This window comes from Danio rerio, chromosome 11 (assembly GCF_049306965.1).
Source record: "Danio rerio strain Tuebingen ecotype United States chromosome 11, GRCz12tu, whole genome shotgun sequence".
Classification (NCBI taxonomy): domain Eukaryota; kingdom Metazoa; phylum Chordata; class Actinopteri; order Cypriniformes; family Danionidae; genus Danio; species Danio rerio.
This window is the reverse complement of record NC_133186.1, coordinates 15666793-15738881: the sequence shown is the minus strand read 5'-3', so window position 1 is coordinate 15738881 and position 72089 is coordinate 15666793. Positions and strand designations below refer to the sequence as shown.

At 35.9% G+C, this 72089-nt stretch overlaps 1 protein-coding gene and 1 long non-coding RNA gene across 4 annotated transcripts; one reads left to right on the top strand and one right to left on the bottom strand.

Moving 5' to 3' along the window:
• Nucleotides 1-38741: 38741 nt before the first annotated feature.
• On the bottom strand, nucleotides 38742-49713 carry LOC141376577 (uncharacterized). Its single transcript, XR_012387101.1, has 2 exons — nucleotides 49590-49713; nucleotides 38742-43163 (listed from the first exon to the last, which is right to left on the bottom strand). It is a non-coding gene; the product is annotated as an uncharacterized lncRNA (long non-coding RNA).
• On the top strand, nucleotides 45304-71512 carry slc1a8a (solute carrier family 1 member 8a). 3 transcript variants are annotated; one of them, XM_694211.8, is made up of 12 exons: nucleotides 46369-46730; nucleotides 46836-47163; nucleotides 58568-58647; nucleotides 58744-58959; nucleotides 59912-59954; nucleotides 60113-60320; nucleotides 60410-60509; nucleotides 66051-66284; nucleotides 66365-66559; nucleotides 66748-66882; nucleotides 67084-67180; nucleotides 70976-71512. In XM_694211.8, exons 2-12 carry the CDS (start codon nucleotides 46840-46842, stop codon nucleotides 71138-71140), a joined length of 1797 nt encoding a protein of 598 aa, XP_699303.2. In that variant the 5' UTR covers nucleotides 46369-46730; nucleotides 46836-46839; the 3' UTR covers nucleotides 71141-71512. The 3 variants fall into 3 exon arrangements, with proteins under 3 accessions (XP_073772678.1, XP_699303.2, XP_073772680.1); XM_073916577.1 differs by having other exon boundaries at nucleotides 45304-47163; XM_073916579.1 differs by lacking the exons at nucleotides 46369-46730; nucleotides 46836-47163 and adding an exon at nucleotides 49068-49415.
• Nucleotides 71513-72089: the final 577 nt, after the last annotated feature.

The following is a 72089-nucleotide window of genomic DNA, read 5'->3' as shown; positions in this document are numbered from 1 at the left end:
AATGATGCATTTTATGGCTGGATCTGTTTTTATCACTTTCTGAATTGGACGTTGAAAATGAGCTTATCTCAGCCAGCAGAGAGGTCAAATCACAGAATTGCAAACTCAGTCAGAGACATAGATTTTCATTTGCAACTTGCTTTAATATGTTTAACAGTGCATGAATTGTTGTCTAAAACAAAAAAGAATGATGCATTTTATGGCTGGATCTGTTTCTATCACTTTCTGAATTGGACGTTGAAAATGAGCTTTGCTCAGCCAGCAGAGAGGTCAAATCACAGTAATGCAAACTCAGTCAGAGACATAGATTTTCACTTGCAACATGCTTTAACATGTTTAACAGTGCATGAAATGTTGTCTAAAACAAAAAAGAATGATGCATTTTATGGCTGGATCTGTTTTTATCACTTTCTGAATTGGACGTTGAAAATGAGCTTTGCTCAGCCAGCAGAGAGGTCAAATCACAGTAATGCAAACTCAGTCAGAGACATAGATTTTCACCTGCAACTTGCTTTAACATGTTTAACAGTGCATGAAATGTTGTCTAAAACAAAAAAGAATGATGCATTTTATGGCTGGATCTGTTTTTATCACTTTCTGAATTGGACGTTGAAAATGAGCTTATCTCAGCCAGCAGAGAGGTCAAATCACAGTAATGCAAACTCAGTCAGAGACATAGATTTTCACCTGCAACTTGCTTTAACATGTTTAACAGTGCATGAAATGTTGTCTAAAACAAAAAAGAATAATGCATTTTATGGCTGGATCTGTTTTTATCACTTTCTGAATTGGACGTTGAAAATTAGCTTATCTCAGCCAGCAGAGAGGTCAAATCACAGTAATGCAAACTCAGTCAGAGACATAGATTTTCACTTGCAACTTGCTTTAACATGTTTAACAGTGCATGAATTGTTGTCTAAAACAAAAAAGAATGATGCATTTTATGGCTGGATCTGTTTTTATCACTTTCTGAATTGGACGTTGAAAATGAGATTATCTCAGCCAGCAGAGAGGTCAAATCACAGTAATGCAAACTCAGTCACAGACATAGATTTTCACTTGCAACTTGCTTTAACATGTTTAACAGTGCATGAAATGTTGTCTAAAACAAAAAAAGAATGATGCATTTTATGGCTGGATCTGTTTTTATCACTTTCTGAATTGGACGTTGAAAATGAGCTTTGCTCAGCCAGCAGAGAGGTCAAATCACAATAATGCAAACTCAGTCAGAGACATAGATTTTCACTTGCAATTTGATTTAACATGTTTAACAGTGCATGAATTGTTGTCTAAAACAAAAAAGAATGATGCATTTTATGGCTGGATCTGTTTTTATCACTTTCTGAATTGGACGTTGAAAATGAGCTTATCTCAGCCAGCAGAGAGGTCAAATCACAGTAATGCAAACTCAGTCAGAGACATAGATTTTCACTTGCAACTTGCTTTAACTTGTTTAACAGTGCATGAAATGTTGTCTAAAACAAAAAAGAATGATGCATTTTATGGCTGGATCTGTTTTTATCACTTTCTGAATTGGACGTTGAAAATGAGCTTTGCTCAGCCAGCAGAGAGGTCAAATCACAGTAATGCAAACTCAGTCAGAGACATAGATTTTCACTTGCAACTTGCTTTAACATGTTTAACAGTGCATGAATTGTTGTCTAAAACAAAAAAGAATGATGCATTTTATGGCTGGATCTGTTTTTATCACTTTCTGAATTGGACGTTGAAAATGAGCTTATCTCAGCCAGCAGAGAGGTCAAATCACAGTAATGCAAACACAGTCAGAGACATAGATTTTCACTTGCAACTTGTTTTAACTAGTTTAACAGTGCATGAATTGTTGTCTAAAACAAAAAAGAATGATGCATTTTATGGCTGGATCTGTTTTTATCACTTTCTGAATTGGACGTTGAAAATGACCTTATCTCAGCCAGCAGAGAGGTCAAATCACAGTAATGCAAACTCAGTCACAGACATAGATTTTCACTTGCAACTTGCTTTAACATGTTTAACAGTGCATGAAATGTTGTCTAAAACAAAAAAAGAATGATGCATTTTATGGCTGGATCTGTTTTTATCACTTTCTGAATTGGACGTTGAAAATGAGCTTTGCTCAGCCAGCAGAGAGGTCAAATCACAATAATGCAAACTCAGTCAGAGACATAGATTTTCACTTGCAATTTGATTTAACATGTTTAACAGTGCATGAATTGTTGTCTAAAACAAAAAAGAATGATGCATTTTATGGCTGGATCTGTTTTTATCACTTTCTGAATTGGACGTTGAAAATGAGCTTATCTCAGCCAGCAGAGAGGTCAAATCACAGTAATGCAAACTCAGTCAGAGACATAGATTTTCACTTGCAACTTGCTTTAACTTGTTTAACAGTGCATGAAATGTTGTCTAAAACAAAAAAGAATGATGCATTTTATGGCTGGATCTGTTTTTATCACTTTCTGAATTGGACGTTGAAAATGAGCTTTGCTCAGCCAGCAGAGAGGTCAAATCACAGTAATGCAAACTCAGTCAGAGACATAGATTTTCACTTGCAACTTGCTTTAACATGTTTAACAGTGCATGAATTGTTGTCTAAAACAAAAAAGAATGATGCATTTTATGGCTGGATCTGTTTTTATCACTTTCTGAATTGGACGTTGAAAATGAGCTTATCTCAGCCAGCAGAGAGGTCAAATCACAGTAATGCAAACACAGTCAGAGACATAGATTTTCACTTGCAACTTGTTTTAACTAGTTTAACAGTGCATGAATTGTTGTCTAAAACAAAAAAGAATGATGCATTTTATGGCTGGATCTGTTTTTATCACTTTCTGAATTGGACGTTGAAAATGACCTTATCTCAGCCAGCAGAGAGGTCAAATCACAGTAATGCAAACTCAGTCAGAGACATAGATTTTCACCTGCAACTTGCTTTAACATGGTTAACAGTGCATGAAATGTTGTCTAAAACAAAAAAGAATGATGCATTTTATGGCTGGATCTGTTTCTATCACTTTCTGAATTGGACGTTGAAAATGAGCTTATCTCAGCCAGCAGAGAGGTCAAATCACAGTAATGCAAACTCAGTCAGAGACATAGATTTTCACTTGCAACTTGCTTTAACTTGTTTAACAGTGCATGAATTGTTGTCTAAAACAAAAAAGAATGATGCATTTTATGGCTGGATCTGTTTTTATCACTTTCTGAATTGGACGTTGAAAATGAGCTTATCTCAGCCAGCAGAGAGGTCAAATCACAGTAATGCAAACTCAGTCAGAGACATAGATTTTCACCTGCAACTTGCTTTAACATGTTTAACAGTGCATGAAATGTTGTCTAAAACAAAAAAGAATGATGCATTTTATGGCTGGATCTGTTTTTATCACTTTCTGAATTGGACGTTGAAAATGAGCTTATCTCAGCCAGCAGAGAGGTCAAATCACAGTAATGCAAACTCAGTCAGAGACATAGATTTTCACTTGCAACTTGCTTTAACATGTTTAACAGTGCATGAATTGTTGTCTAAAACAAAAAAGAATGATGCATTTTATGGCTGGATCTGTTTCTATCACTTTCTGAATTGGACGTTGAAAATGAGCTTATCTCAGCCAGCAGAGAGGTCAAATCACAGTAATGCAAACTCAGTCAGAGACATAGATTTTCACTTGCAACTTGCTTTAACTTGTTTAACAGTGCATGAATTGTTGTCTAAAACAAAAAAGAATGATGCATTTTATGGCTGGATCTGTTTTTATCACTTTCTGAATTGGACGTTGAAAATGAGCTTATCTCAGCCAGCAGAGAGGTCAAATCACAGTAATGCAAACTCAGTCAGAGACATAGATTTTCACCTGCAACTTGCTTTAACATGTTTAACAGTGCATGAAATGTTGTCTAAAACAAAAAAGAATGATGCATTTTATGGCTGGATCTGTTTTTATCACTTTCTGAATTGGACGTTGAAAATGAGCTTATCTCAGCCAGCAGAGAGGTCAAATCACAGTAATGCAAACTCAGTCAGAGACATAGATTTTCACTTGCAACTTGCTTTAACATGTTTAACAGTGCATGAATTGTTGTCTAAAACAAAAAAGAATGATGCATTTTATGGCTGGATCTGTTTTTATCACTTTCTGAATTGGACGTTGAAAATGAGCTTTGCTCAGCCAGCAGAGAGGTCAAATCACAGTAATGCAAACTCAGTCAGAGACATAGATTTTCACTTGCAACTTGCTTTAACATGTTTAACAGTGCATGAATTGTTGTCTAAAACAAAAAAGAATGTTGCATTTTATGGCTGGATCTGTTTTTATCACTTTCTGAATTGGACGTTGAAAATGAGCTTATCTCAGCCAGCAGAGATGTCAAATCACAGTAATGCAAACTCAGTCAGAGACATAGATTTTCACTTGCAACTTGCTTTAACATGTTTAACAGTGCATGAATTGTTGTCTAAAACAAAAAAGAATGATGCATTTTATGGCTGGATCTGTTTTTATCACTTTCTGAATTGGACGTTGAAAATGAGCTTATCTCAGCCAGCAGAGAGGTCAAATCACAGAATTGCAAACTCAGTCAGAGACATAGATTTTCATTTGCAACTTGCTTTAATATGTTTAACAGTGCATGAATTGTTGTCTAAAACAAAAAAGAATGATGCATTTTATGGCTGGATCTGTTTCTATCACTTTCTGAATTGGACGTTGAAAATGAGCTTATCTCAGCCAGCAGAGAGGTCAAATCACAGTAATGCAAACTCAGTCAGAGACATAGATTTTCACTTGCAACATGCTTTAACATGTTTAACAGTGCATGAAATGTTGTCTAAAACAAAAAAAGAATGATGCATTTTATGGCTGGATCTGTTTTTATCACTTTCTGAATTGGACGTTGAAAATGAGCTTTGCTCAGCCAGCAGAGAGGTCAAATCACAGTAATGCAAACTCAGTCAGAGACATAGATTTTCACCTGCAACTTGCTTTAACATGTTTAACAGTGCATGAAATGTTGTCTAAAACAAAAAAGAATAATGCATTTTATGGCTGGATCTGTTTTTATCACTTTCTGAATTGGACGTTGAAAATTAGCTTATCTCAGCCAGCAGAGAGGTCAAATCACAGTAATGCAAACTCAGTCAGAGACATAGATTTTCACTTGCAACTTGCTTTAACATGTTTAACAGTGCATGAATTGTTGTCTAAAACAAAAAAGAATGATGCATTTTATGGCTGGATCTGTTTTTATCACTTTCTGAATTGGACGTTGAAAATGAGCTTATCTCAGCCAGCAGAGAGGTCAAATCACAGTAATGCAAACTCAGTCACAGACATAGATTTTCACTTGCAACTTGCTTTAACATGTTTAACAGTGCATGAAATGTTGTCTAAAACAAAAAAAGAATGATGCATTTTATGGCTGGATCTGTTTTTATCACTTTCTGAATTGGACGTTGAAAATGAGCTTTGCTCAGCCAGCAGAGAGGTCAAATCACAATAATGCAAACTCAGTCAGAGACATAGATTTTCACTTGCAACTTGATTTAACATGTTTAACAGTGCATGAATTGTTGTCTAAAACAAAAAAGAATGATGCATTTTATGGCTGGATCTGTTTTTATCACTTTCTGAATTGGACGTTGAAAATGAGCTTATCTCAGCCAGCAGAGAGGTCAAATCACAGTAATGCAAACTCAGTCAGAGACATAGATTTTCACTTGCAACTTGCTTTAACTTGTTTAACAGTGCATGAAATGTTGTCTAAAACAAAAAAGAATGATGCATTTTATGGCTGGATCTGTTTTTATCACTTTCTGAATTGGACGTTGAAAATGAGCTTTGCTCARCCAGCAGAGAGGTCAAATCACAGTAATGCAAACTCAGTCAGAGACATAGATTTTCACTTGCAACTTGCTTTAACATGTTTAACAGTGCATGAATTGTTGTCTAAAACAAAAAAGAATGATGCATTTTATGGCTGGATCTGTTTTTATCACTTTCTGAATTGGACGTTGAAAATGAGCTTATCTCAGCCAGCAGAGAGGTCAAATCACAGTAATGCAAACACAGTCAGAGACATAGATTTTCACTTGCAACTTGTTTTAACWAGTTTAACAGTGCATGAATTGTTGTCTAAAACAAAAAAGAATGATGCATTTTATGGCTGGATCTGTTTTTATCACTTTCTGAATTGGACGTTGAAAATGAGCTTATCTCAGCCAGCAGAGAGGTCAAATCACAGTAATGCAAACTCAGTCAGAGACATAGATTTTCACCTGCAACTTGCTTTAACATGGTTAACAGTGCATGAAATGTTGTCTAAAACAAAAAAGAATGATGCATTTTATGGCTGGATCTGTTTCTATCACTTTCTGAATTGGACGTTGAAAATGAGCTTATCTCAGCCAGCAGAGAGGTCAAATCACAGTAATGCAAACTCAGTCAGAGACATAGATTTTCACTTGCAACTTGCTTTAACTTGTTTAACAGTGCATGAATTGTTGTCTAAAACAAAAAAGAATGATGCATTTTATGGCTGGATCTGTTTTTATCACTTTCTGAATTGGACGTTGAAAATGAGCTTATCTCAGCCAGCAGAGAGGTCAAATCACAGTAATGCAAACTCAGTCAGAGACATAGATTTTCACCTGCAACTTGCTTTAACATGTTTAACAGTGCATGAAATGTTGTCTAAAACAAAAAAGAATGATGCATTTTATGGCTGGATCTGTTTTTATCACTTTCTGAATTGGACGTTGAAAATGAGCTTATCTCAGCCAGCAGAGAGGTCAAATCACAGTAATGCAAACTCAGTCAGAGACATAGATTTTCACTTGCAACTTGCTTTAACATGTTTAACAGTGCATGAATTGTTGTCTAAAACAAAAAAGAATGATGCATTTTATGGCTGGATCTGTTTTTATCACTTTCTGAATTGGACGTTGAAAATGAGCTTTGCTCAGCCAGCAGAGAGGTCAAATCACAGTAATGCAAACTCAGTCAGAGACATAGATTTTCACTTGCAACTTGCTTTAACATGTTTAACAGTGCATGAATTGTTGTCTAAAACAAAAAAGAATGATGCATTTTATGGCTGGATCTGTTTTTATCACTTTCTGAATTGGACGTTGAAAATGAGCTTATCTCAGCCAGCAGAGAGGTCAAATCACAGTAATGCAAACTCAGTCAGAGACATAGATTTTCACYTGCAACTTGCTTTAACATGTTTAACAGTGCATGAAATGTTGTCTAAAACAAAAAAGAATGATGCATTTTATGGCTGGATCTGTTTTTATCACTTTCTGAATTGGACGTTGAAAATGAGCTTATCTCAGCCAGCAGAGAGGTCAAATCACAGTAATGCAAACTCAGTCAGAGACATAGATTTTCACTTGCAACTTGCTTTAACATGTTTAACAGTGCATGAATTGTTGTCTAAAACAAAAAAGAATGATGCATTTTATGGCTGGATCTGTTTYTATCACTTTCTGAATTGGACGTTGAAAATGAGCTTATCTCAGCCAGCAGAGAGGTCAAATCACAGTAATGCAAACTCAGTCAGAGACATAGATTTTCACTTGCAACTTGCTTTAACWTGTTTAACAGTGCATGAATTGTTGTCTAAAACAAAAAAGAATGATGCATTTTATGGCTGGATCTGTTTTTATCACTTTCTGAATTGGACGTTGAAAATGAGCTTATCTCAGCCAGCAGAGAGGTCAAATCACAGTAATGCAAACTCAGTCAGAGACATAGATTTTCACYTGCAACTTGCTTTAACATGTTTAACAGTGCATGAAWTGTTGTCTAAAACAAAAAAGAATGATGCATTTTATGGCTGGATCTGTTTTTATCACTTTCTGAATTGGACGTTGAAAATGAGCTTATCTCAGCCAGCAGAGAGGTCAAATCACAGTAATGCAAACTCAGTCAGAGACATAGATTTTCACTTGCAACTTGCTTTAACATGTTTAACAGTGCATGAATTGTTGTCTAAAACAAAAAAGAATGATGCATTTTATGGCTGGATCTGTTTTTATCACTTTCTGAATTGGACGTTGAAAATGAGCTTTGCTCAGCCAGCAGAGAGGTCAAATCACAGTAATGCAAACTCAGTCAGAGACATAGATTTTCACTTGCAACTTGCTTTAACATGTTTAACAGTGCATGAATTGTTGTCTAAAACAAAAAAGAATGATGCATTTTATGGCTGGATCTGTTTTTATCACTTTCTGAATTGGACGTTGAAAATGAGCTTATCTCAGCCAGCAGAGAKGTCAAATCACAGTAATGCAAACTCAGTCAGAGACATAGATTTTCACTTGCAACTTGCTTTAACATGTTTAACAGTGCATGAATTGTTGTCTAAAACAAAAAAGAATGATGCATTTTATGGCTGGATCTGTTTTTATCACTTTCTGAATTGGACGTTGAAAATGAGCTTATCTCAGCCAGCAGAGAGGTCAAATCACAGWAWTGCAAACTCAGTCAGAGACATAGATTTTCAYTTGCAACTTGCTTTAAYATGTTTAACAGTGCATGAATTGTTGTCTAAAACAAAAAAGAATGATGCATTTTATGGCTGGATCTGTTTCTATCACTTTCTGAATTGGACGTTGAAAATGAGCTTATCTCAGCCAGCAGAGAGGTCAAATCACAGTAATGCAAACTCAGTCAGAGACATAGATTTTCACTTGCAACWTGCTTTAACATGTTTAACAGTGCATGAAATGTTGTCTAAAACAAAAAAGAATGATGCATTTTATGGCTGGATCTGTTTTTATCACTTTCTGAATTGGACGTTGAAAATGAGCTTTGCTCAGCCAGCAGAGAGGTCAAATCACAGTAATGCAAACTCAGTCAGAGACATAGATTTTCACCTGCAACTTGCTTTAACATGTTTAACAGTGCATGAAATGTTGTCTAAAACAAAAAAGAATGATGCATTTTATGGCTGGATCTGTTTTTATCACTTTCTGAATTGGACGTTGAAAATGAGCTTATCTCAGCCAGCAGAGAGGTCAAATCACAGTAATGCAAACTCAGTCAGAGACATAGATTTTCACCTGCAACTTGCTTTAACATGTTTAACAGTGCATGAAATGTTGTCTAAAACAAAAAAGAATRATGCATTTTATGGCTGGATCTGTTTTTATCACTTTCTGAATTGGACGTTGAAAATKAGCTTATCTCAGCCAGCAGAGAGGTCAAATCACAGTAATGCAAACTCAGTCAGAGACATAGATTTTCACTTGCAACTTGCTTTAACATGTTTAACAGTGCATGAATTGTTGTCTAAAACAAAAAAGAATGATGCATTTTATGGCTGGATCTGTTTTTATCACTTTCTGAATTGGACGTTGAAAATGAGCTTATCTCAGCCAGCAGAGAGGTCAAATCACAGTAATGCAAACTCAGTCAGAGACATAGATTTTCACTTGCAACTTGCTTTAACATGTTTAACAGTGCATGAATTGTTGTCTAAAACAAAAAAGAATGATGCATTTTATGGCTGGATCTGTTTCTATCACTTTCTGAATTGGACGTTGAAAATGAGCTTATCTCAGCCAGCAGAGAGGTCAAATCACAGTAATGCAAACTCAGTCAGAGACATAGATTTTCACTTGCAACTTGCTTTAACWTGTTTAACAGTGCATGAATTGTTGTCTAAAACAAAAAAGAATGATGCATTTTATGGCTGGATCTGTTTTTATCACTTTCTGAATTGGACGTTGAAAATGAGCTTATCTCAGCCAGCAGAGAGGTCAAATCACAGTAATGCAAACTCAGTCAGAGACATAGATTTTCACCTGCAACTTGCTTTAACATGTTTAACAGTGCATGAAATGTTGTCTAAAACAAAAAAGAATGATGCATTTTATGGCTGGATCTGTTTTTATCACTTTCTGAATTGGACGTTGAAAATGAGCTTATCTCAGCCAGCAGAGAGGTCAAATCACAGTAATGCAAACTCAGTCAGAGACATAGATTTTCACTTGCAACTTGCTTTAACATGTTTAACAGTGCATGAATTGTTGTCTAAAACAAAAAAGAATGATGCATTTTATGGCTGGATCTGTTTTTATCACTTTCTGAATTGGACGTTGAAAATGAGCTTTGCTCAGCCAGCAGAGAGGTCAAATCACAGTAATGCAAACTCAGTCAGAGACATAGATTTTCACTTGCAACTTGCTTTAACATGTTTAACAGTGCATGAATTGTTGTCTAAAACAAAAAAGAATGWTGCATTTTATGGCTGGATCTGTTTTTATCACTTTCTGAATTGGACGTTGAAAATGAGCTTATCTCAGCCAGCAGAGATGTCAAATCACAGTAATGCAAACTCAGTCAGAGACATAGATTTTCACTTGCAACTTGCTTTAACATGTTTAACAGTGCATGAATTGTTGTCTAAAACAAAAAAGAATGATGCATTTTATGGCTGGATCTGTTTTTATCACTTTCTGAATTGGACGTTGAAAATGAGCTTATCTCAGCCAGCAGAGAGGTCAAATCACAGAATTGCAAACTCAGTCAGAGACATAGATTTTCATTTGCAACTTGCTTTAATATGTTTAACAGTGCATGAATTGTTGTCTAAAACAAAAAAGAATGATGCATTTTATGGCTGGATCTGTTTCTATCACTTTCTGAATTGGACGTTGAAAATGAGCTTATCTCAGCCAGCAGAGAGGTCAAATCACAGTAATGCAAACTCAGTCAGAGACATAGATTTTCACTTGCAACWTGCTTTAACATGTTTAACAGTGCATGAAATGTTGTCTAAAACAAAAAAAGAATGATGCATTTTATGGCTGGATCTGTTTTTATCACTTTCTGAATTGGACGTTGAAAATGAGCTTTGCTCAGCCAGCAGAGAGGTCAAATCACAGTAATGCAAACTCAGTCAGAGACATAGATTTTCACCTGCAACTTGCTTTAACATGTTTAACAGTGCATGAAATGTTGTCTAAAACAAAAAAGAATAATGCATTTTATGGCTGGATCTGTTTTTATCACTTTCTGAATTGGACGTTGAAAATTAGCTTATCTCAGCCAGCAGAGAGGTCAAATCACAGTAATGCAAACTCAGTCAGAGACATAGATTTTCACTTGCAACTTGCTTTAACATGTTTAACAGTGCATGAATTGTTGTCTAAAACAAAAAAGAATGATGCATTTTATGGCTGGATCTGTTTTTATCACTTTCTGAATTGGACGTTGAAAATGAGCTTATCTCAGCCAGCAGAGAGGTCAAATCACAGTAATGCAAACTCAGTCACAGACATAGATTTTCACTTGCAACTTGCTTTAACATGTTTAACAGTGCATGAAATGTTGTCTAAAACAAAAAAGAATGATGCATTTTATGGCTGGATCTGTTTTTATCACTTTCTGAATTGGACGTTGAAAATGAGCTTTGCTCAGCCAGCAGAGAGGTCAAATCACAATAATGCAAACTCAGTCAGAGACATAGATTTTCACTTGCAACTTGATTTAACATGTTTAACAGTGCATGAATTGTTGTCTAAAACAAAAAAGAATGATGCATTTTATGGCTGGATCTGTTTTTATCACTTTCTGAATTGGACGTTGAAAATGAGCTTATCTCAGCCAGCAGAGAGGTCAAATCACAGTAATGCAAACTCAGTCAGAGACATAGATTTTCACTTGCAACTTGCTTTAACTTGTTTAACAGTGCATGAAATGTTGTCTAAAACAAAAAAGAATGATGCATTTTATGGCTGGATCTGTTTTTATCACTTTCTGAATTGGACGTTGAAAATGAGCTTTGCTCAACCAGCAGAGAGGTCAAATCACAGTAATGCAAACTCAGTCAGAGACATAGATTTTCACTTGCAACTTGCTTTAACATGTTTAACAGTGCATGAATTGTTGTCTAAAACAAAAAAGAATGATGCATTTTATGGCTGGATCTGTTTTTATCACTTTCTGAATTGGACGTTGAAAATGAGCTTATCTCAGCCAGCAGAGAGGTCAAATCACAGTAATGCAAACACAGTCAGAGACATAGATTTTCACTTGCAACTTGTTTTAACTAGTTTAACAGTGCATGAATTGTTGTCTAAAACAAAAAAGAATGATGCATTTTATGGCTGGATCTGTTTTTATCACTTTCTGAATTGGACGTTGAAAATGAGCTTATCTCAGCCAGCAGAGAGGTCAAGTCACAGTAATGCAAACTCAGTCAGAGACATAGATTTTCACCTGCAACTTGCTTTAACATGGTTAACAGTGCATGAAATGTTGTCTAAAACAAAAAAGAATGATGCATTTTATGGCTGGATCTGTTTCTATCACTTTCTGAATTGGACGTTGAAAATGAGCTTATCTCAGCCAGCAGAGAGGTCAAATCACAGTAATGCAAACTCAGTCAGAGACATAGATTTTCACTTGCAACTTGCTTTAACTTGTTTAACAGTGCATGAATTGTTGTCTAAAACAAAAAAGAATGATGCATTTTATGGCTGGATCTGTTTTTATCACTTTCTGAATTGGACGTTGAAAATGAGCTTATCTCAGCCAGCAGAGAGGTCAAATCACAGTAATGCAAACTCAGTCAGAGACATAGATTTTCACCTGCAACTTGCTTTAACATGTTTAACAGTGCATGAAATGTTGTCTAAAACAAAAAAGAATGATGCATTTTATGGCTGGATCTGTTTTTATCACTTTCTGAATTGGACGTTGAAAATGAGCTTATCTCAGCMAGCAGAGAGGTCAAATCACAGTAATGCAAACTCAGTCAGAGACATAGATTTTCACTTGCAACTTGCTTTAACATGTTTAACAGTGCATGAATTGTTGTCTAAAACAAAAAAGAATGATGCATTTTATGGCTGGATCTGTTTTTATCACTTTCTGAATTGGACGTTGAAAATGAGCTTTGCTCAGCCAGCAGAGAGGTCAAATCACAGTAATGCAAACTCAGTCAGAGACATAGATTTTCACTTGCAACTTGCTTTAACATGTTTAACAGTGCATGAATTGTTGTCTAAAACAAAAAAGAATGATGCATTTTATGGCTGGATCTGTTTTTATCACTTTCTGAATTGGACGTTGAAAATGAGCTTATCTCAGCCAGCAGAGAGGTCAAATCACAGTAATGCAAACTCAGTCAGAGACATAGATTTTCACCTGCAACTTGCTTTAACATGTTTAACAGTGCATGAAATGTTGTCTAAAACAAAAAAGAATGATGCATTTTATGGCTGGATCTGTTTTTATCACTTTCTGAATTGGACGTTGAAAATGAGCTTATCTCAGCCAGCAGAGAGGTCAAATCACAGTAATGCAAACTCAGTCAGAGACATAGATTTTCACTTGCAACTTGCTTTAACATGTTTAACAGTGCATGAATTGTTGTCTAAAACAAAAAAGAATGATGCATTTTATGGCTGGATCTGTTTCTATCACTTTCTGAATTGGACGTTGAAAATGAGCTTATCTCAGCCAGCAGAGAGGTCAAATCACAGTAATGCAAACTCAGTCAGAGACATAGATTTTCACTTGCAACTTGCTTTAACTTGTTTAACAGTGCATGAATTGTTGTCTAAAACAAAAAAGAATGATGCATTTTATGGCTGGATCTGTTTTTATCACTTTCTGAATTGGACGTTGAAAATGAGCTTATCTCAGCCAGCAGAGAGGTCAAATCACAGTAATGCAAACTCAGTCAGAGACATAGATTTTCACCTGCAACTTGCTTTAACATGTTTAACAGTGCATGAAATGTTGTCTAAAACAAAAAAGAATGATGCATTTTATGGCTGGATCTGTTTTTATCACTTTCTGAATTGGACGTTGAAAATGAGCTTATCTCAGCCAGCAGAGAGGTCAAATCACAGTAATGCAAACTCAGTCAGAGACATAGATTTTCACTTGCAACTTGCTTTAACATGTTTAACAGTGCATGAATTGTTGTCTAAAACAAAAAAGAATGATGCATTTTATGGCTGGATCTGTTTTTATCACTTGCTGAATTGGACGTTGAAAATGAGCTTTGCTCAGCCAGCAGAGAGGTCAAATCACAGTAATGCAAACTCAGTCAGAGACATAGATTTTCACTTGCAACTTGCTTTAACATGTTTAACAGTGCATGAATTGTTGTCTAAAACAAAAAAGAATGATGCATTTTATGGCTGGATCTGTTTTTATCACTTTCTGAATTGGACGTTGAAAATGAGCTTATCTCAGCCAGCAGAGAKGTCAAATCACAGTAATGCAAACTCAGTCAGAGACATAGATTTTCACTTGCAACTTGCTTTAACATGTTTAACAGTGCATGAATTGTTGTCTAAAACAAAAAAGAATGATGCATTTTATGGCTGGATCTGTTTTTATCACTTTCTGAATTGGACGTTGAAAATGAGCTTATCTCAGCCAGCAGAGAGGTCAAATCACAGAATTGCAAACTCAGTCAGAGACATAGATTTTCAYTTGCAACTTGCTTTAATATGTTTAACAGTGCATGAATTGTTGTCTAAAACAAAAAAGAATGATGCATTTTATGGCTGGATCTGTTTCTATCACTTTCTGAATTGGACGTTGAAAATGAGCTTATCTCAGCCAGCAGAGAGGTCAAATCACAGTAATGCAAACTCAGTCAGAGACATAGATTTTCACTTGCAACATGCTTTAACATGTTTAACAGTGCATGAAATGTTGTCTAAAACAAAAAAGAATGATGCATTTTATGGCTGGATCTGTTTTTATCACTTTCTGAATTGGACGTTGAAAATGAGCTTTGCTCAGCCAGCAGAGAGGTCAAATCACAGTAATGCAAACTCAGTCAGAGACATAGATTTTCACCTGCAACTTGCTTTAACATGTTTAACAGTGCATGAAATGTTGTCTAAAACAAAAAAGAATGATGCATTTTATGGCTGGATCTGTTTTTATCACTTTCTGAATTGGACGTTGAAAATGAGCTTATCTCAGCCAGCAGAGAGGTCAAATCACAGTAATGCAAACTCAGTCAGAGACATAGATTTTCACCTGCAACTTGCTTTAACATGTTTAACAGTGCATGAAATGTTGTCTAAAACAAAAAAGAATRATGCATTTTATGGCTGGATCTGTTTTTATCACTTTCTGAATTGGACGTTGAAAATTAGCTTATCTCAGCCAGCAGAGAGGTCAAATCACAGTAATGCAAACTCAGTCAGAGACATAGATTTTCACTTGCAACTTGCTTTAACATGTTTAACAGTGCATGAATTGTTGTCTAAAACAAAAAAGAATGATGCATTTTATGGCTGGATCTGTTTTTATCACTTTCTGAATTGGACGTTGAAAATGAGCTTATCTCAGCCAGCAGAGAGGTCAAATCACAGTAATGCAAACTCAGTCACAGACATAGATTTTCACTTGCAACTTGCTTTAACATGTTTAACAGTGCATGAAATGTTGTCTAAAACAAAAAAAGAATGATGCATTTTATGGCTGGATCTGTTTTTATCACTTTCTGAATTGGACGTTGAAAATGAGCTTTGCTCAGCCAGCAGAGAGGTCAAATCACAATAATGCAAACTCAGTCAGAGACATAGATTTTCACTTGCAACTTGATTTAACATGTTTAACAGTGCATGAATTGTTGTCTAAAACAAAAAAGAATGATGCATTTTATGGCTGGATCTGTTTTTATCACTTTCTGAATTGGACGTTGAAAATGAGCTTATCTCAGCCAGCAGAGAGGTCAAATCACAGTAATGCAAACTCAGTCAGAGACATAGATTTTCACTTGCAACTTGCTTTAACTTGTTTAACAGTGCATGAAATGTTGTCTAAAACAAAAAAGAATGATGCATTTTATGGCTGGATCTGTTTTTATCACTTTCTGAATTGGACGTTGAAAATGAGCTTTGCTCAGCCAGCAGAGAGGTCAAATCACAGTAATGCAAACTCAGTCAGAGACATAGATTTTCACTTGCAACTTGCTTTAACATGTTTAACAGTGCATGAATTGTTGTTTAAAACAAAAAAGAATGATGCATTTTATGGCTGGATCTGTTTTTATCACTTTCTGAATTGGACGTTGAAAATGAGCTTATCTCAGCCAGCAGAGAGGTCAAATCACAGTAATGCAAACACAGTCAGAGACATAGATTTTCACTTGCAACTTGTTTTAACTAGTTTAACAGTGCATGAATTGTTGTCTAAAACAAAAAAGAATGATGCATTTTATGGCTGGATCTGTTTTTATCACTTTCTGAATTGGACGTTGAAAATGAGCTTATCTCAGCCAGCAGAGAGGTCAAATCACAGTAATGCAAACTCAGTCAGAGACATAGATTTTCACCTGCAACTTGCTTTAACATGGTTAACAGTGCATAAAATGTTGTCTAAAACAAAAAAGAATGATGCATTTTATGGCTGGATCTGTTTCTATCACTTTCTGAAATGGACGTTGAAAATGAGCTTATCTCAGCCAGCAGAGAGGTCAAATCACAGTAATGCAAACTCAGTCAGAGACATAGATTTTCACTTGCAACTTGCTTTAACTTGTTTAACAGTGCATGAATTGTTGTCTAAAACAAAAAAGAATGATGCATTTTATGGCTGGATCTGTTTTTATCACTTTCTGAATTGGACGTTGAAAATGAGCTTATCTCAGCCAGCAGAGAGGTCAAATCACAGTAATGCAAACTCAGTCAGAGACATAGATTTTCACCTGCAACTTGCTTTAACATGTTTAACAGTGCATGAAATGTTGTCTAAAACAAAAAAGAATGATGCATTTTATGGCTGGATCTGTTTTTATCACTTTCTAAATTGGACGTTGAAAATGAGCTTATCTCAGCCAGCAGAGAGGTCAAATCACAGTAATGCAAACTCAGTCAGAGACATAGATTTTCACTTGCAACTTGCTTTAACATGTTTAACAGTGCATGAATTGTTGTCTAAAACAAAAAAGAATGATGCATTTTATGGCTGGATCTGTTTTTATCACTTTCTGAATTGGACGTTGAAAATGAGCTTTGCTCAGCCAGCAGAGAGGTCAAATCACAGTAATGCAAACTCAGTCAGAGACATAGATTTTCACTTGCAACTTGCTTTAACATGTTTAACAGTGCATGAATTGTTGTCTAAAACAAAAAAGAATGATGCATTTTATGGCTGGATCTGTTTTTATCACTTTCTGAATTGGACGTTGAAAATGAGCTTATCTCAGCCAGCAGAGAGGTCAAATCACAGTAATGCAAAATCAGTCACAGACATAGATTTTCACTTGCAACTTGCTTTAACATGTTTAACAGTGCATGAAATGTTGTCTAAAACAAAAAAGAATGATGCATTTTATGGCTGGATCTGTTTTTATCACTTTCTGAATTGGACGTTGAAAATGAGCGTTTTTCAGCCAGCAGAGAGGTCAAATCACAGTAATGCAAACTCAGTCAGAGACATAGATTTTCACTTGCAACTTGCTTTAACATGTTTACCAGTGCATGAATTGTTGTCTAAAACAAAAAAGCATGATGCATTTTATGGCTGGATCTGTTTTTATCACTTTCTGAATTGGACGTTGAAAATGAGCTTATCTCAGCCAGCAGAGAGGTCAAATCACAGTAATGCAAACTCAGTCAGAGACATAGATTTTCACCTGCAACTTGCTTTAACATGTTTAACAGTGCATGAAATGTTGTCTAAAACAAAAAAAGAATGATGCATTTTATGGCTGGATCTGTTTTTATCACTTTCTGAATTGGACGTTGAAAATGAGCTTTGCCTCAGCCAGCAGAGAGGTCAAATCACAGTAATGCAAACTCAGTCAGAGACATAGATTTTCACTTGCAACTTACTTTAACATGTTTAACAGTGCATGAAATGTTGTCTAAAACAAAAAAGATTGATGCATTTTATGGCTGGATCTGTTTTTATCACTTTCTGAATTGGACGTTGAAAATGAGCTTTGCTCAGCCAGCAGAGAGGTCAAATCACAGTAATGCAAACTCAGTCAGAGACATAGATTTTCACTTGCAACTTGCTTTAACAAGTTTAACAGTGCATGAATTGTTGTCTAAAACAAAAAAGAATGATGCATTTTATGGCTGGATCTGTTTTTATCACTTTCTGAATTGGACGTTGAAAATGAGCTTTTCTCAGCCAGCAGAGAGGTCAAATAACAGAAATGCAAACTCAGTCAGAGACATAGATTTTCACTTGCAACTTGCTTTAACATGTTTCACAGTGAATGAAATGTTGTCTAAAACAAAAAAGAATGATGCATTTTATGGCTGGATCTGTTTTTATCACTTTCTGAATTGGACGTTGAAAATGAGCTTTTCTCAGCCAGCAGAGAGGTCAAATCACAGTAATGCAAACTCAGTCAGAGACATAGATTTTCACTTGCATCTTGCTTTAACATGTTTAACAGTGCATGAAATGTTGTCTAAAACAAAAAAGAATGATGCATTTTATGGCTGGATCTGTTTTTATCACTTTCTGAATTGGGCGTTGAAAATGAGCTTTTTTCAGCCAGCAGAGAGGTCAAATCACAGTAATGCAAACTCAGTCAGAGACATAGATTTTCACTTGCAACTTGCTTTAACATGTTTACCAGTGCATGAATTGTTGTCTAAAACAAAAAAGAATGATGCATTTTATGGCTGGATCTGTTTTTATCACTTTCTGAATTGGACGTTGAAAATGAGCTTATCTCAGCCAGCAGAGAGGTCAAATCACAGTAATGCAAACTCAGTCAGAGACATAGATTTTCACCTGCAACTTGCTTTAACATGTTTAACAGTGCATGAAATGTTGTCTAAAACAAAAAAAGAATGATGCATTTTATGGCTGGATCTGTTTTTTCACTTTCTGAATTGGACGTTGAAAATGAGCTTTGCCTCAGCCAGCAGAGAGGTCAAATCACAGTAATGCAAACTCAGTCAGAGACATAGATTTTCACTTGCAACTTGCTTTAACATGTTTAACAGTGCATGAAATGTTGTCTAAAACAAAAAAGAATGATGCATTTTATGGCTGGATCTGTTTTTATCACTTTTTGAATTGGACGTTGAAAATGAGCTTTGCTCAGCCAGCAGAGAGGTCAAATCACAGTAATGCAAACTCAGTCAGAGACATAGATTTTCACTTGCAACTTGCTTTAACATGTTTAACAGTGCATGAATTGTTGTCTAAAACAAAAAAGAATGATGCATTTTATGGCTGGATCTGTTTTTATCACTTTCTGAATTGGACGTTGAAAATTAGCTTATCTCAGCCAGCAGAGAGGTCAAATCACAGTAATGCAAACTCAGTCAGAGACATAGATTTTCACTTGCAACTTACTTTAACATGTTTAACAGTGCATGAATTGTTGTCTAAAACAAAAAAGAATGATGCATTTTATGGCTGGATCTGTTTTTATCACTTTCTGAATTGGACGTTGAAAATGAGCGTTTTTCAGCCAGCAGAGAGGTCAAATCACAGTAATGCAAACTCAGTCAGAGACATAGATTTTCACTTGCAACTTGCTTTAACATGTTTACCAGTGCATGAATTGTTGTCTAAAACAAAAAAGAATGATGCATTTTATAGCTGGATCTGGTTTTATTACATTCTGAATTGGACGTTGAAAATGAGCTTATCTCAGCCAGCAGAGAGGTCAAATCACAGTAATGCAAACTCAGTCAGAGACATAGATTTTCACTTGCAACTTGCTTTAACATGTTCAACAGTGCATGAATTGTTGTCTAAAACAAAAAAGAATGATGCATTTTATGGCTGGATCTGTTTTTATCACTTTCTGAATTGGACGTTGAAAATGAGCTTTGCTCAGCCAGCAGAGAGGTCAAATCACAGTAATGCAAACTCATTCAGAGACATAGATTTTCACTTGCAACTTGCTTTAACATGTTTAACAGTGCATGAATTGTTGTCTAAAACAAAAAAGAATGATGCATTTTATGGCTGGATCTGTTTTTATCACTTTCTGAATTGGACGTTGAAAATGAGCTTATCTCAGCCAGCAGAGAGGTCAAATCACAGTAATGCAAAATCAGTCACAGACATAGATTTTCACTTGCAACTTGCTTTAACATGTTTAACAGTGCATGAAATGTTGTCTAAAACAAAAAAGAATGATGCATTTTATGGCTGGATCTGTTTTTATCACTTTCTGAATTGGACGTTGAAAATGAGCGTTTTTCAGCCAGCAGAGAGGTCAAATCACAGTAATGCAAACTCAGTCAGAGACATAGATTTTCACTTGCAACTTGCTTTAACATGTTTACCAGTGCATGAATTGTTGTCTAAAACAAAAAAGAATGATGCATTTTATGGCTGGATCTGTTTTTATCACTTTCTGAATTGGACGTTGAAAATGAGCTCATCTCAGCCAGCAGAGAGGTCAAATCACAGTAATGCAAACTCAGTCAGAGACATAGATTTTCACCTGCAACTTGCTTTAACATGTTTAACAGTGCATGAAATGTTGTCTAAAACAAAAAAAGAATGATGCATTTTATGGCTGGATCTGTTTTTATCACTTTCTGAATTGGACGTTGAAAATGAGCTTTGCCTCAGCCAGCAGAGAGGTCAAATCACAGTAATGCAAACTCAGTCAGAGACATAGATTTTCACTTGCAACTTGCTTTAACATGTTTAACAGTGCATGAAATGTGTTCTAAAACAAAAAAGAATGATGCATTTTATGGCTGGATCTGTTTTTATCACTTTCTGAATTGGACGTTGAAAATGAGCTTTGCTCAGCCAGCAGAGAGGTCAAATCACAGTAATGCAAACTCAGTCAGAGACATAGATTTTCACTTGCAACTTGCTTTAACATGTTTAACAGTGCATGAATTGTTGTCTAAAACAAAAAAGAATGATGCATTTTATGGCTGGATCTGTTTTTATCACTTTCTGAATTGGACGTTGAAAATTAGCTTATCTCAGCCAGCAGAGAGGTCAAATCACAGTAATGCAAACTCAGTCAGAGACATAGATTTTCACTTGCAACTTGCTTTAACATGTTTAACAGTGCATGAATTGTTGTCTAAAACAAAAAAGAATGATGCATTTTATGGCTGGATCTGTTTTTATCACTTTCTGAATTGGGCGTTGAAAATGAGCTTTTTTCAGCCAGCAGAGAGGTCAAATCACAGTAATGCAAACTCAGTCAGAGACATAGATTTTCACCTGCAACTTGCTTTAACATGTTTACCAGTGCATGAATTGTTGTCTAAAACAAAAAAGAATGATGCATTTTATGGCTGGATCTGTTTTTATCACTTTCTGAATTGGACGTTGAAAATGAGCTTATCTCAGCCAGCAGAGAGGTCAAATCACAGTAATGCAAACTCAGTCAGAGACATAGATTTTCACCTGCAACTTGCTTTAACATGTTTAACAGTGCATGAAATGTTGTCTAAAACAAAAAAAGAATGATGCATTTTATGGCTGGATCTGTTTTTTCACTTTCTGAATTGGACGTTGAAAATGAGCTTTGCCTCAGCCAGCAGAGAGGTCAAATCACAGTAATGCAAACTCAGTCAGAGACATAGATTTTCACTTGCAACTTGCTTTAACATGTTTAACAGTGCATGAAATGTTGTCTAAAACAAAAAAGAATGATGCATTTTATGGCTGGATCTGTTTTTATCACTTTYTGAATTGGACGTTGAAAATGAGCTTTGCTCAGCCAGCAGAGAGGTCAAATCACAGTAATGCAAACTCAGTCAGAGACATAGATTTTCACTTGCAACTTGCTTTAACATGTTTAACAGTGCATGAATTGTTGTCTAAAACAAAAAAGAATGATGCATTTTATGGCTGGATCTGTTTTTATCACTTTCTGAATTGGACGTTGAAAATTAGCTTATCTCAGCCAGCAGAGAGGTCAAATCACAGTAATGCAAACTCAGTCAGAGACATAGATTTTCACTTGCAACTTACTTTAACATGTTTAACAGTGCATGAATTGTTGTCTAAAACAAAAAAGAATGATGCATTTTATGGCTGGATCTGTTTTTATCACTTTCTGAAATGGACGTTGAAAATGAGCGTTTTTCAGCCAGCAGAGAGGTCAAATCACAGTAATGCAAACTCAGTCAGAGACATAGATTTTCACTTGCAACTTGCTTTAACATGTTTACCAGTGCATGAATTGCTGTCTAAAACAAAAAAGAATGATGCATTTTATGGCTGGATCTGTTTTGATCACTTTCTGAATTGGACGTTGAAAATGAGCTTATCTCAGCCAGCAGAGAGGTCAAATCACAGTAATGCAAACTCAGTCAGAGACATAGATTTTCACTTGCAACTTGCTTTAACATGTTTAAGAGTGCATGAATTGTTGTCTAAAACAAAAAAGAATGATGCATTTTATGGCTGGATCTGTTTTTATCACTTTCTGAATTGGACGTTGAAAATGAGCTTATCTCAGCCAGCAGAGAGGTCAAATCACAGTAATGCAAACTCAGTCAGAGACATAGATTTTCACCTGCAACTTGCTTTAACATGTTTAACAGTGCATGAAATGTTGTCTAAAACAAAAAAGAATGATGCATTTTATGGCTGGATCTGTTTTTATCACTTTCTGAATTGGACGTTGAAAATGAGCTTATCTCAGCCAGCAGAGAGGTCAAATCACAGTAATGCAAACTCAGTCAGAGACATAGATTTTCACTTGCAACTTGCTTTAACATGTTCAACAGTGCATGAATTGTTGTCTAAAACAAAAAAGAATGATGCATTTTATGGCTGGATCTGTTTTTATCACTTTCTGAATTGGACGTTGAAAATGAGCTTTGCTCAGCCAGCAGAGAGGTCAAATCACAGTAATGCAAACTCAGTCAGAGACATAGATTTTCACTTGCAACTTGCTTTAACATGTTTAACAGTGCATGAATTGTTGTCTAAAACAAAAAAGAATGATGCATTTTATGGCTGGATCTGTTTTTATCACTTTCTGAATTGGACGTTGAAAATGAGCTTATCTCAGCCAGCAGAGAGGTCAAATCACAGTAATGCAAAATCAGTCACAGACATAGATTTTCACTTGCAACTTGCTTTAACATGTTTAACAGTGCATGAATTGTTGTCTAAAACAAAAAAGAATGATGCATTTTATGGCTGGATCTGTTTTTATCACTTTCTGAATTGGACGTTGAAAATGAGCTTTTTCAGGCAGCAGAGAGGTCAAATCACAGTAATGCAAACTCAGTCAGAGACATAGATTTTCACTTGCAACTTGCTTTAACATGTTTAACAGTGCATGAATTGTTGTCTAAAACAAAAAAGAATGATGCATTTTATGGCTGGATCTGTTTTTATCACTTTCTGAATTGGACGTTGAAAATGAGCTTTTTCAGGCAGCAGAGAGGTCAAATCACAGTAATGCAAACTCAGTCAGAGACATAGATTTTCACTTGCAACTTGCTTTAACATGTTTAACAGTGCATGAATTGTTGTCTAAAACAAAAAAGAATGATGCATTTTATGGCTGGATCTGTTTTTATCACTTTCTGAATTAGACGTTGAAAATGAGCTTATCTCAGCCAGCAGAGAGGTCAAATCACAGTAATGCAAACTCAGTTAGAGACATAGATTTTCACCTGCAACTTGCTTTAACATGTTTAACAGTGCATGAAATGTTGTCTAAAACAAAAAAAGAATGATGCATTTTATGGCTGGATCTGTTTTTATCACTTTCTGAATTGGACGTTGAAAATGAGCTTTGCTTAGCTATTGCATTATTACAATTTAAAGGTATGCTTGTTAACATTAATGTTAATGCACTGTGATTAAACAAGAGTAACCAATAATTTTATTTCCATTAATTTATGAATACTGCACAGCAAATTTATTGGTGTTAAATTTCAAGTGTTGTGGTAATTCAGAGTAAAGTGTTAAAATTCTAGAGTTAGACAAAGGTAAAGTAACCCTTTCAGCGTTAGAAGCTGATTTGCCTCCTTGTCACACAGAGTAACATGTATCTACCTTTGTAGAAAACCCTTGTATTTGAGAAACTAATCAGAGTGTCTGAAATCTCGCCACACCCTCATTCACCTGGCCCTTAAATTGGTCAATTAGTCTAGTCCACTAGACAGAGGGAATGACCACAAATAAGTGAATTCAGACACCTGCTGTTGAACACCTGCTGTTAACAAGCACAATCACTGAAGGAATAAGAAATTGAAGGAAGAAATAAAACTACAGAAAGAGCCTCACACCAAACCAACTGAATTAAAACAGAGGATTATACAACTCCATTAAATAATAGTATGAGCAGCTTCACTGATTACAGTTTGACTTCATTTCTGTAAGAATATTTGACAATGAACAGAGGCTTATATTTTTTTATTAAAAATATTTCATTTGTCCTCGCCATCATAGAGATCAGAGGCTGCTTATTTGAGCTCTTGAAGCTTTACTCTTGTATTCTAATGTTTCTCTGACTGTTATAGCTGTGTTTCTAAATTGCATCAGCTATAGCAAGATAGGTCAAGAGAAATTATACTGTTTATGCTTTATTGTTATTGATATAATCTCAGGTGTTTAATAAGTTGGTTCATAAAATATGTAAATATAATTGTATTAAAAATGCATGGGATTATACTAATGGTATTCTGCTGCACTTCATAGAAGATTCATCAAACAATTAGGATGCAATTAATAATTAGACTGTCATACACTTAACATTCAAGCTCCAGCTTGATCACTATACCTGCGTCCCAAATGGCACTCTATACACTCATGCACTATGTACTTATGCACTTACACACTCAACAGGAAAGTATATGTATGTAGTGTTGTCCCAAATGGCACACTAATGTTTTTTTACTAAGCGGAAATTCAAACCGTTTCCCTGATGACGTTTGACGGTTGCCAAATCATTGAAATAAATGACCAAACTATCAAATAAAACCTGCCGTAAGTATTGCCGCATTCACCATCAGGAGGCGCTATAATCACTCTCGTAGGAGAACTTTGCTTTCACCATCCAAAATAAATAAAGTTATTCAACATGTGCGTCCGATAGCTCTGCCCCTTCCGCTACGTAAGCAAACCTGCGGTCGTTGAGTGCGTGAAGTGTCCATCATTACACACTTCATTTAAGCGGCCGTAATTGAAGTGCTCTTATTATTTTTAGTGTTTTCAGCGTGAACGCACTACTTACACTATTTATACTACAAAATGGCGTGGAATAGTGCATAAGTATGCGATTTAGGACGCAGCTTATGACACAGGCATCAAGAATGAGGATATGAACCTCAACTGTGGTTGTTGCATAGTTCATGCCGCAATGCATGCTGGGTGCCAGCATAGTACAAAGCTCCCAGCATGCATTGCAGCATGAATAAATTATGAAGCTTTATGTTCTTACAATCTCTTTCTTTTCCTTTATTTTGTGTTGTTTTTTGGGAGGTGATATTTCAGTAAAGTTTTTTTTTTTTTACTTTTTTTTTATTGAGATACAAAGACTAATTGTTGATGTCTGTGTGTTTTTAAGTTCTGCCATTGATCAAACATTCTCATTGTAAATACTGGTTTAAACCTGCTATAAAGTTATTAATTATTGGAGGTTCAGTGGTTTCATTTATGCATATTATTTACTTCTCACACAGAACTAATATGATACTGAATTAGAGAACAAGCAGGAAAGGATGGCTATGATATCATAAATAATCTCTTCATTCTGACACTTTCATTTTCTTTTGGCTTTCCATGTTATATGTATAAATAGTGTAATTAACACTAATTACAGCAGTCAAAATAAAAGCCATTTATAGCATGAAGTTAAAGAGCCTAACTAAAGTAGACTCTGTCCTCCATCATGGTGACTTCAAATGAACAACAGAAATTTCATTAAGAGCTTTTGTTCACATGACAGAAATAAAGTCAAAGGTCAGTAATAGGTGAAGCCCCATGATGAGTTGTTTAATGTGATGAGTTTTTTTTAAAGATGTTGAAAAAAAATTGTTTTTTTTAATTGTGTAATTAGTTTTATTTTTATTGATTATTATTTTATTTACATTTTTTTTTTTTTTCTCAGTTGATTTCATCTTTGGTTTTGGCTTGTGTTTTTCTGTCCTTCAGTGATTCTGCTTGTTAACAGTTGTTCATCAATAATTCTCAATCCTCCTTCAATTAGACACTTAATTTTCTAAGAGTGTTCAGCCCTCTGTAGTGAGGACACTAGTTAGGATTTTGCTCTGGAATTTAAGGTTTAAGTGCGTTCGAATGAAAAATACAGACTATGGGATGTATTTTTAACAGAAATATTCTGAAAACTGAATTTATGAATGTAAAATGTTGAAAACAGCAGATTACTGGCAACCACTGCTGCCAGTATTTTGACATACATTTAACAGATATTTTACACAATAAGAGTTTGCTAATTAACACTCTCTGAGTGTTAAAAATTTTAACACTTTCAAAAGTGTTATTTTAACACTTATAGTGGTTCCCATATAAACACTGAGGGAGTGTTAATTTTAACTCTAAGGTAGTTAAATCTACCAAATCTAAAATTTGCAGTGTGAGTTCGATAAAAAATACAGACTGTTGAATGTGCTTTTAACAGAAATATTCTGTAAACTGAATTTATGAATGTTAAAAACAGCAGATTACTGGCAACCACAACTGCTGGTATTTTTCCGTAAAATCTAAAAATGAAAAAAAAAAAAGAAAAATAGCTAAACGGTTTTTGTGTCACCATTGTGGAGGATAATAGCGTCTCTGTTCAAGTCCAAGATGAACTAAGAGTATTTGATGTTATGCTGCATCTTTTTTTTTGTTTAAAGGTAACTGTGTTGTTACTAATGCAGTCAAAATCTGTTTGCTAATTGCAATCACACATGAAAACATTATTGTATCTGAAGACTTTACATTTTTTTTGCACTTAGCTATGATTTTGTGAACTGAACATTGTATTAGTTCATGAAATATGGTTATTTTTTGTAAATTTATACAATTATATAAAACTTCTATGTTTTTCACAGAAAGATTCTGGCAACCACAGCTGCTGGTATTTTTTCGGAAATTTAACAGATATTTTACACTATAAGAGTTTGCTAATTAACACTCTCTTGGTGTTGACAATGTTAACCCTTTCAAAAGTGTTATTTTTAACACTTATAGTGGTTTCTATATAAACTCTGAGGGAGTGTTAATTTTAACTCCAAGGTAGTTAAATCTACTATCTAAAATTTGCAGTGTACAAACACAAATTATATATCATTAGAAAGAAGACACTTTGAGCTTTTGAAGTTACATGTTAAAAAATATAAAAAAAGTTATACATTATGAAGTCATAAGGTAAAAAAAAATGTACTGTGTTCAATATTTGTTTTTCATATAAAAACACAGGAAAACATTAATGTAATGTCCTAGAAAAAAATATGACTTGAAAGCCAAGTATTTCATGAGTTTCTTTTTTAAATTTGATGACGATAGCATGCAAAATTAGATTTCTGTAAAAAGTTTTCTGAGGCTATGTCGATGTCCTTCTCTCCCTCTCCCTCACCAAGAGCACTTTCTCCAAAAATATCTTCCCAAATCTAAAACATTTGCAGTTGCTGAATGATTTGGTCTACATTCACAATTTATGTTTCATTGGAAAGAAGACACTCTGGGCTTTTGTTGCAAAGGGCTCTTTATTCACCCTTCTTAAGGACTGTGGACTGTTGCTGGCCCCTTGTGGAAAGACTGAGTATGTTTAGAATGTTCCAGAAAGTTTACCATGCGTGTGTCAGTCGGTAATAGTCTGCAGAGCATGGAGCACATGAGAAACGTCCTCCTTTTCTAGCGGTGTTATTTAATTGTGTGCGTGCATCTAAATAGCCACACACACACCCTTACCCCAACACTTATATATCTGCTTATACTAATGGAAATAAATCCAAGTGAGACAATAAGCATCTTCATAGCGTTTTGATCAGACGTACCACAGTGATTAATTCAACTTAACCACATATCAGCTACAGTACATTGGTCCTTCGAGCCGGAGTCAGTCATTGCTGTGGATTTAGAAGATGTTTCCAGAACAGAGGTTTAGAGAAGGACAAAGGAGTGATGTGCGTCCTAAACGTCGAATACAACCTCTAGCCTGGTTAGAGGATTATGAGGTTTCTCTTCCTCAATATAACCAACAATCTCCAGCTGCTCACACATTGCCTCATTGAGAACCACAGTAGCCTTACATCGAAAGGGTAGCCGAGATGACCCCTCTCATTTATCAGCCACAAAGCGATTATGCTTTAAGGGCAGACCAGAGATTCATTAACCACTCATTACATATGGGGCCAAGATATGAGAGCACACCTGTATCTCAGCCAGTCACACAGGAAGATGTATCGGAGATTTTGAGAACAGTTCAGGAGCTTAGACGAGAAAATCAACAGCTTCAGTTTGTCATGCAAGATATGCAACAGAAAATGAGCTTAAATAGAGCACCTCCCCTTCAACAAAGAGCAGAGACCTTGCCATATGACAGAACCCAGTCAAAGGCAAGTCCAGCCCCATTACATGATAATGATGAATGGCCACTACCACCTCCACCTGTAGTAGATGATGGGTTTCTCCCTTTGGCTGTGGATATACCACCCCCACTTCGGAGACATATGTCTAATTTTGTGGATGAGTTAACATCTCGACTCAGGAACTTAAAAACAAAGGATCATCTTCTCTCATGCCCATCAACCCCAGAGTACTGTGAACCTGAGAGTTTCTCCATGGCATTACCTCCACAACAAAGGACACGTGAATACCCACTGTCTCAGTACCCTCAAACAGCACCTATCAGCAGTAAGCCATTCTGTATGGACCCTGAACAGCACCCTTATTACCCTCAACAAGAAAGGATGTACAGAGGCCCAAAGCCCACAATCCCTGACTTTACTAAAGGAGACCCCCGGGAATTTGCACGACTGAAAGTCTCATTGGACAATCTTTTACCCGAGGATTCTACGGAAAGGTTTAAATATCAAATACTTCTAGAACACTTGAAGTTTGAGGATGCTCTTCTCATTGCAGACTCCTACATCAATTCCAGTAGACCGTATTCAGAGACCATGGCCTCTCTCGCAGAACAATATGGGCAGCCCCACCAGCTAGCTTTGAGGCGAATTGCTGACTTAATGGAAGATCCTACCATACGTAGTCAAGATACTAGTGGATTCAAGAGGTTTGCATTGAAAGTAAGAGCTCTAGTAGGCATGCTGAACCAATTGGGAGATAGTGGCCGAGTTGAGCTTAAGTGTGGCTCACATGTAACACGGCTGTTGTCCAAGTTGCCCCATGACTTACGAGCAGATTTCAAACGGTATGTGTACCCCCTAAATGTTCACATTCCCACTCTGTTACACTTTGCAGACTGGCTTGAATATGAGCTGAAAATACAGGCGAGTGGATTTGAGTTTCTTGGTGGAGACCGAAGGGAACGTCCTGACCAGAGGAGAGACAGGAGTAAAGACTTTAAGTCCACAAAGACAGCAGCTGTATTTCATAGCACAGACCCTGCTTTAAATACTACAGCTCCAGGAGAGTCCAGTTTGAGTGCTGCTAAAACTCAGGGCAAACCAAGAATATTTTGCCCCTACTGCACAAATACCCAGCATCATCTGAATCAGTGTCAAAATTTCAGCCAGCTCACCAAAGAACAAAAAACAAACTGGGTGAAAACCAATAAGAGATGTTGGCGTTGTGGTCGAGCTCATCAGGCAGCACAGTGCAATTGAAAGACAAGCTGTAAGGTCTGTAAAGGCAAACATCTAGATGCACTCCATGAGCTGAATGAAAGGCCAGTTTCTGAGAACACTTGTCTTGTCAACAACGCCAATGAAGTTCTATACCTGGACAGACCATTAGGCTGCAGTCAAGTACAGCTAAAGGTTACAAAGGTAATTCTTCGGAATGGGGAACATACCCTTGAGACATATGCCATTTTGGATGATGGCTCAGAACGCACAATCCTTCTGCAAGCGGCCGCCCAGGAACTGAAGTTACAAGGCAAACCAGAAAACCTTGCTCTCAGAACTGTCAGACAGGACATGAAAATCATACATGGTACTACAGTCTCCTTAACCATCTCCCCTGCCTGCCAGCCTCACAAAGTCTTTAAGATACATAGAGCATTTACTGCAGACCATTTGGGGCTTGCTGAACACACATGCCCAGCTACCACCTTACAGCATTAATACAGACACCTCAGGGGACTGCCAATCCCATCCCTTAACAGTGTTCAGCCCCTCCTTCTAATTGGTTCTGACTATCCCTACCTAATCACTCCCATCGAGCCTGTACGCCTGGGGCCTCCTGGCAGACCCGCAGCAATGAAAACGCGACTAGGCTGGACAGTCCAGGGGCCTACTAAGCTTGTGCGGCATCAGCTTTTGACCCAGCAGTGTCTCAATATATCCATCTGTAGCCCTTCTAATGAGCTGTTCAGACACATTGAGAAACTCTGGCAACTAGATGTACTGCCCTACAGAAGCGAGAAACTTGCGACTAGATCTAAGCAAGATCAAGAAGCTGTCGACCTGTTAGAGGCAAAGACAACTAGAATTGATGTCAATGGGACACAACGATATGCCACACCTCTCTTAAGGGTTAAGGATAAGCCAAATTTACAAGCTACTAAACAAGCTGTAATGCCGAATCTGCGCAGCACCGAAGCCCGCCTAGCCAAAGATCCAATAAAGTCAGAGGCATACAGAGCTGAAATTCAAAGACTGAAAGAAGCAGGTTATGTGGTTGAAGTACTCGACCAGAAACTAAAGAAGAAAGAGGAAGAATCATGGTTCATTCCCCACCATATGGTGAGCCATAATGCCAAAAACAGAGTTGTATTCAACTGCTCATTCTCATATCAGGGTAAGAACCTGAACAACCTGCTGCTGCCGGGACCAGCTCTGGGGTCCTCATTACTTGGAGTGTTGCTGCGCTTCAGGGAACATGCTGTAGCCTTTAGTAGTGATATAAAGGGGATGTTTCATCAAGTAAGATTACTGCCCGAGGATAAGCCCCTACTCAGGTTCTTATGGCATGACCTAAAGAGAGAAGAACTCCCCAGAGTCTATGAGTGGCAAGTGCTCCCATTCGGGACTACCTGCAGTCCGTGTTGTGTGACATACGCACTACAAAGGCACATTGTTGACCACAGTCAGCAAGCAGACAATGTCCGCCACTCACTGGAAAGGTGTTTTTACGTAGATAATTGGCTACAGAGTGTCGCAACACCTAATGAAGCTAAAGAGCTGGTAGACACAGGGATGAATCTGTTGGCTGAAGGAGGATTTGAATTGTGTCAGTGGGCATGCAATTTTCCGAATGTCATTGAACATCTGTCAAAGGAAGCCAGATCAGAAAGCAGTGAACGATGGCTTAACCAAACTGAATCCGATCCTCAAGAACTTGCTTTAGGATTACGATGGATGTGCCAGTCTGATACTCTCGGATACCAAACCCGCCTTGACAACTGTTCCACCCCCACAATGAGAAACACATACAAGGTAGTAGCAAGCCAGTATGACCCTCTTGGATTCTTTGTCCCCTACATCACCCGAGCCAAGATCCTTATACAGAGTCTTTGGGCTAAGCAACGAGAATGGGATGACCCCCTACTGCCAACTGAAATCCTCAAAACATGGCATGATTGGCAAGGGGAACTTCAGCATCTTTCCCAACTGACACTGCCACGCTGCTATGTGAGTTCCCAGTTGGATTCCCTGAACTGTAAGCGACAAGTGCATATCTTCAGTGATGCCTCTGAGCGGGCATACGGATCTGTAGCATACTTGCGCTCAGAGGATCTAAAGGGAAATGTTGAGGTAGCGTTCCTCACAACCAGGTCAAGAGTAGCCCCTAAACGCCAGTTATCTGTGCCTCGACTGGAACTTTGTGCAGCTCTTACAGGTGCCCAATTGGCTTCACTATTGTTACATCCCTTGGATGTATTTATTTATTATTTATTTGTGTGTTTACTGTCCATTGGGAGTGGTTATGTTGTGTGTTTCTTTTACTTTCACGGTGTCTCTCTGCCTGCTCACTAGGTAGAGCTGATTGGGCCCAGGTGGTGCTCATCAATGGAGCGTGCTGCAGTAATGCGCTGCTACAAAAGTGCAGTGCGTCTCAAACCACGGAGAGGTTCACTTCTCCCCTGCTCCAGACTCGTGATTGTTGTGGGTGTTGATCTGGTTGTTTGTAAAAAGGAGTTAATGGGCTAGTGAGTTCAATTTTAGTTTCTGTGCTTTGAGAAACTTGCTTATTGTTGCATTGTGTAATTTTACAGGCAGTGTGTCTGTTTTCTGAGTTGTGATTTAAATACATATATTCTTTTGTGTGTGGTACGTAAAAGGTAATTGTATTGTTTCTTTGTCTGACTTTTTGATTTAAAAATTGAAGCTGTAGGGAGAGGTTGCCATTTTTATTTTTGTAATTGTTTGACTGTGTTTATTGATAGTAAGGGAGTTGAGGAAAGCCTGTGTTGTTTCATTTCTTTTCTTTTACCTGCAATTAGGTTATTTAGTACTCCTCCTGAGCTAGACCTGTTTTGTTTGTTGTTTTGGTTAATCCTTCTCCTGAGATTTATGCTTCATTTATTGTTTATTGATTTAAGAACCAAATAATAAAATAATTTAAGTTTACTCTTGTGGTTGTTTCACATTTCTGAGGCAGGATTGAAGTGTTCCCTCAAAATTTGATTATTTAATTAATACACAATTCATTAATTTGGTCTTCTTTTTTTTTCTCAAATTCTAAATTTTAATTTTCTTTGTTATTTTCCTTCCCCAACCCTAGACCAAAAAGGGGAAGGGACGTAACAAGTGGGGGCTCGTCCGATCGGTAATCAAGTGAGGGCTCGTCCGTCTGACTGGTTAACAAGTGGGGGCTCATTCGTCCGACCGGTAATCAAGTGGGGTCTCGTCCATCCAGTAAAAATTAGGGGCTCGTCCAACCGGTATCAAATTGAAAGCTCGTCAAACTGGTAACAAATTGGGGGTTCATTTGACCAGCAACAGTTTAGGGACTCTGCTATCTCTCAAGTGGTTGGTAAGTACTCTCTTTTCTCAAACATTTTGACTGTTTTCGACTGTAGGTGGGGAGGACAGTGCAGAGAAAGCATTGAAAAATGGAGTTTGACTTAACCACTTTTTCTCTAGCACCTACTATTGAGGCTTTTAATAAGTGTAGGAAAAAGGATCTGTTTTTGATTGCAGACTTCTTTAACATTTCTGTACAGAGAGATGTTACCAAGCAAACTCTAAAAGAGGAGTTGTTTGGAAAATTAGTGGAGGAAGGTATTTTGCCTAAAGACTCTGATGATGGTGTTGAAGGGCAAGATGAAGTGGTAGAACAGATGTCTGAAATGGATGTTAACCATGACCCTGTGATTGCGCAAGAAGCTGAAATGGCAGAACAGATAACTGATTTGGGCGTTAACTATGACCATGTGATGACTCAAGATCCAGTAATTGCTTTGAAATTAAAGGAATTGGATCTTTTAATTAAGAAGCAAGAGTGTGAGGCAGAAATGATAAAGCTTCGGGTAGTTGAGAAACAAGCAGACCGTGATATCCAACTAGGTAAATTGGAGTTGGAAGCAAAACGTTTAGCATTGACACCAGTTCCCATGCCACGTTCTAGGCCTGTGTCAGTCTCCACGCCTGTAACATCTGCTAACAGTACTGTAACAGAAGACTTTTCACGAGTACCATCTAGAGAATCTTTTGATATCAGTAAATACATAAGACTTGTACCTCCATTCAGGGAAGCTGAAGTTGACTCCTACTTTGTTGCATTTGAGCGCATTGCAAGTAAGTTAAGTTGGCCAAAAGATATGTGGGCCTTATTACTGCAGTGTAGCCTCACTGGAAAGGCTCAGGAAGTTTGTTCGTCTCTGTCAATTGAAAACTCTCTTGACTATAATGTAGTTAAGGCTGCTGTGTTGCGGGCTTATGAGTTAGTCCCTGAGGCCTACAGACAGAAGTTTCGTAGTCATTCGAAAACAGTCAAACAGACTTATGTTGAGTTTGTTAGAGAGAAGAGAGTCCTTTTTGAAAAATGGTGTTTCTCTAGCAAAATTTCAACCCTGGCAGATTTACAGGAGCTAATTTTGCTAGAGGAATTCAAAAATTGTATTCCCTCTAATATTGCTGTTCATTTGAATGAACAAAAAGTTTCATCGTTATCAGATGCTGCCGTGTTAGCTGATGAGTTTGTGTTGACTCACAGGAATATTTTTCCAAACACGACAGTCAAAAATTCGCCTGTAAATGTTGAAAGTTCAGTAGTTAATCGCTTTACACGTGCTGCTAAAAGTGAAATGTCACCCAAAATGACTCCTAAACCAGCGGGTGCTGATAAAAGAGTGTGTTTCTTTTGTTTAGATCCAAATCATCTAATTGCAGATTGTAGAGCCTGGAAACAGAAGAACACAACCATAAAACCCAAAAATGTAGCTCTAGTGGAAAAGCCACATGAGGGTAATTCTCCTGTTGAGGAGAGCTATCGACCTTTCTTGTTTGAAGGTTCAGTTTCTCTGTCTCCAGGCTCTAAATTTAAGACTGTAACAATCTTGCGTGACACTGGTTCGGTTCAGTCTTTTATAGCAGCAGATGTATTGCCCTTTTCTGCTGAATCTTTTACTGGTAACGATGTGTTAATTCGTGGAATTGAAATGCGCTGTGTGAACGTTCCCCTTCACTCGGTTTATCTAAAGTCAGAAGTTGTGAGTGGTCCAGTCAATTTAGCTGTACGTGAACAGTTACCTGTTGATGGGTTGGGTTTAATTCTAGGAAATGACCTTGCGGGTGGCATTGTTTTCCCTAGACCAGTGGTGTCTCACACCCCAAATTTTATGCAAAAACCTGACTTGGCTGAGAAGTTTCCTTCTGCTTTTCCTGCATGTGCCATAACCCGTGCCCAGTCAAAGAGATTTGAGGATGTGGTGGATGTATCAGACTCCTTTATGGTTAAAGAACCTGACTCTCTTGAATGTGTACTCTCTGTAACTCCAGACCCTGATCCTGATGAAATCTGCCTTGACGACACCCCTACTGTCCCATTGAAAGTAAGCAGAGAACACCTTGCTGCTGCCCAAAAAGCAGACCCTTCCCTTACTAAGTGTGTACTGGCTGCTGATGGTATCAAACATGCACCTGATGTAGGTGTAGTGTACTTCTGGGAAAATGGATTGTTGATGCGCAAGTGGAAACCGCATAAGGAAGATTTGTCCTGGCAAGAAGTACAACAAATTGTTTTGCCCTCTGGTTACCGACAGCAGGTATTAAAACTTGCCCATGAAAATGTGTTTCCAGGACATGTTGGTGTCACAAAAACGTACAACCACATTGTGAAGTATTTCTTTTGGCCTGGTCTTAAATCAGAAGTTGCTAAATTTTGTAAGTCATGTCACACATGCCAGGTGGATGGTAAACCCAACCAGAAGATCCCACCTGCACCTCTATGCCCTATTCCTGTTATAACTGATCCATTTGAGCGGTTAATTATTGACTGTGTGGGGCCATTGCCCAAAGCCAAATCTGGGCATCAGTACATTTTGACTATTATGTGTGCTGCCACCCGTTTTCCAGAGGCTGTTCCATTGCGGACCCTGAAAGCAAAAGCTGTGGTAAGAGAGCTAATTAAATTCTGCACGACATTTGGCCTACCAAGAATAGTCCAAAGTGACCAAGGTACAAATTTCACTTCCAAGATCTTTAAACAGACTTTAAAGGAACTAGGTATAAGCCATCAGACATCCTCTGCCTACCATCCTGAGAGTCAAGGTGCCTTGGAGAGATTTCACCAGACCCTGAAAACCATGCTACGCCGTTACTGTACAGAAACTGGTAAAGACTGGGTTGAAGGTTTACCTTTTCTAATGTTTGCAGTAAGGGAGTCTGTGCAGGAGTCCCTCAGCTTTAGCCCAGCTGAGCTCGTGTTTGGCCATACTCTAAGAGGTCCACTAAAACTGTTGAGTGAACAGATATTGAATCCACGTTCCAATCCTGTACCTGTTGATGACTATGTGTCCTCTATCCGCGAAAAGCTGCAGAATGCCCAAGCCATTGCAAAATGCCATCTCTCTGTTGCCCAATCAAAAATGAAGTGTCATTATGACAAGAAGGCTGTAAAAAGAGACTTTCAGCCTGGAGATTCGGTCCTAGTCTTACTTCCAAATCCTGGTTCCATCTTGCATTCCAAGTTTGCAGGGCCCTATTTAATTGAGAGAAAGCTAAATGAGACCAACTTTCTTGTTGCCACCCCAGACCGAAAATGCAAGAGCCGTGTTTGTCATATAAACCGACTTAAAGCCTATGTAGATCGACATCACCTTGGAAAAGCTCAAGATGAGTCTGCTGTCCTTCCAGTTTCCGCCACTGCTGTTATAAGCTCAAACTTCTCGTTGGAGGAGGATGATCTTGTGAGTAAGGATGTCTCTGCTTCTTGTACAAGACTGAACAATTCTGTTATAATGCAAGATCTTCAGCACTTTCTTTCTCACCTGACTGCTGAGCAGTTTAAAGATATCACTGGTTTGCTGCATGCTTTTCCTGACTTATTCAATGATGTGCCTGGCCGAACTGCAGTATGTGAGCATGACATTGATGTTGGAGATGCTGTACCAGTGAAGCAGCACCCTTACAGAGTGAATCCCAGAAAACGGGAAATCATGCAAGCTGAAGTGAAGTATATGTTGGATCATGGCCTGGCCGAACCTAGTCAAAGTCCTTGGAGTTCCGCCTGCCCCCTTGTCCCAAAGCCAGATAACACTTTTAGATTTTGCACCGATTATAGAAAAGTTAACAATCTAACTAAACCTGACTCCTTCCCCCTTCCCAGAATGGAAGACTGTGTAGATCGAGTTGGTTTGGCCAAGTATGTTACAAAGTTGGATCTACTAAAAGGTTACTGGCAAGTGCCACTCAGTCAACGTGCATCTGAGATTTCTGCATTTGTCACCCCTGACAGTTTTCTACAGTACAAGGTCCTGGCCTTCGGGATGCGAAATGCACCTGCTACCTTTCAGCGTATGATGCTGCAGGTTCTGTCAGATGTAACCAACTGTGAAGTGTATTTGGATGATGTTGTAGTATATTCAGACAATTGGTCTGACCATGTGAAAACCCTTGAAAAGGTGTTTAAGTGTTTGACATCGGCATCATTGACCCTAAACCTTGCTAAATGTGAATTTGCAAAAGGTGTAATCACATACTTGGGCAAGCAAGTTGGTCAAGGATTAGTGAAACCTGTTGATGCCAAAATTACAGCCATAATTGAATTCCCTGTGCACGTAATAAGCGGGAGCTGAGACGGTTCCTTGGAATGAGTGGATACTACAGAAGTTTTTGTCCCAATTTTTCTTCTTTAGTCTCTCCCCTCACAGACCTGCTCAGCACATGCAAAAAGTTTGAATGGACCAACGATTGTGAACTTGCTTTTAATGGTGCGAAAGACCTCCTTTGTCAAGCCCCTGTTCTCTCCGCTCCAAACTTTACCAAACCTTTCAGTCTGCAAGTGTATGCAAGTGCTACCGGAGCTGGGGCAGTTCTGCTGCAAGAGGATGAGGCCGGCATTGACCATCCAGTGTCCTACTTTTCTAAAAAGTTCTCTAAGACCCAGCAGAACTACAGCGTAATTGAAAAGGAAGCTCTAGCCCTGTTACTGGCACTTCAACATTTTGAAGTTTATTTGGGAAACAGTCCTCAGTCCATTATTGTGTACACAGACCATAACCCTTTGGTGTTCCTTTCTCGCATGTCCGGTTCTAACCAACGCTTATTACGGTGGGCCCTTACCATCCAAGAGTACAACCTGGACATTCAGCACAAGAGGGGAAGTGAAAATGTTATGGCTGATGCTCTTTCTAGAGTGTAAATGTGGGGTTCATTTCTGACCCAGGTACCTTAAGCAATGTGATAAGGTAAAACCATCTTGATTACAAACCTTGATTTGTATTCTTAGTGGTGGGGGTGTTACATCCCTTGGATGTATTTATTTATTATTTATTTGTGTGTTTACTGTCCATTGGGAGTGGTTATGTTGTGTGTTTCTTTTACTTTCACGGTGTCTCTCTGCCTGCTCACTAGGTAGAGCTGATTGGGCCCAGGTGGTGCTCATCAATGGAGCGTGCTGCAGTAATGCGCTGCTACAAAAGAGCAGTGCGTCTAAAACCACGGAGAGGTTCACTTCTCCCCTGCTCCAGACTCGTGATTGTTGTGGGTGTTGATCTGGTTGTTTGTAAAAAGGAGTTAATGGGCTAGTGAGTTCAATTTTAGTTTCTGTGCTTTGAGAAACTTGCTTATTTTTGCATTGTGTAATTTTACAGGCAGTGTGTCTGTTTTCTGAGTTGTGATTTAAATACATATATTCTTTTGTGTGTGGTACGTAAAAGGTAATTGTATTGTTTCTTTGTCTGACTTTTTGATTTAAAAATTGAAGCTGTAGGGAGAGGTTGCCATTTTTATTTTTGTAATTGTTTGACTGTGTTTATTGATAGTAAGGGAGTTGAGGAAAGCCTGTGTTGTTTCATTTCTTTTCTTTTACCTGCAATTAGGTTATTTAGTACTCCTCCTGAGCTAGACCTGTTTTGTTTGTTGTTTTGGTTAATCCTTCTCCTGAGATTTATGCTTCATTTATTGTTTATTGATTTAAGAACCAAATAATAAAATAATTTAAGTTTACTCTTGTGGTTGTTTCACATTTCTGAGGCAGGATTGAAGTGTTCCCTCAAAATTTGATTATTTAATTAATACACAATTCATTAATTTGGTCTTCTTTTTTTTTCTCAAATTCTAAATTTTAATTTTCTTTGTTATTTTCCTTCCCCAACCCTAGACCAAAAAGGGGAAGGGACGTAACACTATTAACTAAAGAGCTCACTTTACCCATCGAATCCTTTGTACTCTGGACTGATTCTACCACTGTCCTAACATGGCTTCAGTCAGAATCCTGCCGCTACAAAGTATTTGTAGGCACCAGAATTGCCTAAATACAGGAACTTACAAGTGCACATGCCTGGCGTTACGTGGAATCCAACAATAATCCAGCTGATTATATCACTCACGGGAAAACTCTGAAGGAGCTAGCTACAGACCAAACCTGGAGACAAGGACCGGAATATCTGTGGAACTCACCTTGCTACTGGCCTGTTATCCCTGACATAAATGCAAAGGAGAATCCTGTCGAATTAAAGAAGCCCACTTTCTGTAGTCAAGTAACAGTCGATGTACAGCCATTGCCTGATCCGCAACAGTTTAGCTGCTTTAAAGCCTTAGTTGAAGCGACAGCACTACTTCTGCACGGGGCGGCAGGTAAAGATGGAGATCTTTCAGCCGTGGATTATCAGTCAGCAGAAAGAAATATCTTACGAAAGGTACAAATCGACTGCTTCCCTGATGACATCAATGCCCTAGTCGCCGGTAAACCAGGGGCCTGTTTCAGTAAGGAGGTTCAAACAACTCAGAGTTTAAACTTGAACTCTGAGTTGATTTACCAAGAGATTAAAAACTCAGAGTTTTCGGTTTCAGAACAGCTGATCTGAGTTGGGTCAATCAACTTCGAGTAGACCAACTCAGAGTTAAGTGCGTGCACCGTGACTTTAAAAAGGCATTATCAATGGAGCGCAGACATTACAAGTGACTATGGCAATATCTTATAAAAGAGATCACCATTTCTTTCTCCAGCTGAACTTGATGTTCTCATGCAAAGTTATAGCAAATATGAGTGTGTATATATTTGAAAAGAAGCAACCATCAGTGAAGAAGAGACAGTTAGCGTGGGAAAACAGCTGCTCAAGTTAATGCCTAATTTAACTTTTTAAGTATTTAAATATTTAAGTATAATAAAATAAGTAATGTAATTTGTGACGTTTATATTTTTTTTTTCTAAACTTTTTTATACATTTATTAGTTTTTAATGATTTAACAGTGCACTTGTGTGTCTGCCTTTTTTATTGATCAAGTGATAGAGGTTAATATAACATTTAGAAGGTAAGCAGTACTAAAAATAATTTTTAGAAAGAATAATAATCCCATTAATCTAGTTACAGTGCATGTCGAAGGTGAATTTAATTTAATTATTTATTAAAAAAGGATAAGCCATTCTCGTACAGTTCTTCTGTGTGTGACTAAAATGTAGGCAATAGCTATGTTTCCATCCAAATATATTACATAAATTTATGTGCAAAACTGGAATATTGCATAAAAGATGCGAATAAAATTCCATCCAACGAGTCAAAGAGAAAAAAATTGTCACTTCCTGATTAAACTGGCACCAAATATCAACAGTAAAAACAGAATTTACTGTGGTAGAAGAAGCTGCGTCGTTTATTTAGCCTAATTAATGTACTTGCGCCTCGATGTCAGAAGACAGTGCTGAAACACAATGAACACGTGGGGGCGTCTGAAGCCATGAGACGCGGAGACTCTTGACACGCACCAGACGTTCGGAGGTAATTAATAATATACACTAATACTGAAACAGTTAAGGCATTTTAGAATGACTAAAACAATATTTAAGACGTGTTACAGTGTGCCCAGCCTGCTGGTTTGTCCATTTACACACATTTTTATTATCATATGATCATGATCTTTTTTTTAATGTACATACTGTAATTTGTTCAGTAAAAGTGTTTCCATCGTAGTTTATGCGCACATTTTCTATCGAATAAAAGTTTATCCTACTCAGTTATGCGTGTTTTTTATGCATATTTTAAAAAGTTATGTGCATCATGACGTTTCTATCAATCGTTTTTATGCACGTATCCAAAATGAGCATTAAAATAGGTGTGTGGAGACGTAAGGCTAAGGTGAGAAATACCGCTTTATCTTTAAAAAAGGGGAGGAGACAGACAGAAACTCTGAGTTTAGTGAATAAAACCTGCTTCTGACCAGGTTAGATTCACAGAGTAAGTTACCACAGTAACTTACTCTGAGTTAAAGTTACCTCTCTTTCAGAAACAGGCTTGACTTACCCTGCTTTCTAGAGTTTAACAAACCTGCCATTTTGAAACGGAAAACCCAGAGTTTCTCTCATTTCAGGGTTAAAATACTCTGAGTTTTCAGTTAACCTCCTTTCTGAAACAGGCCCCAGTACCATCCTCTAGCCGCCTCATAACTTTAGCACCTGAATATGACAGCACAGTTGGGCTCATCCGAGTGGGTGGGAGACTATGCCGCAGTCTTCAATTAGACGCAGATGCTGTTCACCCAATTGTTCTTGACCCATCTCACAAAATTACCCAACTTCTCATTCAGAACATAGACAAAGAGCTTCATCACCCTGGGGCGGAACGGGTCTTTGCAGAGATCCGCCGTAAATATTGGATTTTACGCGGCAGAGAAGCAGTTAAACGGCAACAACACTTATGCCCTGATTGTCAAAGGTGGTGAGCTAAACCAACAGTGCCTCAGATGGCAGATCTCCCTCAAGCCAGACTTCAGATTTTCAAACCACCATTCTTCTCTACAGGAATGGACTGTTTTGGCCCCTTTACTGTTAAACTAGGCAGAAGAAGTGAAAAACGTTGGGGCATCTTGTTCAAATGTCTGACAACCCGTGCTATTCACATCGACCTACTAAGTAGTCTTGATACTGATTCATTTCTGATGTCACTAAGGCGCTTCATATCCCGGCAAGGGAAACCTTCAGAGCTATTATCAGATCAAGGCACAAACTTTAAAGGGGGAGAAAGGGAGCTCCAACAGTCATTTACATCAATGTGTCCCACACTGCAGAAAGAGCTTGCTAAACAACAAATTAAATTTCGATTCAACCCTCCCGGTAGTCCCCATTTTGGAGGAGTATGGGAACGCGAGATTAGACCGGTCAAGTCTGCCCTGTATGCCATTGTACAAAGACAAAGCATGACTGAAGAAGTCTTGAACACTGTTCTCACTGAAATAGAAGGAATACTGAATTCAAAACCTCTGGGTTATGTGTCTGTGGGTCCATGATTGTGGACCCACAGTTACCTAGAGCCCTCTGGCCTGTAGGCAAGATTATTAATGTTTTCCCCTGTGCGGATGGACGAATCAGAACTGCTGAGGTCAGAATTAGGTACATATGTCAGACCTGTAGCACGCCTCATTAAGCTACCAGCACTCCCAGACATGGACACAGTTTACAGTTTGGAAATAAATCCAAGTGAGACAATAAGCATCTTCGTCGCGTTTTGATCAGACGTACCACAGTGATTAATTCAACTTAACCATACTATCAGCTACAGTACAGCTTTATTATCCATTATCCAGTGTTTATAATGCTCTAAATGAAAAAAATGTTATGGATGCTTAAGTAATGTAAAAAAAAATGCACTGGACTAAACATTTTATTATTTCATAAAAAAAATATGTGAAATCAGTCCTGGATCAACACAGAAAAGTAATAAGTCAAAAGCCACACATCTCCTTAGTATGTGTTTTGGATTTGATGCCAATATGATACAAAATGAAATTTCTGGAATTATTTTTATGAGACAATGTCTTGTGACATGTCTCTTGAGGCCTGGAACAGCAAGCGTTGGGGTCGCTGGCTGGTTGAAGGCTGCAGAGTAGCGACCTTGACCTCGTCTCTGTTATTGAGCTTGGGTTCTCGCGGTTTCCCGCGACCTTGGTGACCTGACAGTCTGTTGGGGTTGACCTTACGGCTGTGAGAAAGGGTTCTCGCACTTGGGCCCAGATTTTGAGAGGTTTAAAGTTCAAAAGAGGTTCAAAACAATGCAGCAGATCTTTACCAATAAGCAGCGGGTATATGTCCATTGGTGATGTGTACATGGGGTGCGCTGCAGTCATGGGGACAATAGTTAATTGAATGGGAGTGATGTATGTAAGTTGAACCTCAGTCTGGCTGTATGATTGCATATTAAGCCTGCATTGTTGGCATTTAAGTGTTCGGTTTAGTCTCTGAGCTCTTGCTTTGAGTTACTCAAACAGAGAAAATTACATTAAGGTGAGGTCTGCTCCCGTGCTGACCAGCGTTTCTCGTCTTCCTTCGATCTCCAAGGTTACGGCCGAGTAGAGCATCGTTGCCACACCATTTTTGATCAGGTTCCCTAAGAGTTGAGGGGCAGGGACCTGAGCAGTTGCTTGTAAGTAGGTGGGGCTGGTTGGTAGGCTGTGGCCCAGAAGGTGAACAGACAACCAGAACAGTGCTTTCGGGTAATAGAATTGGCATGCATGGTGGCACTGGCGGTTGCTGTAGGGGAAGCATAATGCTGTAATTAGATGCACAGTCTTTGGCTTGTGTTGGACTCGCAGTAATCTTTGTGATTTTAACCTTGAAAACTCATATTACAGCGTGAGAAGCAAGAATACAGCTCCAGAGCTTAAATCCAATATTTTTTCTTTCTTCCTCAAAATAGCTTTCTTATCACTTGAAAGATGTTTAAAAATGTTTAAAATGCATGCAATTGCTGTTTAAAACAAAAACCATGATGAGTAATATTGGTTTAGTCAGTTTTTATTACTTTGTGATTTTGGCCTGGAAAACTCATATTACAGCTTGAAAAGCAAGAATACAGCTCCAGAGCTCAAATCTAACCATTTTTCTGTCCTCATCAAAATAGCTTTCTCTAATTTGAAAACTGTTAAAACACATTTAAAATGCATGCAATTGCTGTATAAAACAAAAAAAATCATGATGAGTTTCATTGGTTTAGGCAGTTTTTATCACTTTGTGATTTTGGCCAGAAAAACCCATATTACAGCGTGAGAAGCAAAAATACAGCTCCAGAGCTTAAATCTTACCATTTTTCTGTTCTCACGCTGTAATATGAGTTTTCCAGGCCAAAATCAAAACGTGATAAAAACTGCCTAAACCAATGAAAGTCATTATGCTTTTTGTTTTAAACAGCAATTGCATGCATTTTAAATATGTTTTAACAATTTTCAAGTGAAAAGAAAGCTGTTTTGAGGAAAACAGAAAAATTGTTAGAGTTAATCTCCTGAGCTGTATTCTTGCTTCTCACACTGCAATATCAGTTTTATTGGCCAAAATCACTAAGTGATAAAAACTGCCTAAACCAATGAAACTCATCATGCTTTTTGTTTTAAACAGTAATTACATACATTTTAAACATGTTTTAACAATTTTCAAGTGTAAAGAAAGCTGTTTTGAGGAAGACAGAAAAATGGTTAGATACTAGCATGACATAAATTGAACTTAGTGTCCAGCCCTCCTGGATTTTTATTCACAAACAAGCTCTGTCTTTGTGAAATTGCTGTTAGAAAGGAAAATAAGTCACTGTCGAGTGTACTTTATTGTAGTACACTAAAAATTTATTTACGTATTACTGGTATTTAGTATACTTTTGTCAAGCGTACTAAAGTTCTACTGAAGTATAAAGATACTTTTAATTAGTATATTTATAGTGTTAAACAATCAAACTGTTATTTAACACAAAAAAATAACAATGTACTAAAAATGTATTTGCGGGTATTTAAGTTTATTTTAAATGCATTTAAATATATATTTTTTTTCACCTGGGATCCCTTTAAAATATATTCTTTAAATAAATGTTTAGTATGTTAAAAGCACATTTTAGATCAGCTTCATGGTGTCTCATAATAGCACAGTTGAGTACACTTAGATGTACTTAAGTTTATCTTAAAATGTACTTAATACAAATTTTTAGTACATTAAATACAAAATTAGTTTGGGAAAATAGAGCACTTTTAATACAGTATTTAGCACACTTTTTTACAATTTGTATACTCTTTCAATAAATTACTATTATACTTTAAATTTGTCATAAATATATTTAAATGTTTAAAAGTAGCGTTCAAGTGCATTTCTAGTTGTAACTAAATATATTTTTTAAAATACATATATAGTCTCAAAATAGCATAGTTGAGTACACTTAGATGGTATTAAGTTTATCTTAATATATACTTAATACTATCATTTAGTACATTAAGTACAAAATTTGTGTGCGAAAATAGAGCACTTTTAGTACATTACTGAAAAGTGTACTAAGTATACCTAAATAATGGGCATTTTAGTGCACTTCACTTTTTTTTTTTTTTTTTTTTACCTGGGATGTGCAGATAAGCATGAACCTAAAAAAAAAAAAAAAAAAAAAAAAACAAGGTCTATAGTTATTAAAGTACAATCAGTACACATCTTTATTCAGTATTAGATTATGAAATTATTCACTTAAAATTTAATAAAAGGTAGTACAGATACTAAAATAAAATCACCCAGTTGGTGGCAGTACCACACTTAAGCCATTATTGGATCAGTAAATAATGATGAAACTGATTACATTTATAGATGACTTTCTTACCAGATAACATGAAAAGATTTATTAAAGTTTTTTTTTTTTTTTTTTACTCATCCTGGAACATTTACAAATAATAGATAATATAAATGTATATGCATAGCAATATTAAATGAATTAATAAATTCATTATTGAGGAAATAAACTGAATAAGTGAAAAGGTTGAAAATATATACTTTAATTGATAAACGATAGTTTACTTATATTCCAAATAACTTAAACAATATTTTTCAAACTCAGAAAATCACATGCCCAATAATTTAATAGTCTTAAAAATACAATATGCAATGTTCATATTTTCAGTTGTACATTTTCTCAAGTATCCCATTCATTCAAAGGTAAACTGGGACTAATACACTGATACTAAACAGTATGTTATTCATGTTTTGAAAAAATTAAACATCAACATCAGTTACTGCCATTGGTAAAGAAAAATATAATTTATTTTTTTCCTTAAATATCCAAAATATAAAAAGAGGCGCAAGTTATACCTTTCATAGATTTTATGAAATCTCTCATACTGTTCCTGTTTTAAATGTGTACAAATGCGGAAATTTAGAGACACTCACTAAATATGTGAATCTCAAAACTCCACCAAACTTATTATGAAAATTATTTCGCTCAAAAATCAAACCCTTAAGAATTTGTTATGTCTACAGAACAAACCAATTGTTTTCCAATTGCTTTCCCGATTTTTCTTTAACATATTAACCTAGTTAACTATTTAAATTGTACTTTAGGCTGAATACTAGAATCATACAAAAAACTTTATGAAGTTTTAAAACTTTATGAAATAAAACATGATGTAAATTATCATAATGTTTTTAACTTCTTGTAAAAGCAGTGATATTTAAATTTAGATTTAAATTCTATAGTTTCTTTGGTATCACAACAACTATAAACATAACCCAATGCTAAAAAAAAAGATGTTCAAAACAGAGGGATTTGTGAACTTCTGATGCATTTTTTGAGCCCTTCTCTTCCTGCAGCAGCATTGCAGTTAAGCCAAGGCAGATGTCAAATGTTGTGATTTAAATGCAGCAAATAACAATTATTCAAATATTTCATCACAGGTTAATGTTTTATTCAGAGATTTGGTAATTTTCGTTTAAGTTAAGTGGTACAAAACAACTCGGTTAAAAGTAACTCACAGCCGCAGTCTCTCTCTCTCTCTCTCTCTCTCTTTCTCTCTCTCTCTCTCTCTCTCTCTCTCTTCCTTTTTAATGTTAATTATTTAAACTGAAGAAAGGGTAACTGTACAAATCAGTAAATTAATGAATAAACCTTTTTAGTAAATAGAAATTCAGAATCAAGTAGGAGAGATTGACATTTGAGGCAATGGGAAATAATACGAGCACCTTGTAAGAAGATCATGCAAAGTAAGTCACGTGCTGACTTCCTGTGGGTTTAAAGAAACATCTCATGAGGATTAGGTTCACGTAACTCTTCACCTCTACGTTATTTTACATTACATAAAAAATAAGGTATGGGCCAGAGCCACTGTCAACAGAGAATTGTTATATTTTATTACTGCATCTTAATCTTATTAGCTTTCCTAATTCCTTCCGACTTTGGTCTTTTGGTGCTAGATGGATGCATGATGCCCTAATCTCTTGTAAGAAAAGGTTACTCCTTGCCCTTCTGTGTCGCTTGAAGCATCTCACCATGGAGGAGCTACTGATACCCGCCGATGCTGACAAGGCACCACCAGAATCATCTTTCTTTACTTCTATGGGACCAGCTAAGTCTTTGCTGGAGAGAATTAAAGACTTTATGGCACCTACATTCTCTATAAGTGTTCGGGAGTTTATAAAGGAATACATCAAGCGAAATGGACTATTGACGCTGTCTGTACTAGCTGTGATCACAGGCTGTGTCTTAGGATTCATGCTGAGGGGCCTGTCCCTCTCCACACAGGTAGACTTAAGATATTGTTTATTTAGAAAATAACTTGACTTTAACTGACAACAACACTCCTGTTGCTGAGCAGAAACATTTGTCTTAGATTTAAACTGTTCAAAATTATTGTTGTGCTTTTAATTAGTCTTTTCTTCATCTTCTTCTTATGTTATTTATTCTTGCTTTTGGATTATTGAACTTTTCATAAATAACATTTCTCAAATATCAAAATGACTTTAATGATTGCCTATAATGTGTCTGATTTGGGCATAATGTGATGAATGTAGGCATATAACCTAAATTATATGAGGTAAAGGGCTCTTCTTGGAAGTGTGTCCTGCCTAGTAAATTAATCTCAAATGTAGACACTTAATAGTAAATGTACATTGTATTAGTATTTATTCATTTAGCAATCACTTATCAAAATCAAAATTCATTTAATTGAGTTTAAGAATTATAACCCATATGATTATAGTGATAGATTATTGGTTGTTGCTGGTTGAATGTTAAGATGTGCTTAGAGACACCTGTTCTCAGATGTTTAATCCTAGACACACAGCAGACGGCCAAGGCATTTCAAAATTGATGTGAAAAGACAATCACACCACCAGTGTTGTGCAAGTTACTTCCAAATTGTAATACATTACAGATTACTTATTACTGTTATTTAAAAGTAATCCCTAACATTACAATGTTACTGTCTCCGAATTGCAATATGTTACATCACTCTTATATTACTTTTTAGTCACTTTAACCAAAATAACTACAAAATTAGAACTTAATAATATAAAATCCTATAATGTTCTATAATGAGCATTTTACATCCAGTAGAAAGTGATTTGATGTAGCAGAATGACTGTGACCTCTCCAGGCTACTAACAATATAGTATATAATTGGCAATGTGAAGGCTCAAGAAACATCACAAAGATGTTTCCAAATCACAAAAGCCAGAATCACAAATTATCTGTTAAAAGTATGGTGGAGGTAAAGTGATTATCTAGCAATATCTGTGAATGGCTTGGCTATATTCATATTGGACACAACAGGCCTGTATGTAAACTCCAATGCCATGACAAAATGCAGATTCTTGTTTTCTTTTCTTATTGTTGTTGTTGGCTTTATTGTATTTACTTTACATTCAAGTGGTTTACAACACAAAACTGTCATGCACAAAGTGAGCATGATGAACAGCTATCTCAGTATGTTTGTGCACCAATTTCCTTAGTTTGTGGACAAAACTGCTTGCGACTCTCACATACGCTGCTCGCGCACAAATTCTTACAATCTCTCAAATATGCACTGCTCACGCACAAATGTTCTTGTGCGCTCTCTGTACACTGCTCTCTCAGTGAGATTATGTGCAGACTCACAATTTGTGTCTTGTGTTTCCTCTTCCTTTCAAGCTTTTTGATATGATTTATATTAGTAAGCTATTTATTAACAATAACCAAAATACTAAAATAGACTTATGATTTTTTATCTAATAAACCATACAATTTTTGGCTGTATGTTATATGATGAGATATTTCCCGTTTTAAACACTTAAAGATACAGAGAATAGACGTTGGATGTAAAGAATATGTTTTATTTGAAAAACATTTATTAAACATCCAAAAAGTGCACCATACTAATCAAATAAAAAACATTTAGACAAAAATAAAAACTAACGCAAGCAGGAATGTAACTAGAAACACTTGATAAGGTATTATAGCCTACTGTACTATTCCCTCTTTAAATAAATCTCATTATCAACTACATTTTATCATGGCAACTAAAATAAAGGGAACTAGTGTCTGTTGTCTTCCACATTGTTAATGTGATTGTGGAGGACATTTTCCCTGTCATCCTCTTCATTTTGAGAAGAAGCTGTTACACAGGGCCCCTGAACACACATATTGTCATTAAGTACTTCAATTACTCTGTTGTGGTAATACTATAGTTGCTATGGTAACATCCAGTGCAACATGATCCAGTGCTGTAGTTTTTTTTTTACAATATAGGGTATATTGTACTACACTTTATATTTCATTTTATGAGTTCACTATTCTTAATACGACAGTATTATTCATTGTAAATAATACAAGCCTAAAACATCGGCAGTATACCTTACACTTAAAAACACTAGTATTTATTATAGAATTTATCTTAACCTGTTGGTAAATAGAGTAGCAATATAAAAACCATATAAACATTCTTGGGATAACTATTAAATAGGAGGATCTCTGGAGAGCAACAGCATGAAAAGAATAGGAAACACAAGGCATAGATTGTGAGTCTGCATCATCTGAAGGAGCGAGAGCAGGTCGTTAGCACGTGAGCAGCCCAGCCAGTGTTGAGTGAACGTAAAGAGTTTTGTCCCAGAGGAAACCGGCACATTCACTCACTCGTATTACATGAATGAGCTTACGACATTTGTCAGTGAAATAACGCTATATGCACTTACGTCCATCTCGCGAATGCACTGTCTTCTGCCATTTTCATATATTTGCCGCTTTTCCGCTGCGCGTCAGGACTTAACCTTACTGCGAACTGGGCTGAGCTAATAGCCCGGACCTCTGCTTGAATTCAGAGGCTGAAATCCTTTCGCGTTCTAAGTAAAAAGGTCCCATAGCCAGAGGGAGATTAATGACAACATGCGCATATATTCACTAGCCACGAACAGGAAAAAGAACCGCGGTATTTTTTATATGTTACTGTCTTGAGGGGGAAAAGTTTGTTGTAACGCACGCGTTACTGAACATGTACCAAGTTAAATATTACTAAAATGAATTACTAATGCCTTACATTACTGCGTTACAGGAAAATGTAATACATTACTGTAATACATTACTTTTGTAACACATTGCTCCCAACACTACACACCACACATGATGTGTGACCTTGTTGTGTACTAATATAAGGAATAGTGACTGACGGTATATATGGTGACTATTGACACAGAACTAGCACTAGTTATACTTTGGTCATTTATGAGCAAGATAATAACGGTCAAGTAAAGATAATAAACTGTCTAAAAACATTGTTGCTAAGCTAAGTTAAAAGTGCTCCTGCTAGACTCAGAGATTGGCTGAACAGAGATTGGAAGAAAAAAAAAGAAAGAAAGAAAGAAAGAAAGAACAGGATTCCTTCTTTGTCCCTCTTTCAAGAGAGAGACAGAGAAATAAATAAACAAAAAGAATAAAATATGAAAGAAAGAAAGAAAGAAAGAAAGAAAGAAAGAAAGAAAGAAAGAAAGAAAGAAAGACATAGATGGATTCACAAAACAGACACCTAGTCTGTGTGAAGATACGATACACTGTTTTATCAGGAAGTTGATTCACGTTGGAGGATCTAACACTTTGGCAATTCATAACTGATTGGTTTAGGAGTTAATCCTTATGTATTTGTAAGATCTCATACATACAGTTTGGTACAATTTGCTTATCCCTAATGACAATTGGGTTTAGGGGTGGGGTTGGGTGCCACGCCTCCTTTTAAAAATCTGACTGAACACATATGAATTAGCCACTGAACTGACAAAGCATAAAGTAGTTATGTTTCCTTGTGAGATCAGACTGGAGGATCAGCACATAAGCTCGTAAAGAGATGTGCACCTGCAAAAGACATTGTTCAGTCTGAAATGAGTGAGTGAGTGAGTGAGTGAGTGAGTGAGTGAGTGAGTGAGTGAGTGAGTGAGTGAGTGAGTGAGTGAGTGAGTTGGGGTAGTGTGTGGGGGGATGTTTTCTGTATGATGAATGAATATAGCCTGGATACCCATTAATTTCCTATGGCGGTCACTTTTGACCGGGAACACCACAGGTGTAACAAGTTGGATTAAAACACTGAAAATTCAATGAAAGAGATGATTATCACTTTTACATCTTCAAGTGCAAAGTGTGGAGGATAGCATAAGGCCTTGAGGCAATCAGATGTAAAACACAATATTTATGAGTGATTAAGTTGTAAATTGGTCAGATTTGACCCGAACACGACACGAAGGATATCAACTTAGTTTAAATATTCTATCAATTGATCAGTGTGCAGACATTCATTATGTATGCATAAATTAAATAAAAACGTAAATTAGCAGTATTATTAGACATTTGTCATTAATATAAGATCATAGTTCACTGCCAAACGTCCTGCTGCTGTGCACCTGATGTTGATCATAAATTAGCCATTTTTGAGCAAAACCTGGTTTGCATGATTTCTTCCAAACAAGGTCTATATAATGATAATAATAATAATGATAATATAAAGGGACTAAGCCAAAAAGAAAAGGAATGAATAATAATAATAATAATAATAATAATAATAATAATAATAATAATAATAATAATAATATTAATAATATGCCTATAGTTTGCCACCAAACTTCTTGCTCCAGTGCACTTGATGATGAGCAAAGAAAACCATTTCCAAGCAGCACTTGCATGATTGTTTCAGAGCTACTGTAGGCCTAAATAATAATAATAATTATAATAATAATAATTATATTATTATTATTAATAATAATAATAATAATAATATATATATAATTCTGACTTCAACTATATATATATATATATATATATATATATATATATATATATATATATATATATATATATATATATATATATATATATATATATATATATAACTCTTACTTTGAGGGTGAAGTCACAAGGTCAAATTTGGTTGGCCAATCAGAGGAAAATGAGCGTTTCAGCACAAAAAAACAAAAAATCAATTGTGAGCAAAAGAAAAAAATGGCGGTTTCCTTAGTTTTTCTTTTTTGTTTGAAAACGGATATGGAATGGACGAAACCCTGATTAACGATTCACCATGCACAGGTTTTATTTTCAATGACTAGTAAGAACTTTCCAAATGATTATTTGATGTATTTGTTGGGGAGTTAATTCAAGCCTCAAACAATTGGTAGTACACAATGTTGTAATAAAGTTCATGCGCGCGCGCACACACACACACACACACACACATACACACACACTGTTATGGTGATGTACAAAAAAAACCTGATCTAACATCCACAAACAGAAATTGAAGCATCTTATTTTAAAATTATACTGACATGCAGCGGTGGTGATGAATTACATATCGATTTTACTGTCTGTACTTTATTACAAACATGGCAGGGAGAACCATTCCCCCTCATTACGTTGGGGCTCAAAATTGCAGATTTGGATCCTATTTTAATGTCAGGAAGAGAGTTATTGTGTTTATATCACTCCAATATGAGTGTGGACACACAATACCTGCACACAGTTCTGTCCAAATAGCTTTCAAAAGTAGATTTTTATCATAGGTGATAACATTATATTAGTGAGATAAAAATTGTTCGTCTCCCTCTTTCTCTTCTGCATTGTCAGCCACGCCCTCCTTTCTACTCACTGCGGTCCACGCCCATCATGTAGCATTTAAAAAAATAAATTCTGAGGTAGACTTGAACTGAAAGACTATTAGCTTAATAAACTGTTAGCTTAATAAACTGTTGTTTTAGCTATTTATTAATAGTTATATTAATAGTTATTAATATTAATAGTTAACAAGGTAGAAGTTGGGTTTAGTGGTAACACTTTAGATTAAGGGTCTGAAATAATGCATTAACTAAGCATTAATTAATGGATAATTTGTTCACAATTAAGCATTAGTTAAAAACAAAAGCACTAGTAATTAATTGTTAACTAAAAAATCTTCCCGAATTATGCATTAGCTCAGTTAAATTTGTAAATCAAGATTAACTTGTTCACAATTATGCATCAGTTAAGCATGACCAAACACATAATTCATGATTAACTGAACATAAGGTAAAGCCATTTTAACCATTTTTTACAATTTGATGAGCCATATATTATTAATTTGATTCGTTGTGTAAGTTAACTGAACAACAAGCCAGTAAGTGTGCTTAATTATTGCTGGTTTGCAATTATAAATAGTGTAATAAGCACAGTTAGCAGCTAATTAAGGCTAAAATGTCATTAATACACAACTAATAAAGACAATTTGACCCCCTATTCTAAAGTGAAAGTTGTATCCATATTAAATATGGCACTTATTAGGTGTGATTAGTAACAGCCACCAAACTTACAATATACAAGATATATAATAAAAGAAGCAATCAAATACATTTTATTTAACAACCAAATAAATAAACCCTTTGCTCTAAGATACTGTCTGCATTTTTATTAATTGCATGGCACATTCTATGAGCTCCTCTTGCTGGATCAAAAACTTTACATGTTGAACATGTTTTGTTTAAAAAGTGTTTTCTCCATTATCCATGTTACAAGATTCTCTCCCTGAAGAAGTTTGTTTTTAAGACTTGTGTTGTTGTTCTTAAACCTATTTTGTCCTGTGGAAAAAAAAAATCTACCCATCTTCCATTTCGTGTGCGCATGCTCAATAATCAACTTCCTATAAACTGATTTCATGTGATCGCCATTTTTAAAAGCACAATCGAGACTGCGTTGGGAAGAAACCCAGAAGTACAGCCTGACTCACACAGGAACGTAGTGAACCTGGCTGTATTTCTTATCAGCAAAGAGAAAGTTACAAATTTAATTTCAATGCCTTCTGAGTGACCTGAAAGTCCATTCTGAATGGATAATGAAAATAGAAAGGCATTTTCTGCTACGTTAAGGTAAATGTCACTAGTTAGCTAGTTAGCTAACATTTTCTTTCCCAAGCACACGTTTTAGATGCCATTTATCTAGCTCAAGTTAACAATCTGATTTTTTTCACTATATTAGACTTAATTGCAAAACTGAATTTCGGTACTGGTGATGCAGTGGTGCAGTAGGTAGTGCTGTCGCCTCTTAGCAAGAAGGTCGCTGGGTCGCTGGTTCGAGCCTAGGATCAGTTGGCGTTTCTGTGTGGAGTTTACATGTTCTCCCTGCATTCGTGTGGGTTTCCTCCGGGTGCTCTGGTTTCCCCTCAGTCCAAAGACATGTGGTACAGGTGAATTGGGTAAGCTAAATTGTTTGTCGTGTATAAGTGTTTGAATGAGTGTGTGTGGATGTTTCCCAGAGATGGGTTGCAGCTGGAAGGACATCCGCTGCGTAAAAATGTGCTGGATAAGTTGGTGGTTTATTCCGCTGTGGCGACCCCCAATTAATAAAGGGACTAAGCCGACAAGAAAATGAATGAATGTATTTCGATACAGAAATTAAAAAAAAATAAAGTTCATTTCCTACTAATCAGTAGTATTCAACAGCGCTCTACAAAAATGACTGTGGTTGGCCATGAAGGTAATTTTACCACTGTTTACCAATTGGAAACACAGCTGAGCAATTGACTGATCTTTATGGCTTTAAAACTCTCCAGTTTCCATGTATCTGTGTTTGCACTCAGTGAAGTGCGGTGAACTGATGACCTTCATGGCCAATCACTGTCATTTCTGTTGAGCACTGGCAAATACTATAGCAAATCAGCACTGTTTAAGAACACACTCAGTGGCACTTAAATGTTAGTGGAAAGTGGAAGTTTTTTAAAATTTCAGTACCAGAACAACACTATTACAGACAACATGAGGGTGTGCTACAGAGGACTGCATCGTTTTAGCTCTCACCGGGTTACATGGACTGAAACAGGGAAGAGTCGTCAAGGTGTTTACCTGGTGCAATGGCCGAAGCCTAGGAGAACAATTAAGCGTATTACCCTTAAAGAGATTGTGATTTTGTTTGATGGCTAATCTGTTTTTATTGGTTTAAATTAAACTTAACTGAATGATATTAAAGTGATGTTTTACACTATAAATTTTCAAACCGCACACTGCAAATTTTAGATAGTAGATTTAACTACCTTGGAGTTAACACTCCCTCAGAGTTTTTATGGGAACCACTATAAGTGTTAAAAATAACACTTTTGAAAGTGTTAACATTATCAACACCAAGAGAGTGTTAATTAGCAAACTCTTATTGTGTAAAATATCTGTTACATTTCCGGAAAAAACAAAACAGCAGCTGTGGTTGCCAGAATCTTTCTGTGAAAAATATGGAAGTTTTATAGAACTGTATAAATGTAGGAAGAATAACCATATTTCTTGAACTGATACAATGTTTAGTTTACAAAATAATAGCTTAGTGCAGAAAAATGTAAAATCTTTAGATGCAATAATGTGTTCATGTGTGATTGCAATTAGCAAACAGATTTTGACTGCATTAGTAACTACACAGTTACCTTTATACAAAGAAAGATGCAGCATAATATCAAATACTCTCAGTTCATCTTGGACTTGAACACAGACGCTACTATCTTCCACAATGGTGACACAAAAAAAAGTTTTGCTGTTTTTTTTTTTTTTTTCATTTTTTGATTTTACGGAAAAATACCAGCAGCTGTGGTTGCCAGTAATCTGCTGTTTTTAACATTTATAAATTCAGTTTAGAGAATATTTCTGTTAAAAACACATTCCATAGTCTGTATTTTTTTTTTTTTTTTATCAAACTCACACTGCAAATTTTAGATTTGGTAGATTTAACTACCTTAGAGTTAAAATTAACACTCCCTCAGTGTTTATATGGGAACCACTATAAAAGAGTTAAAATAACACTTTTGAAAGTGTTAAAATTTTTAACACTCAGAGAGTGTTAATTAGCAAACTCTTTTTGTGTAAAATATCTGTTAAATATATGTCAAAATACTGGCAGCAGTGGTTGCCAGTAATCTGCCCTTTTCAACATTTCACATTCGTGAATTCAGTTTGCAGAATATTTCTGTTAAAAATACATCCCATAGTCTGTATTTTTTCATTTGAACACACTTAAGCCTTAAATTCCAGAGCAAAATCCTCACTAGTGTCCTCACTACAGAGGGTTGAACACTTAGACAGTGAAGAAGTTAACGAGACAATTAAGTGTCTAATTAAAGGAGGATTGAGAATTATTAATGAACAACTGTTAACAAGCAGAATCACTGAAGGAAAGAAAAACACAAATTACAGCCAAAACCAAAGATGAAACCAACTGAGAAAAAAAAAACTCTAAATAAAATTTGAATGAATAAAAATAAAACAAATTACACAATAAAATGTTTTTTATTTTTCAACATCTTTAAAACAACAACTTTTCATCACATTTAACAAGTCATCATGGAGCTTCACTTACTACTGACCTTTATTTCTGTCATGTGAAAAAAAGCTCTTAATGAAATTTCTGTTGTTCTGTTGTTATCTTGGTTGCAATAGCTATTAGTGTTAATCATACTATTTATACATATAGTAAGGAAAGCCAAAAGAAAATTAAAGTGTCAGTCTGAAGAGATTATTTATGATATTAATGCCATCTTTTCCTATTTGTATTCTAGTTCAGTATCAAAAATTAATAATCTACATAAATGAAACCACTTAAGCTCCAACAATTAATAACTGTTTAACAGGTTTAAAAACACCATTTACAATGGGAATGTTTGATCTACAGCAGAAATGGAAAAAACACACAGAGATCAACAATTAGTCTTTGAATCTCAATAATGGTGACAAACAAAAAAGTCAATTAAAAAAACAACCCAGAACAAAAAACACTCTAGTGAAATATTACCTCCCAAAAACAACACAAAATAAAGGAAAAGAAAGAGATTGTAAAACCATAAAGCTGCATAATTTATTTATGCTGCAATGCATGGGAGCAGCGGGAGCTTTGTAGTATGCTGGCACCCACCATGCATTGCGGCGTGAACTATGCAGCTTTATTCTTTTTAGTAACCATGGTTGAGGTCCATATCCTGATTCTTGATGTCTGTGTGTCATCAATTATCGCTCAAGCTCAAAGGTTTAGTGCATGACACTCCAATTATTAACGGTATCCTAATTGTTTGTTGAATATCTATGAAGGGCAGTAGACTGCAAGCAGGATTGTCCCATGCAGCTTTAATACAAGTATATTTGCATTTTTTTTATGAATCACCTTATTATACACTTGAAATTATATCTGTAACAATTAAGCAAGAACAGTATAGTTTCTCACATCATTTCTTCCTATAACTAATAAGTTTTTAAAACACAGTTATAAAAGTCAGAGGAACATTAAGACAGAAGTGTAAAGCATCAAGATCTCTACTAAACAGCCTCTGATCTCCATGATGGTGAGGTCAAATTAAATATTTTTAATAAAAAATATTCTTACAGAAATGACGTCTGTAATCAGTGAAGCTGTTAATGCTGTTATTTAAATTGAGTTGTTTAATCCTCTGTTTTAATTCAGTTGGTTTGGTGTGACGCTGTCTTTAGTTTCATTTCTTCCTTCAGTTTCTTTTTCCTTCAGTGATTGTGCTTGTTAACAGCAGGTGTTCAACAGCAGGTGTCTGAATTCACTTATTTGTGGTCATTCACAATGGCTGCGTCCGAAACCGCCTACTACTCAGTAGGTACTGCATTTGAATTTAACCGTACTACTCGGCCGTTAAAAAGTACGTTCTATACAGTATGAATGTGAAAAGTATGAATGGAATTCGGATGTACTACATCCGCCATTTTGTCATGGTCACGTGACCTACCTGCGTCAGTTGCGCCGCCTCACTTCCATTCATGAATTCTCTCACGGGGCAATATGGGATAGCGCAGCGTGCATGGGATGCACACTTCAGAATCTCGCCGGAAGTAGGAAGTCATCCGAGTGCTTCTCGCGTACTGATTTTCGAATTCTATGAATTCGGACATACTACTCGGCTCGCATACTGATTTTAGCGTACTATATAGTATGGAAGTATGCGGTTTCGGACGCAGCCTCTGTCTAGTGGACTAAACTAATTGACTAATTTAAGGGCCAGGTGAATGAGGGTGTAGGGCAAGATCAGACACTCTGATTAGTTTCCCAAAAACAGGGGTTTCTACAAAGGTAGATACATGTTACTCTGAATGACAAGGAGGGAATCAGCTTATAATGCCGAGAGGGTTATTTTACCTTTATCTAACTCTAGAATTTTAACACTTTACTCTGAATTACTTCAACACTTGAAATTTAACACCAATGAATTTGCTGTGCATAGATCATGGAAACAAACACATACAATTCACTACAGGTCTGCCCATATGGGTCTGTCATTGGAAAGGACAGGCTGTCAAGAGCAATTAAGAAGTAGGGTCTTCTGATAGGATGGGAAAACTCAATCTGTGAATAATAATGAGAAACTGACTAGACTGTTTGCTGGATTGACAAATGAGTGCTACGTCACCAATTTTAATACTGCCCCAATAATGATTTTTAAACTCGGAAAATAAAATTAGCAGACAAAAGCTCAAATGTATCCCGTTTTCCCTACAATTAAAGCTAACAGGTGCTAATGTTGTCTTAATTGATGCTCAGCACACACACACACACACAAACATATCATAGCTTTGCCATCATGTCACAGATCAAGTATTTAGAATACAGTACTCTGAAACTTTGAAATTGTACAAAAGTCTTTTTCTATTAAAACCTCTTTCTCTGTTCTTGAAATCAGGCAAAAATTTATTTTTCCTTTCCTGGTGAGCTGCTCATGCGAATACTTAAAATGTTGATTCTCCCCCTAATCACCTCCAGGTGAAGTTATAATTCTTTCTCATTTGCATATTTATACATTTTAAAAATACATTGTATGAATGTCTCCCCTTATCAGTTCTTACTGTCTATCCATAGCTTAATGTCTGGACTATCATCTATGGAGTCAAAAGCCTGCTGCAAGATGGGGGTTTTGACTGTCACCTACTACCTTTGGACCACCTTCATTGCTGTAGTGGTTGGCATTGTACTTGTTTTAATCATCAAACCTGGATATGGTACAGACATGGAGAGTAACAGACTGGGAAATGGACAGGTCATGACGTCTGCAGATGCACTGCTGGATCTGGTCAGGTTTGACTATCCAGAATAGACAGTTTGATAATTTTTATTTGCCAACAAATAATCCTTATTGGCCCTGGACAAATTTGCCTATTAGATTTAATATTGTAAAAATTAAGATGGTTCACCCAAACAAAAAAATATATATATGACCCATGTTTTTTTTTTTAAACTGCAGTGTGATAATTTGTCTTCAATGTGACAGAAAAAAAGAAATGTTCAACTTAAATAATAATAATAATAATAATATTAAAAATACATGTAAAAGAAAAAATAATTGTAAATTCAATAAGCACTAAATCATTTTAAAATGAATCTTAGCTTTTCTTGGAATATTAATGATTGTTATTAGTTTGAATTGGAACTTATCCTCAAATTGGTTGGCCAGATTTATCAGTTTAAATGATTTGTTTATGAGTCAGACTGCTCTGGGTTCTGAAATATACTGCTCTTTAAACAAACCTATATATTTGACTTTATGTACTACATAGAAATGCAATATCAGTGTAATACATTTGACACAAATCAAGAAATGGTTTTAGAATGGCCTCAGGGTGAGTAAATGCTGACAGTATTTCACTCTTGGGTGAACTATCTTTGTAATATCAGCTGTATCATTTTCAATATGTAATTGCCCCTTTTTATTTAGTACATAAGTCCCTCAAAAACACACAAAAAATTTCCACACATAACTTAACTGTCATTCAAAGGAAAAAGTTCCCCATGACTGGGGAGTCTAGGCCATCCTATATAGTGCAATCCTATTAAACAGTGGAGTGATTAGGATATTTTTAGTAATCTCTACAAAGTAAGAAGCAGAGGACCCTCCCACCCCCTATGAACAGAGTGAGCTGCTGTTAGTCTTATGCTACCACACTTGACAATAGCTGTTAATATGTACAACATGTCAAAGGGGATGCATATACTGGTCACTTTATGCTTATACTTTTTTTTTCATCCCCAGAAATATGATCCCCTCCAATCTCATTGAAGCCACATTCCAGCAGGTATGTAAACTAGATAAACATGTATTGAAAAATGAACAATACCAAAGTTCCTTTCAACTATTCATTACCAGTTAATTGTAACAACTCCATATACAGCTTTTGATAATGTAAAAAACAAACACACACACACAAAATTAATTTTCTTTTTGTCATTTCAGTATAAAACAGACCTTATTCCAATTATAAAAACACCATTGAACCCTGGAACCCAAAATTTCTTCTACTTGATGCCTGATGACAACAATCCCAAGGGTCGAACAGTCTTGTTGGAACTTACACCTGCTCCAGACATTGAGTATAAGACTCGTCCAGGCAGCAGTCAGCAGATGAATGTACTTGGCATTGTTATTTTCTCTGCCACAATGGGTAAAACATCTGCCCTCACCAAACTAAGCATATTTACTTAGTAAAATCATAATCATATGCATAAATATAACAAAAGGGTTTTCATTTAGGTCTCTTACTTGGTAAAATGGGTGAACGGGGAGCTCCTCTGGTGAACGTTTGCCAGTGCATCAATGAATGCGTGATGAAGATCATTAATGCAGCAGTTTGGTAAGAGAAAAAAAGGTAGTACAAATACTTGCTCAAAGAGAGTTTTTAGTATAGATTACAGGCAACCACAGCTACCAGCATTTTTCCGTAAAATCAAGAGGAAAAAAAGCAAAATAGTGTTAAACCTTTTTGTGTCACCATTGTGCAGGATAGTGTGATCAAGTAAAAGATGAACTGAGAATGGCTGCTGTTATGCTGCATTGTCTTTTATTTTAAGATAATTGTTTAGTTACTAATGCAGTAAAAATCTATTTGCTAATTGCAATTACACATGAACATATCAATGCAATTACTGATATTATGTTTTTGTGAACTGAGCTATAACAGTACTCAATACCAAAATGCTCACATTATTCTTGTGTTAAGAAATTTATTTTAAAAGCAAATGACAGTTGTTTAAATTAAGTTTAATTTAACTTTCAGCTTCAGAAAATAAAACTATCTCAAATGTATATGTAATAAATGAATATTGTATCAGTTAATGAAATACGATTATTTTTCGTAAATTTAAACAGTTCTATAAAACTTTCAGAAAAGTTCTGGCAACCACAGCTGCTGGTATTTATCCGTGAATTCAACGGATTTATTTTAACTATGTAGGTGCTATATAGCAATAAAAAGGTACTAAATAGCCCCATTTGACAAATATAGCACCAATCTTTTTAAGGTGAATAGGTAAACAAGGTAAGGTAAATAAATGTCCGAATGATTTGGACATTTTAAAACAGCACTGTTTCTGTCAACTAGCAGCTTCAAAAATGAAAAAAATAAATAAATAAAATAATAATAATAAAATAAATTTTAACATTCTTTAATAAAGGGACCAGTGATTTATACTTTGTATCCTTCTGAAGTGTTTGAAACATTTTCTATAATTTTATTTTTTTAATATCTAAATTCCAAAAGCAAAAAACCTGCAATGAAATGACACTAAACAATAATTAATAATGCATTACTTAATATTAAAATATATTTTCGGACTCAAAAACAAGATCGACTCAACAAGAATGCAAAGATCAATCTAAAAATAATAAAACCAATAATCAAATAATATAACTATGAAAAATATTACTATAAAAACATATAAGAAAAAGGGAGGCAACAAATACTGGGTTAATACCCAAACACAAACTGTATTATTCCCTTCGGTCTTCTTCCCTGTTCCTTACAGTTGAGATGCAAGGTCCAGATCTTATGTAAACTATGATTAATGACATGTCTAAGGAAAAATATTACCAGTGTGCAAAATACGTCAGTGAAGGACACTTAAGTACTATTGCATTTCATTAAAATGTGTTTTGGACAAAAAATAAATAAATAAATAAATAAATAAATAAATAAATAAATAAATAAATAAATAAATAAAACAGGTCTGCAGGGCTTAAAGTAAAAAAAAATCCTGAGCCTTACCTTTTTTTTGGGGTGGGGGAGGTGAGGGGAGGGGTACTGTAATAACAAGTGCTTAAATAACAAGTGCTATAAAATGGTAAAGAACTGAACTGCTAAACTGAAGATTAGAAGTGAAATCAAGGCCATTATCACTCATTTTTTCTGGGATGTGTAAGCAAAGTCTTGCAAACTCTTTCCTTTTAAGACTTTTAAACCAGAAGATGGAGCTGGTCCAGTGGAGGAGGCTGAGGGTCTGCTGTTTGTCCAATCATGTTTTTTGCTTCTGTCAAATAAAAGTATCATGCTACCTCAAATCGATCGCTCCACAGAAAATATGCATTTAATTAATGCTCCGCAGTTATTATTTCACAAAATTATTGTCACATAAATGACAATGAACCTCAAGGGCTCTATTTTGAGGATCCAGGCCCAAAGCGCAGGGCGAAAAAGCATTAAAGGCATGTCCGAATCAACTTTTGCTCTTTTAAGTAAGGAAAAATCCTCTTTGCGCCACAGCACATTGTTTAACATGTTGAGCTTAATCTCTTAATAAGTTATAGGTGTGTTTTGAGAATAAACCAGTCTCATCTCCTATTTCCTTTGTGCCATAGGGCATTTGCTATTTACATGACGGACTTTGTAAGTGGAAAACTGAGCGTTTCACTAGTAAGAAAACAGTTAAACAGAGCATCTGCAGCAGGAGAATGAGACAAGCCCAGCTCCAGCTTTGAACTTTGGGGTGGGGCAAATAAGCGCAAACTAACTTTTATTTTAAAACTATTTGTACTGCAGACTTGCTTTAGTGATGTTTGCCAAGTTTTGCAAGAAAACTCCAGAAAACATGTTGCTCTCCATGAGCTATATGGGTGAGGTACATTTAGTGACCAAAGCCATCCTTTTTTCAGCTTTTAAAAATGTTTGTTATATTGTTACATTTTTGATTATTTATAAAATGTGTTCATCATTTTCAAGATCATATAACCAAAATTCATGATTTCCTGAGGTTCGAATTAGTCTGTGTATTTTTTTTTATCATGTATCATTGTGCAATCAAAAATATTTTATTTTGCTTTTCTTAAAAAAAATAAACTTTAAACTGTCAATACTATTACCACAATTACAAAAGGAAAACTGAATATTTCATTAATCACATATTGGACAATTTAAAAATATTTTAATCCTGATTTCATTAGTATATGATCTTTGCAGTTATAGCAAGTAGAATGCTTGGCTGAAAAGTTGTAAAACTGTAATTTGTTACTGTCAATTCAGTTCCAATTTAGTAACTACCCATTAGGATTTTTCTTGCTATGATTTATTTTTTATTTCTAAACATTACTAAAACCATCCATGACAGAGTTGACAAACAATAAAACAAAAACTTTTTATTCCCTTAAATTAAAACACTTAATCATTTATGTTTGTCAAAAGCTGAATTATAAAAAAAATTAATTTGCTTTAAACTTGAAATAATTGCTGTTTTTAAAAAGTTTTATTAACTTTTTAAAATGTAAAATACGCAATAGAATCACCTATATTGCTTTTAATGCATATAATAATCTTTACAATAACTGTATTTTTGTCACTATGCTGGAATTTACAAATTTGAAAAAAATATCAACATTCCATACCATTTTGTGATTTTTAAAAATATTAATGTTATTATCAATTGTTATGTAATGCACCAACGCCAATATGGGCATTAGTATTTTTCTAACTAACAAACTAATTTTTGAATAGCAGATTTTCTTTGCATATTAGCCTACTTGTTAGTGGTAGATAATATACATTACCATTTATAGCCTATCAAAAAAAAAAAAAATTCTGATTTTATTTCGCATATAACATGTTTTAATCGACACACAAATGACGTTTCGCGTGCTTTATCACAGTGTTCTTTGTGTGTGCGTTGGCCTGCTCCCTAAAACACTGAATTATCAATATTTATTCTATTCATTATTGAATTCTGAATTTTTTATTTTTTATTGCACTATTGTTAAGCACATCAGTGAACAGTGACAGCTTTAGATATCTTGTGTATGATTTTAACGGTTTTCCCTCATCAGTTAAAAAGTCCAATAACAAAGGAGATCACATATGATCATTTGAGAGATTTAAAGGGAAAAAAGGACAACACGTCAGTCGACAGCACATTACATGTGAGTCAGTGATATTGAAATGAGTTCAGTTACTAACTTCTCTATATTGATTAACTTATACAGATGAGGGACACGCAGCAGCGCGCGTCGAGAGAAGAGCGCGCGTTTGGAAAGACCAAGCGAAAGCAAGATTATGTGTGGATATGTGTCAAAATATTGATGTTTTTGACACAAACTGCAACAAAGTGCTTTGCAATCGTGTTTGAATTTTGTGTTGCACTTTCCACGAACTTTACTACTGAAACTGCCTGTGATTTGTCAGTTTCTGTGAGTCATTAACAGATAGTGAACTTAAAATTTGCTCTTTCCATGAGAAAAATGCTATAATGTTCAAGCTGGCTCAGTATATCTCCCGATTATCCGACTTAGTGCTGCTGAACTTTTTGTGTTTTTAAGACTCTCTATTGTATGAACTACGACTGCATGGTAATGCGTTTGGTAATGCGCGCTCAGACGTGTGATGCGCACAGAAACCTGCGCTCTATGCTGAATTAGTTTCTCTTTCATCTTTTGCAGCCTGAATTGATTAATTTTTTTAAGCTCACGGTCACATCTTATGCTGCTTTCTCAGTTATGAAACGCATCGCAAAAAAAAAAATTGTTGTTATCTGATGTAGGGCCAGGGTGGGCCAAGCTTCTGATTATTCCTCTCACTTTAGACTTTACCTTTTAGCTTGTTTTTATCGGCGCAATATGGGTTTATTGCATGTAGGCTACGAATCAGATTATGAAGATTGATTAAGAGCATGATTTTCCTTCAATGCATCCTATCCATAAGTTGTTTTATTTTTTTATTTTTTAATGATGGGGACAATATTCACTGGCAACAATTTCAGAAGATGACATGACCGGAGCTGGCTCCGCATATGGATCTAGAGATTCGACGTGTTTGTCTATTTAACCTTTTTTTTTTAAACAAGCCCCACAAATAGCTAAATTCAAATGATTGGTTTGCCTTTCTCGTTTGCCACGAATGCAAAATGTTCCCAGATTGGTGATGTAATAGGTTTTCCACCGAGGCTGAACTTGAACTTGCTGAATCGCCCCTAACGTCATAAATGTAGTCTTTGGCAACATAACAGAAACGTTGTGACAAGATAAAAAGAAGCCCGGTGCTTTTTTGTATGTCAGTAGAAAACGACTGAATCAGCTGGTTTATTGTGCGCGAGTCGTGTTGCTGTTGATGTTATAATTGTAATTTGAATAATATTGTGATATTCAAGATCTGTAAAGTACAGCTCTGGATAACTTGAAACAGCGACCACAAGTCTCTCCTCCTTCATTAAAAGTTTGCCATAGTCGCCTAACCCAAACCCTTTCATTTGATTGAAGAAAGAAAAAGACGCGACTGAGGTAACACGCTTTTTCCGCTCGAGCACACAGAGCGCAACGGCAAAACACTCGCGGCCGTTAGTAAATCATTCAAAAATTGCCCCATTTGCAGCCAAACTTTAAAAATATCTAAAGTATATTTTAACTGATACCATTACCATTAACTGATACCATTAATCTGCTACAAACGCACCCTTTCGGTTAATGGTTAATCAGTTATTTTGAGCATCCCTGATTAAATTGCATGCACAGGCTCTAAAATATTTTTTTTCCCTCACGGCCGCACGCCGGAGATCCGGCATGGTGCTGGAATACTTTAAGCCCTGGGTCTGTAAAACCAAGAAAAAATTCAATATTTCATATAAGTAGATCGCGTTATTAATCTGCAATTGTCTTTTTTCAATAAATGTGCCATCAGATATTTTCAAATATATGGAAAAAGTCATCGACCTTTTCTAATCATGAATCAGGTTAACTTATTAATCTATTTTAGTTGCCAAATTAAAAAGAGTTTTTCATACAGTACAATAAAAAATGTGAATAACTGTTTAAGATGAACATACAAAGTCATCGATTTAGGCATTTGAAGAATCACAGACTTGTGAACCATACAGCTAGTACCTAACATGCTGTTTCAACTTCTATTTTCCATATTTGATAGGTATTTTCCTTTTGGGATCATCTTCCTTGTGGCTGGCAAAATACTGGACATGAGTGATCCGTCTACACTTGGAAAGAAACTAGGCTGGTATGGGGTGACAGTTCTGGCAGGCTTGTTTGTGCACGGGCTAGTCCTGCTTCCACTTTTTTATTTTATTTTGACTGGGAAAAATCCTTTCACATACATTAGAGGGCTTTTGCAAGCCATGGTAATTGCCCTAGCCACATCATCCAGGTAAAATTAACTCTTCTAAAAAAATGTTTTAATTATAAATTTGCGCTCGTCAATGTGAGACTTTCTTCTCATTCCTACAGTTCAGCAACACTTCCCATTACAATGAAATGTTTGTTGGAGAACTGTCGAGTGGACAGGCAGATTGCTCGATTTGTGCTGCCAGTGGGAGCAACCATTAACATGGATGGAACTGCACTTTATGAAGCAGTTGCTGCTATTTTCATTGCCCAGGTCAATGAGTACGAACTGGATTTTGGACAATTGATCACCATCAGGTACTTATAAGACAGCAGAGTTGTAGCCACATGTAGTCAAGACTAGATAATCAGCCATTTAAAATTATTTTCTAATTGACCATTATTCAGTATATTGAAGGGAGAATGCATTACAAACTAGAAACTAAATCAGCTCATCTGACATAATCAGTTCTGTCATGAAAACATGATATTGTGATTTCCAACAGTATAACCGCGACCGCTGCCAGCATAGGTGCTGCTGGAATTCCTCAGGCAGGCCTTGTAACCATGGTGATAGTTTTGACATCTGTCGGATTGCCACCAGATGACATCACTCTGATTGTGGCCATTGATTGGATCTTGTAAGTTGAGATAACATTTATCTTTTGAAAAAAAGAAAGATCATATCTTATGGTAGATATCAGTTTCATTATTAAAATGATTCCATTGATAATTAAAATATAAAATATGAATACATATTATAAAACGCTTAAGACTAATTATTATTAAACAGTAATTTGCATGAGAAAAAAATATAAATATTTTATGCCTATTGTTTAAAGAGATCGCTTCCGAACTATGATCAACGTACTAGGAGATGCTCTAGCAGCTGGAATCATCGGTCATTTGTGTCGGAAAGACTTTCCACCAGACAGAGCGGTAGGTTCATTTTATTAGAAAACTTGTCGATAATGTCATTGTTTAAATCTTAATAAATTCCTTAAATGGTAAATATTATATAAAGTTACTGTTATATTATTATTATTTTATTATTATTATTATTATTTTAAAAAACTTGACTTAAATAGACTCATAGACTCAATTTTTTTTTTTTTTTTTTTTTTTTTTTGCTAAGTATGGGTAAGATTATTTCTGATTGTACAGTAAATGTTAAAGGGATGGTTCACCTAAAACTGAAAAGTCTATCATTCCTTACCCTTGGCCAATGAGTTTTTTTTTTTGTTTTTTTTTCCTGTTAAATACATAAGAAAATCTTTTGAAGAAGGCTAGAAACCTGTAACCATTGACATCCATAATTGGAAAAACAAATGTTGTGGAAGTCAATGGTTATAGATTACTAATGGCTCTTTCCACTGTGTAGTTTGGTACAGTACAGTTTGGTGAAATTTTATGATAATTTCTGCAGTCAAAAGAGACAAAAAATTTAACCGTACTATGTGACTCTTTTGGAACCCTTTCCAAAGGGTAACTAGCACATAAAAGGGTACCAAAAGGCAAAGCTAGACGCCAGCTGAATGCTATTGGTTTACAGAGAAATGTCACTAGCGTGTGCAACAAGCCAGGAGAATAAAAACACAAGAAGCTCCAGTTTTAAATACACAGCCGAGACTTACATTGTATTTATATATACATATTATAACAAGCCATGATCGACCAGAGTACAAACATATCTTGTCATCTTGATGAACAGCCATAAAGCCATGAAGAGGAACAGAATCTGCCCTGTGTCCTGTTGTTGTTTATGAGGTTGTTTTAAAGTGTGAGTGGTATCATTTTCTCTAGAGAGCTCTATTTTCTGCACTTGCTGACAATAATGTATATGTGATTATTGACAATGACAAAAAACTTTTATCAGGTACACTGTAAAAAATTACTGTTAAAAAACGGTCAGATTCTACGGTAAAATAATGTTTTTTCACTAAAACGGTAATATTCTGTTAAAAACAGTGCTTTCTGGGTAACATTTTTGTTTTCGAGAAAGTAACCAACTGCAGAAAACTGTGAGCTAACAGAGTTCAGATTCGATGTTTTGAAGTCAGTGTTTGAAATCACGCTTTGTGTCCTTGTTCACTATTTCATACACTAGTTAACTAATATAGTTCACCTGACAGTTTTAATGAACACTAATGAGTGAATTCAGACACTGATGAACACCTGCTGTTAATAATTACAATTACTGAAGAAAATAAACAAGAAACACAAACAGTGACTTGAGTTACAACATTAAATAAAATCAAATAAAATAAAACACCTTCAGTCTCAGCAGAGGATCATTAAACAACTCCACAAACAACAGCAGACACACACTTATTACTGACTGATTTGACTTTCATACTATTCTCATTGAGATCCAACAGAAATTAATGTGTTTTTTGTGTCACCGTAATGGAGTGAGGGGCTGGTTTAGTTGGGCTCTTCACCCTTGAACTTATTAATTCAGACTGTCCAATTACTATAATAAAAAAATATTACAATGCTTGTATTATAGCAATCAAGTTGGAAAGTCAATAAATAGAGAAATCTATTTGTCTGAAATTAGTTCTGATATATGATTTGTTATAAATCTGGAAGAAGGGCCTCATACAATAGATTTTATGCTTAGTTGCAGGTATTAATTTAATTAATGAGAAGTGGAAACAGAAAAGATTCCTCCGTAATTACTTAACAGTTAAGAACTAACATACAAAAACAGTTCAGTTATGACAAATACACACTCAGACCTCATGAATCTGACCTTGTATCTCAACAATGGTAACATCTCAAATGTTTCATGCTGCAATGCATGCTGGGAGTGGCACAGTACAAATATCCCAGCATGCATTGCGGTATAAATAAATGTTGTATAATGGTCTAACAGTTTTGTTTATTTGTGTTTGATTCTGCTGTTGTTTATGTTTAGACTTTCAGTTGCCTGTTTGTGAGTTAAACTGTTAATTTTGTTAGTTGTCACCATTATTGAGGTTCATATGCTGATTATTGATGTCTCTTTGAGTGTGATTTACACCATAGGGCAGTGTTATTGTCCAAGATATTCTTAAAAACTTCCAGAAATCATTGCCATATATAGACATGTAATGTAAAACAATAGATTTAACATTTAATAGGAGCAGTAATTTTTATTATACTAAATGAGAACAGACTCTGCCATTTAATAGCAACATGAACATCACCAGATCTTATTTAGGTTTTAGGCTGGCTTGCCACAACAAAGGAGCTTTTTAAACAAAGTTCTTAACAATGGCAACCGAAGATATATAAATGTTAAAAATAACAGGGCTAAGAGCCCAACTAAAGCAAACTCTGTTCTCCATGATGGTGATGTAAAACTTTAACTTTTTATCAAGAAGAACTTTAGTAGATGTTATACAAAAATACATGTATTAAGTAATAAGTGTAGCTGGTGATGATGTTTGTAGAGTTGTTTAATCATCCGCTGATCATTTAAATGATTTAATCATTATAAAGCTGTGACTAAAGTTGTAGTTTTGTATGTTCTGTTCTTGTTTTTTCCCTTCAGTATTTCTTCATTTGTTCATTGTTAATCCTCAATTATCATTTAATTAGTCAGTTAATTAATGAATTTACTTCAGCTTTGCTACATGTTTCTTGAACACTCAGTAGTGTGGACACTTCAATAAAAACTGAAGTATTTGCTCTGGGGTTTAAAGGGTTAAAGGTGTGAGAGGTAAAAACACAGTGTAAAAATGTATTTTAACAGTAATATACTGTTAATTTACACTACTGAAATAGACTGTAAAAAAACAGTAGATTGCTGGCAACCACAGCTGCCAGTAGATTACTGTTAAATCAAGGAAAAAACAGTATTTTACTGTAAAACCTGAAGCTAATTTCTTCTGTCTGTCACCGTTGTGGAGGAGAGTAGAGCCAGTGTATGAGTTAAAGATGAACAATGAACTGCTGATGTTATTCTGTATGTTTCTTTATTTAAAGATAGCGGCTGTTTAGTTGCTGATGCAGTCAGAATCTCTGTGGTGATTCCAGATTTACATGTATGTGTGCTGTTGTGAAAAATAAGACATTAGAGTTAAACCGAACTTTTCTAATTAACTAAAATAAGTTATCATTATAAGTATGCTTCTAAGCATATATAGCACATTACTTCATAAACTCAATCAGCAGTTGACCAAGTTGAGGCAGTTGCTTTCAGTGAGCAAAATGAGTTCACTTGAGTATTGTGTAAATCAATGTAGTCCATGTATTTTTACAGCAACATACTGTAAAATAACAGTACATTGCTGGCAACTGCAGCTGCCAGTATTTTACTGTTTTTTAACGGGATAATTTTTAACAGTGTATAAAACAAGTCAAGGGTGAGTAAATAAGAACTTAATTTTTATTTTTGGGTGAACTATTCTTTTAATAATTATATATAACTTAAATAGATATTTTTAAAGACTGGTGCCTGAAATTAAGTATAAAAAAGTGATAGTAATTATGTGTTTTTGTGTTGTTGTTTTTAATGTTTTTCTGTTTTAATGGTAATTTTGGAACATTTTTAAAGTCAAATTTATAAAGTATTGAGTGACATGTAATTACATGTTTTGTGAGGTGCACATTAGGGTATAGTTTAGGGTATGGCAAAATTTTACTATGCGGAGGACATACTGCATGCACTCAACACGGGACCTTAAATTGGACTTAAATTTTAAGAGCAATAAGCTTGTTGATGCTTTATGACTTTCTTTTTTTCAGGCAAATGAAAATGGAGGTGCAAAAGACCCCCGGGCTGACCATGACATGGAGAATGTGCCTTTGACTGAAGTACCACTGCTTGCTGGCAAAGATTGTATATTCGAGGTGGTTGGGGACACAGTTTTTGAACGACCCACAGTCTACTACAATATATGTCAAGTCTGAGTCATATACAGTAACTGTTGCCTTGCAGATATCCAAGAACCTCTTTTTGGAGCTGCATTTCTGCCACTGTGCCATAAAGAATGAACACTAGTTTACACACTTTTTATATTGACAATAGAGTCTTTTTTTTTTTCTTTTTTTACAGCCTAATACATTCAGGCATCTTTTCCTATTGAAGTGAAATACTTCTATTTACAAGGAAAGACCTATACTGTTGAGGGAAAAATTATTATAATTCTTTATTCTTCTTTAATTACTTCTCAAGTGATATTTAAAGGATCAAAGACATTTTGGCAGTATTTACATTTTTTTTCTTGTGGATAAAGTCCTGTTTGTTTTATTTTGGAATAAAAGCAGTTATTACATTTTTAAGTTGTTTTTAAAAGTTTTCTTTTTTCAGTTGGCTACAAAATAAACTATTGTTATACAATGACTTTCCAAATTATTCTAACTTGCCTAGTTAACCTAATTAACCTAGTTAAGTCTTTAAATTTTAAGCAAAATACTTGAAAAATATCTATAATTTTTTTTTTCTTTCTGCTAAGTCCATTTATTTATCAGTGGTCGCCACAGCAGAATGAACCGTCAACTTTTCCAGCATAGGTTTTATGCCCTTCCAGCTTCAAAACAGAACTAGGAAACATCCATAAACATTTATTCACACACATACACTACAATTAAGTTTATTCAATTCACCTATAGTGCATGTCTTTGGAATGTGAGGGGAAACTGGAGCACCCGGAAGAAACCCATTGGAATACGAGGTCAACATGCAAACTCCACAGGAAAATGCCAACTGACCCAGCCAGAACCAATGAGCTTCTTGCTGTGAGGCAACAGTGCTAACCACCAAGCCACTGTGTCGCCCCATTTAGAAGTGTATTTTCCTGGCTCAAAATAAGGTTGAGGTGGTCCAATCTTAATCAATCCCGAAACATTATGTATGTAT

Excerpts from the sequence above, each read along its gene's own strand:
- slc1a8a (XM_073916577.1), top strand. The coding sequence starts at position 46,840 with ATGCATGATGCCCTAATCTCTTGTAAGAAAAGGTTACTCCTTGCCCTT. Across the intron at positions 60,510-66,050 it reads ATCATTAATGCAGCAGTTTG|GTATTTTCCTTTTGGGATCA; the intron begins GTAAGAGAAAAA and ends CATATTTGATAG. Across the intron at positions 66,560-66,747 it reads GGACAATTGATCACCATCAG|TATAACCGCGACCGCTGCCA; the intron begins GTACTTATAAGA and ends GATTTCCAACAG.